The sequence below is a fragment of the Trachurus trachurus genome (genome assembly GCF_905171665.1).
Source record: "Trachurus trachurus genome assembly, chromosome: 13".
Taxonomy (NCBI): Eukaryota; Metazoa; Chordata; class Actinopteri; order Carangiformes; family Carangidae; genus Trachurus; species Trachurus trachurus.
Window position 1 is genome coordinate 7,068,313 of NC_139892.1, and position 72,089 is coordinate 7,140,401.

A 72,089-nucleotide genomic window follows, 5' to 3' on the forward strand; every position below is an offset into this window, starting at 1 on the left:
CTCAGGACCAGGACTGTCCCGGTCTCAGAGACACAGAAGAACCACTCAGACCGATGTTTTGTGTCTCTGTGTTGGTTTTTTTGTCTTTTTTAGTCATTTTGTTTCTTTATGTGTCTTTGTCGTTGTCTTTTTGTATTTTTGCAGTCAATCCATGTGCCTGCATTATTTGTCTTGGTGTGACTTTTTTATGTCTTTGTGGTGATTCTTTTGTATTTTCCTAGTCATGACAAGAGTCTGTGTAATCATTTTGTGTCTCTTTGTTGTTTTTCTGTGTCCTTGCAGTCATTTTGTGGAGTTGATTTTGTCTTTTTTTGTCTTTTGTGTCGTCATTTTGACTCTTTGCCTCTTTATGTTGTGTCTTTACAGTCATTTCTAGTCTCTCTCTGGCTGTTTCTGTCTCTTTGTGGTCATTTTGTCTCTCTTTATAGTCACTTTTAGTCTCTTTGTTCAGGGTTCTACATTAACTTTTTTGATCACCAGCCAATCAAAATTTCCACTAGCCAAATGCCAGTGAAAATAAGAGATTCTTTACAGTCGTAAAACAAAACTGTGTTTCCCACTCTTCATGAAAATAGTAGGATGTTTTTAGCTTATATCATACTGACAACTGAAATAATTACTTTCAGGTATGGGATCCTCCTCATTTAAATATGAAAGGAGGCTGAAAATCACAGGACATGTCTGTTCTGATGATACAAATCATTGGTTCTGAAATGTGTTTTTCTCTTTGTCTCTTTACAGTCTTAATTAAAGTCTATTTTCTTCATTTTAAGTCTCTTTGTGGTTGTTGTGTGTCTCTATGTGGTCATTTTTGTCTATTTGTTTTGTGTCTTTGTGGTCATTTTTAGTCTCTTTGTAGTCATTTTGTGTCTCTTTATTGTCTCTTTGTGTTGTGTCTTTGCAGTAATTTCTCATCTCTCTGGCTGTTTTTGTTTCTTTTATTATCATTTTTGTCATTTATTGTCTTTTTCTGTTCATTTTAAGTCTCTTTGTGGTTGTTGTGTGTCTCTATGTGGTCATTTAATGTCTCTTTGTGGTTGTTGTGTGTCTCTATGTGGTCATTTAATATCTCTTTGTGGTTGTTTTGAGTCTTTGCGTTAATTTTTAGTCTTTTTATAGTCATTTCTTGCATGTTTTATGTCTCTTTGTGGTTGTTGTGTGTCTCTATGTGGTTATTTTATGTCTCTTTGTGGTTGTTTTGAGTCTTTGCATACATTTCTAGTCTTTCTATGGTCATTTCTTGCATGTTTTATGTCTCTTTGTGGTTGTTATGTGTCTCTTTGTGGTCCTGTCTCAGCTGTTGTCCCTCTGTGCTCCAGCTCACCGACCCATCCATGTTAGCGAAGTGCAGTCAGACACAGTGAGAGTCCTCAGTCTGTCAGTCTGAGCTCAGTCTGTTCGTTCATAAGCACTCCTGGTTGAGACACTCTGCGTACACCGGCTCTGGGATTTTGTTGGGGTCGCACTTCTCCGGCTCCGCGATCTTCCCAGTGTATTCTATGCAGAGGACGCTGCGGCGCCGCTCGCCCTGGCCACAAGTTCGTGAGCAGGCGGACCACGGCCCCAGCTGCCACATGGGACAGGGCGCGTCGCCGCAAGCCCGGATGTCGACGGGCTTCAGGTCTTTGTCGCACTGGTTGGACGGGATCCCCGTTCCGTCTCGGCACTCCACGTTCCTCCTTGACCATCCGGACCCGCAGCTCTTGGAGCACTCGGACCACTCGCCCAGCACCCAGTCCGGCCCGTCGAAGGCGTGGATGACGTGCGGAGACAGCGAGGAGCCCTTCTTGTCCTTGGACTTATTGGTGAAGGCGGCGTCTCTCGGGATGAAGAAGGTGTACTTGACCTTGGGCGGGTTGGCGTCCCCGGCGGTGGCCAGCAGCTGGACGGTTATGGCCTCCTTCAGCTGCCGGAAGCTCTGGATCCTCTCCAGCGTGGTGGAGGAGCCGCTGTACTTCAGCACGGCGCCGAGAACGGGGATGTCCTGCTCCACCGTGGACACCGAGAAGTTCCCGTTGAGGATGTAGCCGCCGCTCTCTCTCCTTATAGCCAGGTAGTTCCCGTCGTGCTTGATCCCTCTGTGGCTGCGCTGCTTGATGTCGATGTTGGTGGCGCCGACAGGGATCGTCACGATGTCACTGTATCCGTATCTGATGGAGAGGAGACAGAGATCAGTTTGTATTAAAGCTCCATACGGTATAAAGGTAGATGTTTGTGTTAAAGCTCCATACAGTATAAAGGTAGATGTTTGTGTTAAAGCTCCTTCAAAATAAAGGTAGATGTTTGTATTAAAGCTCCATACAGTATAAAGGTAGATGTTTGTGTTAAAGCTCCTTCAAAATAAAGGTAGATGTTTGTATTAAAGCTCCATACAGTATAAAGGTAGATGTTTGTGTTAAAGCTCCTTCAAAATAAAGGTAGATGTTTGTGTTAAAGCTCCATACAGTATAAAGGTAGATGTTTGTGTTAAAGCTCCATACAGTATAAAGGTAGATGTTTGTGTTAAAGCTCCATACAGTATAAAGGTAGATGTTTGTATTAAAGCTCCATACAGTATAAAGGTAGATGTTTGTGTTAAAGCTCCATACAGTATAAAGGTAGATGTTTGTATTAAAGCTCCATACAGTATAAAGGTAGATGTTTGTGTTAAAGCTCCATACAGTATAAAGGTAGATGTTTGTGTTAAAGCTCCATACAGTATAAAGGTAGATGTTTGTGTTAAAGCTCCATACAGTATAAAGGTAGATGTCCATGTGTAGTGTGATTTTAAAGCAGCTCTAGGTTCTATATTAATACTGTGAAAGTATCAAAGCCTCAGTCCACAGAGAAATGCACACAGCCTGTATTCAGAAACTGAGCCTTAAAACCAGCCGTCAGGACTTCCTGTCACTTTGTGATGTCACAACTAAGCCCCACCCCCTCACCACCTGGACCCACCATCCATCCAACAACAACTTGCAGGATTTGGTTTCTCTGAGTGTTTTATTCTGAAATCTGCTCTATATATTTAGTGCCTTTACAAATAGTCAGCCAATCAGAAGAGAGGCTCAGAGCCTCCTCCTCTCTTCTGATTGGCTGACACCGACCTGTTGTTACTAGAGCTCCAGAGAGAAGCTGAGAGAGGAGATGGAAAACGACACTGAGATGGATTTATTATCACTTCAAAATTAAATAAAAACATAAAACAGTTTGGTTCTGTTCAAACACACAGCTCCCAACAGTTCAGCTCTTGTTGTTCAGACTTCTCTGTGTTAAACTCTTAGATCTCAGAGCATCAAGATAAAATCTAGAGGAAGTGATTCTGGTTTTCTGCTCTTCAGCCTCTGGACCAATCAGAGACTTAGCTGTAGATGTGAACGTGTCTTTCAGCGAGTGTGAAGCGTGTGACCACATTTTTCTTTTTCTTTTCTTTTTTTTCTGTTTGCATTATGATGCAGCCAACACTCACGTTGCTTTGTTGTAGGAGCCTGTGATCTTCCTGCAGGTGAGTCCGCTGCCTCCACACACTCCACACTTGTCCACCCTCTTGTTGGAGCCGATCACCTGGTCGCAGCCGGCCTTCACACACTGACCCTGCACACACACCGACGTGGTGTCGGGGCCGCAGGTCGTCCCGTCGGTCACCTGCATCAACACAAGGAAAGAGGATGAAAACACTTTTTTAACTCAGGGTCACAGTCGTCATCAGTGTAAAAAGTGACACACACAAAAAACTCAAAATTCTGGGTTGCTTGTGTTAGGTTAAACGTATGGGTTATTTTTCAAAGAGTTACCCATTGTCAGGGTTACACACTAAAAACTCATGGGTTATTTCCTTAACCCAAATTTTGGGTTGTTTGTATTGGGTTAAATTTATTAGTTATTTTTCAAAGAGTGACCAATTTTCTGGGTTACACCCTAAAAACTCATGGGTTATTTCTTTAACCAAAATTCTGGGATGCTTGTGTTGGGTTACAATTATGGGTTATTTTTCAGAGAGTAACCCATTTTCTAGGTAATAGAGCTAATATTTTAACCCAATTATTGTTGGGTTGTATACCATTTCTGGGTTACACACTAAAAACTCCTGGGTTATTGCTTGAGTTACGTAGGTTAAAATTATGATTTATTTTTCAAAGAGTAACCCATTTTCTGGGTTACACCCTAAAAACTCATGGGTTATTTCTTTAACCAAAATTCTGGGATGCTGGTGTTGGGTTACAATTATGGGTTATTTTTCAGAGAGTAACCCATTTTCTAGGTAATAGAGCTAATATTTTAACCCAATTATTGTTGGGTTGTATACCATTTCTGGGTTACACACTAAAAACTCCTGGGTTATTGCTTGAGTTACGTAGGTTAAAATTATGATTTATTTTTCAAAGAGTAACCCATTTTCTGGGTTGTGAACACATTTATAATAAGAACGATCACACGTTGAGTGTTTGCCTGCCTAGTTTTTTACTTTGCCTGTATATGGTCATTGGTTTTTTGGTGTTTTTCCCCTGACTGGATTTGGCTGCCTTCCCTGCCTACCATAACGTGGACTGGACAAGTAAAGGAGTTATCTTCCCTAACTGTTGTAGTGTTTCCTTGGTTCTTTCTTCTGCTCCTGAATCTGAGGTTCATTCAAGAGTGTTACAGGACGACTTTTGCCTCTAGAGTCTCCAGTGATCAGACCAGACCATGGAGACCCAGAGCAGCACCAGTTCAAGCCGTTAGTGCAGGCCCAACCCAACTATTCGGTTAAAATTAACCCAAGACTTTAGTCAATATAACCCTAACCTTTGGGTCAAGTACTTAAAATAACCCAGAAAGTAGGTGGTCCCTTTTTAACCCAGGAGTTTTTAGTTTGCGTGTGTGTGTGTGTTGGACTCTCTACCTTGGACTCGAAAACCTTGAACTCGCTGCTGCCTCTCGCCCTGCAGAACAGTTTGCAGCGGTCTCTGGGGGAGACGCCGGCGTACTTGGGGATCCACTGCTTCATGTTGCCGCTGAAGTCCAGGTAGCGGAGGCTGTTGTACTCCTCACACTGCTGCTCCCTGAAGCTCCGCCCTATCGGAGGCAAACACACACAGCAGACGGACGTCGTCCAATCAGATCACAGGAACGTCTTCAAAAACATAATGACTGATAAACTGGATAAAATGAAGCAACTCCACCAGGATGCTGAGTCTGTGGAATAGATCCACAATTACATAAGATGTAAGATGCTACAGACAGACAGACAGACAGACAGACAGACAGACAGACAGACAGACAGACAGACAGACAGACAGACAGATAGATAGATAGATAGATAGATAGATAGATAGATAGATAGATAGATAGATAGATAGATAGATAGATACCATAACGTTAATTAATTTGTCCATTCAGCTCATTAATGTAATAATAAATACATAAACAATAATAATTAATTGAGTCTAATTCAAGATCCACTGATCAAAACAATCAATGTATTGATAAAATATAGGTAGCCTATAGATAAAACATAAAATATCAGTCTGTGATCAAATAAAAATGTGTTTGTCAGGAGAACCTGTTGTAGTGATTCAACCTGCATGATGATGATGATGACGACTAATAAATGATTGGATAATTTTTGTCATTGTCTCTACTGAACCAAAACAATAAAGGTTTATTCAAAAGACTAAATATTTGCACTTGACTTTAGATTTTGACGGCTTGCAACTCGTGTTTTATAATATTTGTATCAGTCACTCTAACTCTAGAATGCAGGTTTGATTCCCTGCAGATCATCTCTAATCAAACACATTGATCAGACCCAGTCAGCGCTCTGAGGTCTGGTTTCTCACCGTCGCTGTTGTCGCACGGCTGCGTGTTGCACGACTGGTACTGGACCCTCTGGCCCTCGCAGTAGCGGCCGCCGTTCTGAGGCACCGGGTCGCTGCACTCCCTGTAGGAGAACTCCACGCCGCCACCGCACGTCCGGGAGCACTGCTGCCACGGCCCCCAGGAGCTCCAGCCGCCGTCCACCGCCACCTGCACCCACACAGAGACAGGGAGGGAGGGAGAGCCTTAGTCAACCAGAAACAGAATTACACTTCCTCACCAAATGTGAAAAATATATAAGTATTAGATAAACATATTTCCCAAAATTTGAATCAATAACAAAAGGTTTTTTTTTAAACTATCAGATGAGGAAAAACTGCCCATCCTGCTGGGGGAAGAATCAAAGAATAATAAATTAGCAGCAGTCTATGTCTCTGCTGCCATAGACTGAGGGACAGGGAGTGACACTATACTGTAGATGTTGTTTTCCTTAATTGTTATGATTATTATTTTTAATTCCAAACGCTTGCTTTGGCAATATGTACAATGTATGTCATTAGGGGCGTCACGATTACTTGTTTTCACAATTAATCGCGGTATTAAACGCCACAATTAATTGATCGTAAAGATTTCCAAATACCGTCACTTTCCAAAAAAGATTATGTTGGAAAAACAGAGGCAGAGCTCTATACAAAGCAAGGTTTGTTACGTGTGCACTATTGTTTCACCACATTGTTTAATTTATATGAATAATATATACGATTGGTAGGAATTTAAATGTTAGCGAGTCATTTGCGCTAAAAAACAAACAATGATAAACTTAAACATTTGGTATAGATGACAAATAATGACTTGAATATTTAAAACACTTCCCCTGCAGGATTAATAATTGGTTAATGGTTAATTGGTTAATTGTAGAGACTTAAAGGGATAGTTCAACATTTTGGCAGATTGGCCCGTTGCCATAATCCCTATAGTAGCAGTAGGTTCGTTACCTTTAATTATCGGTGCAAGCTGTTTTTAGAACGGCGGAGCAGAGCCGTGAACTGCTCAGAGCTACGCTACGGAGGCTCATGGGATTTCTTGGTTTCACCTCATCAAACTCATCAAATACACAATCCAACAACTCCAAAACGCTCTGGTGGACAAGTTGTGACCTGCACATTCACCACACTATGAGATAATAACACAACGTTACGAGACAGAGTTGTTTTAGAGGGAAATACAGAGACTGCTTGATGAAAAACTGTGATGTAAATTAATTAATGCATAATAATCGTAATACATATACCGTGATAATTTCTCTGACAATAATCGTACAAAGAAAATCTATAATCGTGACGTCCCTATATGCCAATAAAGCCATTTGAATTGAATTGAACTGAATTGAGAGAGAGAGGGAGGGAGGGAGAAAAGAGCAGTGAGTGTTTGGTTAGCGCTCGGTGCCAAAGCCAATCTCAGCCTCTCGCTCCAAACCACAGTCTGGGCTTCTGGGTTCGAGGCCTCACAGCGTGTTGGCGGCCGCGGCCCCGAGCGCTGCTGAGGCCTCGAACCGGCACGCGCCCGCTGTCGGCCCCGACCCGAGTTCCTGCCACATGTGTCACTCAGCGCCGGGCGGGGGAAAACCTGCCATGCTGCAGCTTCCTGTGTGTGTGTGTGTGTGTGTGTGTGTGTGTGTGTGTGTGTGTGTGTGCAGTTGTGGGCGTCCCTTCCAGATGTTTTATGAGTTTGGAGCAGCTAACATCACAATTCATAAACAGATGTGTCATTATGACACAAGGAGAAAATATCAAGGAGGAATCAAACTGTGAGGCGTTCAAGTGTCGCTCCAATCTTTAAGTCTTTAAACTTTAATTCAGAGTAAACTCCACAACACGTTTCTGATCTCTGTTGTTGTGTTGTTGTTGTTGTTGTTGTTTCAGCATGGATTAAAACTCTCAGTTCGCGTCACACACACACACACACAGACACACACACAGACACAACTTTTTTTCTTCACAGGGATTTCGCCCAATTGTTATGCAATTGTGAACGTTGAAGTTCCCATTTTTCTTGGCGCTCTCTCTCTCTCTCTCTCTCTCTCTCTGGCTTTAAAGTGAAGCGTGGAGGTTTTCAGTCTCTTTACCTCAGATGACAGAACGGGTTTAGCTCAAGGTGCCTTAGTTTCAACCCTCGTTACACAACGTCCTCTGGAACAAACTGTGATTTAAAAACCTACATCTGGGCAAGACGAGGAACTCACAGTCAATTCATTAATTTGAGGTAATTATGTTGAAAACTGAATCGGGCCAAAAGAGAAATCACAGACGATTGTTTCAGAAAGTCGCTGACTCATGAGTGTGTTTTTGCTCTGAGGTGTGCGGCTCACAGGAAGTGACTCAGCAAAACACACCGTGAGCTGCAGCATCCAGACCCAGAGAGGTGTGGATGGAGAGATGAGAGAGGCGGAGGAGTGGGTGGAGCAGTGGCGTGCACAGACTTTTTGAAGGGCAAAAGGAAGGACACATATAACGCATCCTCGCCACTGAAGAGGGCACTTTAGCATGCGTTTTGGCTCCTCAGGGACACTTTAGCACGCATTTTGACTCCTAGCGGGCACTTTAGCACGCGTTTTGGCTCCCAAGAGGGCACTAGGGCACTTTAGCACATGTTTTGGCTCCTCGAGGGCACTTTAGCACACGTTTTGGCTCCTAGAGGGCACTTTAGCACGTGTTTTGGCCCCCATGAGGGCACTTTAGCATGCGTTTTGGCCCCCATGAGGGCACTTTAGCACGCGTTTTGGCTCCTCGAGGGCACTTTAGCACGCGTTCTGACTTCCAAGAGGGCACTTTAGCATGCGTTTTGGCCCCCATGAGGGCACTTTAGCATGCGTTTTGGCTCCTAGAGGGCACTTTAGCACGCGTTTTGGCTTCCAAGAGGGCACTTTAGCATGCGTTTTGGCCCCCATGAGGGCACTTTAGCACACAGTTTGGCTCCTCGAGGGCACTTTAGCACAAGTTTTGGCTCCTAGAGGGCACTTTAGCACGCGTTTTGGCTGCCATGACGGCACTTTAGCACGTGTTTTGGCTGCCATGAGGGCACTTTAGCATGCGTTTTGGCTCCCAGGGGGCACTTTAGGGGGGCGACTGTCCCCCCTGCCTCCGCCCTGTGCACGCCACTGGGGTGGAGGTTTGGTCTGGGTCTTGTTGCTGGATTGTGAAGGATCTTCCTTCTCTTTAAAACATCAGTTCTTAATCTTCTCCATCAGTAAATCACTGGAAACGTCCACACAGTCTCTGTTCTGTCACACAAAGTCTCAACAGCGTCGTTGTGTAACTGTCATCTCAGTGCCATCGCTCAGCGAGGAGAAGGAGGAGGAGGAGGAGGAGGAGGAAACACAGAGAGGGAACTTCATCCTTCGTCTGGTTCCCGGTGGAACACGTGGAAACGATATTATTCTCTAGTGTCGGGCCTCGCCGTCTTCCCGTTGAAAAGATAAAACGGTGACAAGTTTCCAGTTATTATGAAACACAGAGAGTGAGTTCAAACAGCTCCTCTGTTGCTGCAGCAACCGAGCAGCTCCAGCTTCTACAAACCAAACGTTTCTCATGAACGCAGCCTCAGAAACTTCAGGATAAGGCCTTGTTGTCCACACGGAGACAGAGCTTCACCTAAAGCTGTCTTTTTCTTGTTCGTTTTGAAAAAAATCACAGTAAACGCAGCATCATTTCAACAAATATCGGTGTACACGACTCTAAACGCTGCAGTACATCCACCAGGCCTGTGTGTGGCGCTGTAACGCTGCCACACATAAAAACACCAACAACAGAGAAGAAGACAGAAAGCTTCCTCACTGTGTTCAAACTCCAAACATTAGAAGTGGATTAAATGTTGACTGGGAGTCGAGTCAGAGCAAATATGACGATGATGATGATACATCCATAGACTATAACGTGTAGCGGTTTATCTCAGGTTACATTTGCATTTCTAGGTAAATACAGAGACTGCTTGCCGAAAAACTGTCCCTGAAGGCAACGAGCATCAGCGGTTTTGCATGAATTTACCTCTAAAACTACTCTGTCTGGTAACGTTGTGTTATTATCTCATAGCGTGGTGAATGTGCAGGTCACAACTTGTCCACCAGAGTGTTGTGGAGTTGTTGGATTGTGTATTTGATGAGTTTGATGAGGGAAAAACCAAGAAATCCCATGAGCCTCCGTAGCATAGCTCTGAGCAGCTCACGGCTCTGCTCCGCCGTTCTAAAAATAGCTTGCACCGACAATTAAAGGTAACGAACCTACTGCTATGACTATAGGGATTATGGCAATGGGCCAATTTACCAAAATGTTGAACTATCCCTTTAAATCCAGGCCTGTCCAACCTGTTCCACAAAGAACAACCTCATCTTGTTGTAAAACCATAAAATGAGCTTGTTGTATCACTGACTGATGTCATGTACTAAATATAAATGTGTTCAGACCAGTGGAGGAGAAAACGCCGTGTTCTTACCAGCGGCTTCATCACCTCTTGCGTGGCGGTGCAGACGCCGTGCAGACAGGCGGCGTCATGGCGACAGGCGGTGCCGTCGGCCCACGGCAAGCTACCGTTCTTGGTGGTGCACTGCGGCGTGCCGTCCTCCTGGCACCACAGCTGGCTGCAGATGTCGCTGTCCGACGTGTTGGGGCAGTGGACGAACTCCTCGCCGAACGTCTGCTGGCACTGCTGGTCCAGGCTGTACTTGGTGCCCGGCAGTTCCCGCGGCAACGGCATGGCGCTCTCTGGGACGTCCAGCAGACAGTCGCCTGCACAACAACACACACAGACACACACACACACACACAGAGACAGGAGTTAGTTTACATGTGTGTTCTGTCTACAGTCTGATTATAATCATTCTGATCGGAAATTCAACTTCACTGATCGGATTAAAACGTGCGTGTGCAACAAGACGTTAATCAGGATAAATTCACTGGGAAGTTTTGCCGGTCAGATTAGTAGAAAACAGTAGAAGAAAAGAATCTTTGGTAACCCTTTAATTTACAGGCCACTAATTACGTGATACACTGCAAAAACTCAAAAAAGAATATTTGTCTTATTTCTTGTCAAAATGTCTCATTTCTAGTCAAAACTAATCTCTTTCCACTTAAAATAAGATTCATCACCTAAAAATTTACTTGTTTTTAGATAATTTTCACTTGTTTCAAACAAATTTTCACTTGAAATAAGTAGAAAAATCTGCCAGTGAAGCAAGTTTTTTTGTGCTTGTAATAAGAAAGAAAAACTTGCCCCATTATCAGATTATTTTAAGTGAAAATATGCTTGAAAGATGTAAAAAGTGTCTAAAAACAATCTACTTTTAATGTGATGAGTCCTATTTTACTATAATAAGATTGTTTTGACTGGAAATAAGACAAATATTCTTGGTAAGATTTTTGAGTTTTTGCAGTGTAATGTCAAGAAATAACAATTAATTGCATAATAATGTCTAGAAGTAGCCTAGAATAGAAATAACGGCCAATTACATAGTATTGTGGAGAAATATAGTTGATTGATTGCGTAGAAATAGTCCAGAAATAACGATCATTTGGTCTTGGTGGAGAGAAATTCTGGCCTTTCCCCAACATTTCAAAGCATGAACAGCTTGTGTAATCTTTTGCCTTTATGAAAAACATCACATTACTAAGCTAATAAAATGCGGTGAAACTTTTTAATTTAACGAATATAATTTACAAGAAAGTCCCAGAGCCATTAAAGGGATAGTTCACCCTAGAATGATATTTCGCTCATTATCTACTCACCCTCATGTTGACTAAGGGCTGGAAGAATTATCAGAGTCCACCGTCCCTTCTCTTAGTTACAGGGGGTCTTGGCGTAGCAGTGCATTTCAATGCAACGGTTGCAAAGGGACACCAGAGCTCTTCGTAAAAAAACACACACAAAAAAACATCCAAATACCTCCATGATGCTCGTATGTAATGTCCGTCTTGTGCTGAAGCCCCAAATTGCGTAATTGTCCCGAAAAAATTAAATAAGTCTATATTTTAAGCTTGTTTGTAGCGGAAGCTTCTCGTCTTCTTCTTCTTCTCCTCTTCCTGGTCCGTCCAAATATTGCGTGATTTGCGCCGGCGTCAGTGCGGTTACTGCGAATCACGCGATATTTGGACGGACCAGGAAGAGGAGAAGAAGAAGAAGACGAGAAGCTTCCGCTACAAACAAGCTTAAAATATAGACTTATTTAATTTTTTTCGGGACAATTACGCAATTTGGGGCTTCAGCACAAGACGGACATTACATACAGTACGAGCATCATGGAGGTATTTGGATGTTTTTTTGTGTGTGTTTTCTTACGAAGAGCTCTGGTGTCCCTTTGCAACCGTTGCATTGAAATGCACTGCTACGCCAAGACCCCCTGTAACTCAGAGAAGGGACGGTGGACTCTGATAATTCTTCCAGCCCTTAGTCAACATGAGGGTGAGTAGATAATGAGCGAAATATCATTCTAGGGTGAACTATCCCTTTAAGTTAACCTTTTGCTTTTATTAGAAGTTATTGTCTATTTTACAAGTTTTATGTCGGTGAACACTTTTACTTTTCCGGATCCACTAGAAGACGGGAACCAGAAAATTCGGAGTAAATGGAAACCAGTCTCTTCTCCTCTCTGAAGAACCTGGTGACACGAGGGTACGACGCATTTACGTCGACATGGAGCAGAAAGAACGTAACCACACAACTTTCAGTTTCACCGTTTACATGACACGATTTTCATTTCTTTATTCTATTATTCTATTTCGTTTATTCTGATTGATTGTTTATAGGGAGCATTTCTATTTGGTTTGAACATCTAAAGCGATTCTAATCAGAGTATTTGGCTCCGTGTGAACTCAGCTAGTGAGTCACTCTGAAGGTGACGATGTGACACCAGTCAGTGTGTTGGAAAAACCTCCAAGCTGCGTCCCCACGATAAAAACAAGTCCTTCAGATTTCACTAACGCAGCGAACTCTTGACAGACGGCCCAGCGCTCTGAACCTGAACCTGGACCAGCTATTCTACATCTGAATTTATTCATTGTTCCACTAATGATTCTTTATAACGTTCGATAAGCTCTGGTCTGGAGCCGTGGATGACGTCCGCAGCTCGGCATGAACATTCCCAGCCACATGAGTTTTTGTTCGGAGACATTTTCCAACTGATAAAGAGCACATTCTGCTGACACCAGCTGCTGCTCTTGGCTGCGGAGGCGGAGAACAGGAAGAAGTCCATAGTATGACTCAGTGGGAAAGAAGGTTCACCGGTAGGTCTAGCAAGGATACAAACAATACGAGATGCACGACATGCATGAGGGAGGAGGAGGAGGAGAAGGAATCTGGGGCGAAGAAGTGAAATGGAGACCTGCACATTCAGACCCGTTGGTTTTTTGCTACAGCACCTGTTTTGTACCTATGCTAATAGATACAGATAATGTATACGAAATATGTACAATATGGATGGCAGTAGGAACGTGAGTATCGAACGTGAATCACATTGTTCGTTAAATGTCATAAAAGTTTTTGTCGAAAATGTATCTGACAGTGTAACGACCGTTTGACCATAATACGTTTACTACGTCAAATACAGTAATATATAGGATACTGATCTTTTTGGAAGATCGTTTGGCCGGCACATTTTGTTAATGAAACCGAGATACTTTTAATACTGTGTGCTTAAATTAAACAGAAATAAAATTATAGGCTATGTGTGTTAACGTGTTCAGAAAATATGAAATGTCAGATACATTTTCGACAAAAACTTTTATGACATTAAACGAACAATGTGATTCACGTTCGATACTCACGTTCCCACTGACATCCATATTGTCCATATTTCGTACCTGTCATATCTGTATCCATTAGCATACAAAACCAATAGTAACTCCATGCAATAGAACATTTAAAAGCATTAAATAGGTTATTAAAAAAGTTTTAAAGTATTCACAAACAATTAGATCTTGGCGTTTTATTTGGATTTTGCCCTGTCAAAGAACCATAGTGCGGTTCCAGACTGTGCAGTTGCAATTTTACAGTCAACCACTAGGTGGCATTAAGGGTCTGCAGCCGTATACTATCTATTGGAAATGTTTCCCACCGTGCCCGTTGTCGAAGAACTCGGTGATGTAGAGGGCGCTGCAGGGCGACCACGGCGCCGTGCGGTTGAGGCTGACGAACAGCGGCGCCATCAGGTGGTGGCCGCCCAGATCCCCGAACAACCGCTCACACGTCTTGGAGTCGTCGTGAGGCATGCTCAACACGTGACCTGCAGAGGACGGAGGAGGACGGAGGGACAGAGGTGATAAGAAGGAGATTGTTCCCACACACAAACACACACACTGCAAAAACTCAAACTCTGTCCAAGAATATTTGTCTTATTTCTAGTCGCAACAAACCTCATTCTGCTTTAAATGAGACTCATCACAATAAAAGTAGCTTGTTTTTAGACACTTTTTACTTCTTTTAAAGGGACAACGAGGAGTTTTGGAAAAGCGAAGCGTTTTCACACTACATTTATGAGCCTCCGCGCGCACCGTAAAATTCTTTTGACCGGCGCAAGACGGACTCATGTTTTCATTCATCAAGAATTAAAGTCAGAGGTTCAAAGAGGTTCACATACCGTCGTAGTTCCGACCATAAACGGCGATTCAGCTGCGTTATTCTCATGACTCGTTGCGAAACCGAAAGTAAAATACGCTGGTCGGCTCGACCAGCATCTCCGCCACCACTAATAATAACAAAATAACGATAGAGACAGAACGATATATTTATCGAAAATGGGCCCATTAACAAGTGTGGGTAGCGGAGATTCATCCACATTAACGTGAGACTTTTTTATAACCGAATAGAAACTCCTCGTTGTCCCTTTAAGCATATTTTCACTTGAAATAAGTAGAAGAATCTGATAGTGGAGCAAGTTTTTCTTTCTTACTGTGCATTCACACCAAAAGCTTCCAAAGTGTCAAAAACGCTCGAGGGTGGGCCTCAGACAAGACAGCTTCCAAAACGGCAAATATTTTCAGCTGCTTTGGTCGCTTGTCACGTGACTGACGTCAAAGTTTGATTGTGCTGGTCACTGGCCGAAATACAAAAAAAAGAAACAAAAGGGAGCCGAAGGACGTCTCTATTCTGACAGGTTGCCGCCGGTTGCCGCTGAACCGCGTCATAGCTAATTACCCTAAAGTTAACCGTGGCTCAACTTCTCGTCTGGTGACGCTTTGGAGGCTTTGGAAGCGCGGTGACGCCAGTTGACACTTTGGTCGCTCAGTGTCGCCGGGATCTCATTGAAAATGAATTGACTTTCCGGCGTTTTGACGCTTTGGAAGCTTTTGGTGTGAACGCACAGTTATTACGAGCACAAAAACTTACTTTCACTGGCAGATTTTTCTACTTATTTCAAGTGAAAATGTGTTTGAAACAAGTGAAAATGATCTAAAAACAAGATCGATTTTAGGTGATGAGTCTTATTTTAAGTGGAAAGAGGTTAGTATTGAGTAGAAATGAGACATTTTGACAAGAAATAAGACAAATATTCTTGGTAAGATTTTGAGTTTTTGCAGAGAGAGGACAGTGGAACGTGATCTGACCGAGCTCGTGTGCAGCTGTGAAGGCGGCCTGGAGCCCGTTGTCTTCGATTACCGAGCAGCTTCTCTTGGGGTCGCACATCGTCCCGACGTCGGCCACGCCCAGCGTGTCGCAGCTCTTCTGTCCACAGATGTCCTGCAACACAAACACACACACATTAACATGAATACAACACACACACAACAACGGAGGCCACAGTGAACATGAGGTCCAGAGAACGTGACAGGAATATGATGTTCAATATAATTACAGTTAAAAAGTATAGTAGTGTAGTAGTATAGTATAGTTTAGCCTGTATTGTCACTGCAAAACAACACAATATAATGAAAAAAGGAAGTCGGCAAAGAACAGAAACATCAACAACATTCTATTTTGATATGGATTTAGGGTTGTGTCTTATTTATTGATCTAGTGGTGCTGTATACTGTCTCATGCTTCAGGATGCCATGTCATAGTGATATGGTTTTGTCTTGTACTGTGTTTTTTGTATGGCGATTCAGTTTAGGGGACAAAAAAGTACATCTTATCTTATCTAATCTTATCTTATCTTACTTACTGTGTCTACAATGGAGTCGGAAAGTCTGGGACTTTACCATTCATGTATAAACAGGACTTACACCATTAAAAACCATTGTTTGGTGTTAATATCGAGGGTGATCAGTGTCAAGATCACAGGAGCTGCAATTTTAGTTTTTATCAAAGGTAAAATGTGTCACAATACAGTTGTTGTGCATCATCCCTGGACAATAAATCATATTCTTGTTGATTTGTTGAGTTGATTGTTTGGTTCAGGAACCAACAAAAATCACATCATCAAGTAGCCTAGAAATCTAGACGCACCCTAGCGGCAGCAAATATATTTGCTCCGTAGGTGGGTCTAGAAACGAGCCATAGGAACTTTTTGAGTCTCGAACACCGATTGTGTTCACCAATCACAGTGCTCTATCTGTTTAGAGAGTCGTTGGGCGGGCTTAACGCCATGACGACGTACATTTTAATTGGCTTGTCAGGCTAACGTCGTCCTGCTCTTTGCTCTGATTGGTCGTAGCGCTACCCTATTGCGTACAGAGGCAGTTTGAAAGACAGCCTTCATCCCGCCCCTGGACTGAGCCGCGGTCTACCGGTCGTTGCCAGACTATACATTTTAATGATATAGTCTGGCTTGTCAGGCTAATCATCAAGAGAAAACGACACGAATCATAATATCTTTTGTTTTAGAGGTAAATACAGAGACTGCTTGCTGAAAAACTGTCCCTGAAGGCAACGTGCATCAGCGGTTTTGCATGAATTTCCCTCTAAAACAAACTCTGTCTGGTAACGTTCTGTTATTATCTCATAGCGTGGTGAATGTGCAGGTCACAACTTATCCACCAGAGCGTTTTGGAGTTGTTGGATTGTGTAGCCTATTTCATGAGTTTGATGAGGGAAACCAAGAAATCCCATGAGCCTCCGTAGCGAAGGATGTTGGTGATTCTTTCCATAATCTCCTGACAGTGTTGTGCCGCTCTAGTTTCAGAGTCTTATGTCGATTCTCAGTAGTAATTTGTTGTTGAACTGGAATATTAAACCACATTAAATCAGCGTGTCACTGGAAATGTCACCTGCCTGCGTTACTCCGACACCACTCACGGAGCGTCGCCATCGGCTTCCAGCTCCGGTGACGGTTGTTAAGCCCACGTTGAAATAAATCCCAGTTCTAATGTAAAACAGCTTATTTTTTTTGTGTGTTTAAAGCCGTTTAATGAAGGTTGCTAATGTTTTCCAGCCTCTCTTGTGTTTCGCTCTGTGACAGCTGACAGAGGAGCAGACTTATTGCTTTGGATGGAAACTTTATCATGTTGTTACGGCCGTAATTTTCCAGAGTTTTAAAAAAGACTCTGCTGCAGTTCTCTGTTTGTGATCCTGCGTGGCAGATCGATGATGCTGATTAAATCCTGTGTGTCTGTGGTGGAGCTGCCTGTTAAACACAGCTCTGACATTAATATCGCTCCTCTGGCAGATGGACACTCACTCGGTATTTCTGGATTCCTGTACGAGCCAATAGCACAAATATACTTTTAATGCTAAACTTTACTGACTTCTGAAGGACCGCTGTTGTTTTTATTTAATTTTTTGTCCACAAACAGGTCTTTTAAAAGTAACTAAACATTTGCCACTACAAATAATATACTCATTATTATCAGAGAGCTTAATTTGTTTAGCATTATCTCTGGTATTAGCCTCACATTAGCATGCTAGCTATATGAAATATGGTTAAAAGTAAAAGATAAAAAAAAAAAAGTGTGTTATGCCACAATGTTTAAATAAACTACTATGATAAATGAGTGTAAATGTGTTTTCTACATCAAATTGTAGGCTACACTAATCTTCACAGTCTTTACGTTAGCTATGTTTAAGTAGGCCTAGCTCCATGCTGCGTTCAAGACGATTTGAAAATCTGAATCTCCCAATTCAAAAACTTAGATTTACAACTTCAACTTTGCATTCAAATTGCTTCACGTAACTAAGACATTAAAATATTACTAAGTGTACAAAAAGAAACATTTTAAAAATAATGAGGTAGGTTAAAGGGATAACGAGGTTCTCATACTACATTTACCATGAGCCTCCACGCGCACAGTGAAATTCTTGGATCGGCGCAAGACAGACGTCTTGCCAAGAACGTTTTCATTTATCAAGAATAAAAGTCAGAAGTTCGAAGACGATCAGATACCGTCGTAGTTCCGACCATAAACGGCGTTATTATCATGAGCCGCCGGGCAGCGTCCGCGAAACCGAAAGTAAGGAAAGGCTGGTCGGCTCGCCCAGCATTTCCACCATTAATTAAAATAACACATTAACGATAGAGACAAAACGATATATTTATCGAAAATGGAGCCATTAACAAGTGTGGGGAGCATAGATTCATCCACATTAATGTGAGACTTTTTTATAACCAAATAGAAACTTCTCATTGTCCCTTTAATCTGTAACCGTAAAAAGTAAATATTGTATATTTCATAACATTTTAATGTATTTTGGCATTTAAAATGCATTTTAATTTATGTTTCCATCCATCCATCCATCCATCCATCCATCTATCTATCTATGCATCCATCCATCCATCCATCCATCCATCCATCCATCCATCTATCTATCTATCAGACGGATAATAATAAACACTAATAGAATTAAATGGACAGTGGCCAGAAACATCTGTCAGATTGAACAGTTCACCAGTTCACCCTGTTATAAACATATATATATATATATATATATACTGTATATATATATAAATATACTAAGTGTTTGTGCAGAGCTGGGTCACTGTTACATTCATCATGTAGGATGTTGAACCCTGTCTTTACTATATGTCCAGTGTGTGTGTGTGTGTGTGTGTGTGTGTGTGTGTGTGTGTGTGGTTTTTGTGCCATTTTTAAAGAAGAAACAAATCAAAAACACGTTGCTCAGTGTTTCCGTCGTAAAACACGGCAAATAAATATCTGCAGCATGCAGCTGTCCGGAGCTGTGGGTGGGAAAATGAATAGTGTGGTCTATCAGAAACCAACTCCCCCCACCCCTTGTCCAAGAGGACGTCTGTCTGTCTGTCTGTCTGTCTGTCTGTCTGTCTGTCTGTCTGTCTGTCTGTCTGTGGAGGACGACGGAGACGGACGGGGACAGTCTGTGGATTAAAAAAAAAGAAAAAAGGGAAAGAAAGAAAAAGCCACAAGGCAGCGGAGGAGAGGAGCCCTCTGTGATTCAAAACACATCTGGACTTGGAGAAGCAGTTGAACGCAGCCCAGCGTGTGTTTGTACACCACGTTCCACAACAGCATCTGTCACTCATGTACACACACACACAGTCGTACTCAAACACACACACACAACACACACACTCATGCTGCATAAGGCCACAAAAATCCATGAGAAAAATGTTTCCACTACATTCACCAGAGGGCAGATTTAGACTTTCACTAACAGCTGGCACTAGTGGCAGCTCCCTCTCTCTTCAGCTACACACTCGACATTCAACCCCCCCCCCCCACGATGAACCGTGTAAAGCTACACTGCAAAAACTCAAAATCTTTCCAAGAATATTTGTTTTATTTCTTGTCAAAATGTCTCAATTTTAGTAAAAACGAATCTCTTTCCACTTAAAATAAGACTCATCACCTAAAAATTTACCTTTTTTCACTTGTTTCAAACAAATTTTCACTTGAAATAAGTAGAAAAATCTGCCAGTGAAAGCAAGTTTTTTGTGTTTGTAATAATAAGAAAGAAAAACTTGCTCCACTATCAGATTTTTCTACTTATTTAAAGTGGAAAATCTGCTTGAAAAAAGTAAAAAATGTCTAAAAACAAGCTACTTTTTAAATGTGATGAGTCTTATTTTAAGTATAAGTACAAATATTCTTGGTAAGATTTTGAGTTTTTGCAGTGTGTCGTCATTGTCCAGGAGGAACCTCCCCATCCTCCGTGGAAAAAAAGGGAAAACATGGATGACTGATCTGTAATAATAATAATAATGTCTCCTTATCATTATCATCATCATCCGCCACCCTTTCCTAGTAGTTTTACATGCTGACATCATCCAGTCAACCAATAAAACGTCGACCTATAAAGCATTAATAACAGAGGAGCGTCCGTCTGCTCACACCTCGTCCTCCAGCCAATCACAGCTCAGCTCCAACCCTCAGGACCTGTGAACTTATTTCCTGTCGAAAAAAAAAAAAAAAAAACTTCCATAAAGCTAAAGTTTTTAGTTTGGACCGCTGTTGACATTCCCTCCTCGCTCGGAAAAGATTACAACTCCTCCAAAAACCCAACAACGACAACGACTACGATCCTGTTTCTATTTACCTCGTCTTGTTTCATCTGATCTAATCTCACACATGTGGCTCAGTCCGTCGCCTCAGAACAGAACAGACTGCCTCTAACTTTCACCTGTGTGTTGTGCTGTAAAAGCCTCTGGTTGTGGAGCAGTGTGTGGTTGTGTGGTTGTGTGGTTGTGTGGTTGTGTGTGTGTGTGTGTGGTGGAGATGAAACCGCAGCATGTGCCACAGCTGGCCCGAGCCCGACGCTGAATTCCACCAGGGCTTAAAACATGACTCATCCTGGTTGTTGCTGTGAATGAGGAGCGAAACACACACCAGACGATCACGGCTGAGTGGACTCTGTGTTCTTAGAATAATAATAAATAATATATTGTAAAAAAAAGAAAGAAAAAAAAGAGCTCACGGCATGGTGCGTATTGATTCATGCACAAAAATCGATGATAACCGCTGTTGTTTGTTGAAGATGTGATTAAACGTTGACTTTCTACAGCCAGTGTTGTGTTAGCTGAACTCAACTCACTCTAGTAGGGACGTCACGATTATAGATTCTCTTTGTACGATTATTGTCAGAGAAGTAATCACGGTATTACGATTATCACTATTATTATGCATGAATTAATTTACATCATATCAATGTGTAAAATCAAATACAGTCAATTTACATTACTAATTATTTACACTAAATATTTTAAGTCTCTACTATTAATATATAACCATTAACCAATTATTAATCCTCCAGGGGAAGTCATTAATTCTCATCTATACCAAATGTTTAAGTTTATCATTGTTTGTTTTTTAGCACAAATGACTCGCTAACATTTAAATTCCTACCAATCGTATGTTACGTTAAACGGTAAATGGACCAGTATTTATAACATTTACCTTCACTTTGGCGCCACATCTGCCTCTGTGTTTCCAAGTGACATTGGTATTTGGAAATCTTTACGATTAATTAATTGTGGCGTTTAATACCGCGATTAATTGTTGAAAACAAGTAGTTTTAGCTCCGTTTTGTTCTCCACCAGCTCCACAGAAACATATCTAGCCCTCATCTATTGTTTACAGCCGGTTGCTGTAACACTTTGTCTGTTTCCTATTTGGTGCTGCTGGCATGTTCCAGTTCAGTTTATGAGTTTTTGTTGTTTTTTTGCTAAAAACTGGTTCCTGCAGCTGCTGAGAGTGCAGAGAACAGTGTCTTCTTTCTTCTTGACCTCTTAGATTCATTAGTGCAGCTTTAAATTATAAGTTTCATGCCCAAGCATTATAAGAATTCAGCTTTTTTTTTTTTTTCCTGGAGCCACAATAGCTCCACAATAAAACCCCCTCTTATAAATGTGGCGTTCCCCAAGGATCTGTTCTCGAGCCGCTGCTGTTTTGAATCTGCATGAATTGTTCTGTCTAGTTTAACCCAACGTCCGTTTATGAGCTGTTTTTCCTCCGCAGATGGAAGTTCGCTCCATAGACGAGTCGGTCAGTATGTCCATATGTCCAGTCTATACCAGAAGTTGCGCTTTTTTTTCGTGCATCTGGTTCATTATATTATATAGGCCATTATTATTTACAAAATATAATATATTGATTGCAAATTGATGAAAAGTTAACATTGTAACTCTGTATGTATTAAGTTCTCAGTTTGACATACTGTAAAAGGGAAGACAAACGTCCTCCTGTCTACTTTTATACTTAATTCTGTTTTAATCTCCGTAATCCACTTGGTTTAATTAATATATATACAATTTTTTTTTTTTTATTATCGCTTTATGGTGGATCGAAAACTCCAGGTATAGATCAGATAACCGGTTCTATCTGCAGCCGTCCACTGAACCCGGGTCAATGACTTTGTTTTGGGTTCGTCTGGTATTCACAGTCAGCTGATGTTGTCAGAGTCCAGTGTTGATTCAGTCTCTATTGTTTCAGGCACGAATCTCTGCAGCTACCGAGCAAACTCCATCCAAGAAGACACCTACAGTATGAAAGCTCCAGGATAAAAGCTAATAAGTGGACCTTGAGTTTAAGTATGGGTGACCCTTTAATTCACAGCAGCTAATGATGTGATAATGTCAAGAAATAGCCTAGAAATATCAATTTATTGCATCTTAATGTCTAGAAATAGCCTAGAAATAACGGTCAGTTTCATAGTAATATCATGTTTCTCAAAAAGGCAAAAGATTACACATGCTTTTCAGGCTTTGCATCTTTTGCCTTTTTGAAAAACATGACATTACTAGGAAATTGACGGTTATTTCTAGGCCGTTTCTAGACATTATGACGCAATAAATTGTTATTTCTTGGCTTTTTCTTGACATTATCACATAATTAGCTGCCTGTAAATGAAAGGGTTACCAAAGTCTGTTTTTTTTTTTGTTAAACTGAATATTAGACATCTTACAAGACATAATCACACACTGCAAAAACTCAAACTCTTACCAAGAATATTTGTCTTATTTCTAGTCAAAACAAATCTAATTATACTTAAAATAAGACTCATCACATTAAAAAGTAGCTTGTTTTTAGACACTTTTTACTTCTTTCAAGCCTATTTTCACTTGAAATAAGTAGAAAAATCTGATAGTGGAGCAAGTTTTTCTTTCTTATTACAAGCGCAAAAAACCTGCTTTCACTGGCAGATTTTTCTACTTATTTCAAGTGAAAATTTGTTTGAAACAAGTGAAAATGATCTGAAAACAAGTACATTTTTAGGTAATGAATCTTATTTTAAGTGGAAAGAGATTAGTTTTGACTAGAAATTAGACATTTTGACAAGAAATACGACAAATATTCTTGGAAAGATTTTGAGTTTTTGCAGTGCAACATTATATGCAGATGATGTTGGCCTTCTGCAGCTGTGTGAAGTGGACCACATCTGGGCTCTCACTCACCTCTCTGGTGAACAGCATGGCCGTGTCGTAGTGCTCCGGGTGCCTCTGGCTCGGAGGGTTGAAGAGCTGCTGCCAGGAGCAGAAGTTCCTCAGGGCGACGCCGCCGTTGCTGGAGACCTCGGGGCCGACGTCCTCGTCCTCCACCACCAGCATCTTCACCACCACCATGTTCACCGAGTTCTTGATGCTGGGATGTTTGTACAGCTGTGCTGCCATGGACATCAGGGTCAGGATGTAATGCTGTAGGAGGGAAAGGAGGGAAAACTTTAAACCTGACACCTACAGTACAGGAACGTTTTAAAGGGATAGTTCAACATTTTTGGCAAATTGGCCTATTGCCATAATCCCTATAGTCATAGCAGTAGGTTCGTTACCTTTAATTGTCGGTGCAAGCTGTTTTTAGAACGGCGGAGCAGAGCCGTGAGCTGCTCAGAGCTACGCTGCAGAGGCTCATGGGATTTCTTGGTTTCCCTCATCAAACTCATCAAATACACAATCCAACAAGTCCACAACGCTCTGGTGGACAAGTTGTGACCTGCACATTCACCACGCTATGAGATAATAACACAACGTTACCAGACAGAGTTGTTTTAGAGGCAAATACATGCAAAACCGCTGATGTGCGTTGCCTTCAGGGACAGTTTTTCATCAAGCAGTCTCTGCATTTCCCTCTAAAACAACTCTGTCTAGTAACGTTGTGTTATTATCTCATAGCGTGGTGAATGTGCAGGTCACAACTTGTCCACCAGAGCGTTGTGGAGTTGTTGGATTGTGTATTTGATGAGTTTCATGAGGGAAACCAAGAAATCCCATGAGCCTCTGTAGCGTAGCTCTGAGCAGCTCACGGCTCTGCTCCGCCGTTCTAAAAATAACTTGCACCAACAAATAAAGGTAACAAACCTACTGCTATGACTATAGGGATTATGGCAATAGGCCAATTTGCCAAAAATGTTGAACTATCCCTTTAATCACAGGAGATGTAAAGAGCTTGAACAGGACAGTTAAAGTTGGGGCCAAATATGTGATCAACGATGACTCATTTTGCTCGACAACTGAACCTCTCCGTGACCAAACAGGACGTTTCTGCTGGTGACAGTGTTTCTAAATACTTCAAAACATATCTGCAATTTCCTTGTGTGATGCAACCTCTCAGACCACACACACACACACACACACACACACACACATAAACACACAAACACACTCCTCTTCTTATCACACTAACAGAGCGAAAAGAGCAACGCTGGCTGGTTTGGACCGTGTGGCAGCAGCAGCCAACGTGTAAACCCACAGAAATACCAGCGAACCCAGTTAAGTAATAAAAAAAATGCATTACACTGACTGTACTACAGCAGCAGCAGCAGCAGCAGCAGTTAACTAATGCATTAGTCATTGGCCTTCAGAAATAACTGTGTGCATCATTACTCATGTAGAGGAATTTCTGTGCCTCCTAAAATGGAAACTTGACTCAAAAAGAGACGTCACTGGCACTGGCACCACATGTTTCTGTCCTGGACTCTGAGGTTTTGTCCCCATCATGTGTATAAAGTAAGATCTCCTTTGTCTTAGGGAAGAGATCTCCCTCCTGATAGTTTTAGTGGAGGAGGAGGAGGAGGAGGAGGTGGAGGAGGAGGAGGAGGAGGAAGAGGAGGAGGAGGAGGTGGGGATGTTTCCACGGCTCTGTCATGGTTTGGTGTCTCAGCGTTCGGCTCGTAATTCATAATAAACGTGTGTGAATATCTGGAGAACATCTACAGACTAGGCTGATACTCTCTCTCTCTCTGTAGAAAGACTTTTCCACATGTGCTGCTTTTGTGTGTGTTTTCTTTTTCTTCCTCTGAATCACTCAAAACCAAGGCAACATGAATGAAAGTTAAAATAAACCTGTCTGTCAGTGTCTCAGCGTAGCTCTTGTCCACTTGTCTCTTGTCTGTGTCTGTGACTGTCTGTGGTTTTGGAGGCTGAGTGTTTGGCAGCTGAGGAGCTTCTTCTAAGCACAAACAGACCAGAATATCTGGCTGCTGCTGCTGCTGCTGATCCTGAGTCGTCCTACTTTCTTTTTTTTTATAAAGTAAATGAATGTTTTTGGTGAGGAGCAGCAGATTGATATTAGTTCTGGAGGATTATCTCAGGAGGTCTGTCACTCACAATCCATTACATCCTCGCTGCACTGACATCATGGGGATGTTTTTGTGCAGCAGCAGGATTTTTAATGGATTCATGGGGACTGAGCGCAGCAGATATTATGTACGTAAGCCTGGTGAATCTTCCCCTGGATGGATGGATGGATGGATGATGGTGCCAAGTCATGACCAAGTCCTGAGGAATGTGCTCTAGCATTGCTTGCATATCTGTTCCCTGACCTCTTTCTTTCTTTCTTTCTTTCTGCAGCCTGTGGAAAACACGGAGCCCACCGACCGGTTTCCTCCCAGGCTCCCAACAGTTTTATGAAGCAGCAAGGAAAAACAAATCCCTGCCTTTATATTTCCTAAGACTCTGAATCCTGACTGAGGTGGAAATAAAGAGAAGAGAGATGGAGAGAAAGAAAAACAGATGACGTCTTCTGGAGTTTGTTTATGAGACAGTTGCGAAGTTACACTAAGGTGTGTTTGGGTTCCTATCATCTGTGTGTGTGTGCAGGAAAGAGTGATTTCATCGTGTCTGACCTTTATTTCATCTCCATAGAAGTGGGTCATGGTTGAGTCCGCCACCACCAGCGTCTCTATGAACCGTGGCGCGGAGACAAAGCGTCTCCGGCGGCGAGGTTCCCTCCGTCGTGCGTCACCGTGCGTAAAACTTTCCCCGCTGCTGTGCTGCTTCTGATCAAAGAGCAGGGAGACACCGGGGCTCCGCGTCAATGTCCTCCTCCGGATGACGTGCGGCTGCCCGGCGGGGTCTTCTCCCCCAGAACCGCTCGCTTTTTTGGGCTGAATCAGATACTCTTTGCCCTCCGTGATGAAGGAGCCGAAGATGCCGGAGCACAAACTGACCGCCACGACCGAGCTCTGGTCGTGATCCACGTTCCCGGAGTAGAAGCAGCTCCTCAGCTCTTCTCCACCGTCCTCCGGCTGGCTCACCACCACCACCGCGGCGGGTTTGGCACCTGAGGCTCCGCTGCGTAAAGCTCTGACGCGCTGGACGGTGAAGGACGGAGCGATGAAGCCGGTGTCCGGGATCAGGTTCAGGGTCAAGTCCTTGCCAAACGCGCGCAGGAAGAACCGCGGCTGCTCCTCGCTCCTCTTCCAGAAGCGGCCGCTGCCTCTAATCCGCACAGGTACAACAACATCCTCCGACTCGAAGGGAGCGGGAAGCGCCGCCGCGTTCATTATTATTACGCACATGGACAAAACGGTCAAACGCACAGTGGATCTGGAGCACATCGTCCTGCAGAGTGGGAGGAAGGGATGGGGTGTAAAGTCCTGTATGTGTGTGTAAAAGACAATAAAAGAACAGAAATCCTCTTTAAAAGCCAGATCTCTTCAGATTAAAGGTGTTTCCGGTGCGTCAGTCTCGGTCTGGTGTGTCTGGTGTTTTTATTTCAGTCTGTCTTGGAGCTTGTCGTGTCTTATTCCCAAAGCCAGGCTCGCTCCTGTTGTACCACTCACCAGCACCGCTGCAGTCTGGACACATCGGTGGTATTTATACTTTCTGCTCTTCCCTTTGGACCATGAGGGGGTTTATTTTTGATATCCTGGAAATTCTCCTCCCACTCGCACTTCAGGGGAAACTCGCGGATAAAACGGATCCAATGAGAATAGGTCGACACTCCCCCCTTCCGAAATAGCCCGACAACCGCCTTCCTATTATTAACCCAGCGAGGCAGCGGCAGGACATCAATACTATGCATAGCTGGAAGTCCGCTACGAGCAGTTATTTCGGAGTCACACACAGAGAGAGAGACACACACACACACACACACACACACACACACACACACACACACACACACACACACACACACACACACACACACACACACACTGGGCGATCTGTTTTATCCCCGTACAAAGGACCTGCAGGGTTTGACTGTGTGTGAAGCTTTAATCACATTAGAGACTTTAAGAAGATCATCATCATTTATAAATGTTTTTTTGGAAACTCATTCACCTGTTTTCCTGCACGTGCTGTTTAACCCCTAATAATAGATAGATAGATAGATAGATAGATAGATAGATAGATAGATAGATAGATAGATAGATAGATAGATAGATAGATAGATAGATAGACAGACAGACAGACAGACAGACAGACAGACAGACAGACAGACAGATAGATAGATAGATAGATAAAGAAAAAATACGTAATGCAGACAGATGTAGCAGCAATATATACAAATATAAAAACCCATAATAATAATAAGTGGATTTATCTACACTTCAAATAAAAGTTTTTTTTTTTTTTTTAAATTCAAATTGAATATTTTCAATACAGAATCCATAAAAGTCACGTTTCCTGCTGCAGATTGTGTCTGTGAATATTTCTCTTCACAATAAAAAGCTGAAAATAGCCGCGTTTGTGTTCATGGAAAGTTCCCGTGAAAGTCCAGAGTCTGAACAACTTGTTCTGTCTGGCGGCGGAAACTAAACTAAACCCTAAATTACTTTATTACAGTAAGTCCTGAGTGCACGAGGACCGCCGCGAGAGCTTTTTATCAATCAAAAAAAGAAAAAAAAAGAAAAAGAAAAACCTGCTGATCTCCGGGAGGGAGCTGCGGTGCGACGCAGCGACCGGCAGGTGGCGCCACAGCACAACCGACCTGTCGGTGCCGAAGCTCCGGAGGATCCGAGGCGCAAACAGGTGTCGCTCTTCACCCGCGCTCTGAGCTGGAGTTGGAGTGAAGCAGGAGAATGAATAGATTTTTTTGCTTTTATGTTTAAAGCAGCAGCAGATTGGAACAACCTTCCTGCTAATATCAGATCCAGTTCCTCTCTTGGTATCTTCAAACATGCTCTGTCTTCTCATCTCATGGTGACCTGCTCCTGTTCTCACTGAAGATGCATTTCTGATTTGTTGAATTGATATTAAATCATTATATACTGTCATTTCAGTCTCAGTGTTGGCCATTGTGGCCTTCATACGGTTGTATTGTTCCAATGTAGCTACATTAACTGTGGTTTGTCTTATTGTTGTTGACTTCTTTGTTTTGTTGTTGTTTGTCTGTCTGTTTTTCTTTATTGTTGATAACATGTTTGTCTGATGGATTTATATTTGTCTATATGTTTGGACCCTCTCGAAAACGAGACGGGGTTTTTTTTCCAAATAAAGTCATTTCGGTAACACTTTATAATAAGGGTCCCTTAATTAATATTAGTTAGTACATTATTAAGCATTAATATAAAAAATAATGTGTTAATTAATGCTGAGTAAAACATACATGATGATAACTAATTATATTATTCAACTTTTATTATTACGTAATATATTAACTAACTTTGAGTAGTAAACATTAATTAACTGCTTACTAATAGGCGACATTAATTAATGTGTTTCCTAATCCTAAGTAATACATAATAATGATTGTTAATATATCTATAAACAGTTAATTAATGCTTAATAATGTACTAAGTAATGTTAATTAAGGGACCCTTATTGTAAAGTGTTACCGAAATTTCATATATAATGACAACAGATCTGAAACAGGAGTTGGAGGGAGGATGATGATGATGATGATGATGCTGCAGCTCTGTCACACATGCTTCTACAGCAACAATAATATTTGCAGAGTTACAAGTGGCTGCAGCTCTCTCTCTCTCTCTCTCTGCTCGTTCACCACCGTCAGTGTTGTTGCGCCACTTTAAAGCGCAGCTGCAGCAGCTGGAGGAGAAGAAGTTGGTGCGCAGAGCGGAGACAGAGAGAGATGGAGCAGCAGCAGCAGCAGCAGCTGGAACAACGGACCTGAAGCTGCTTTAGTTCTGTGAGGACGCGCACACACACATACACACACACGCGCCGCTCCCTGTCATTGCACACAACTTCTCTCAGTGCAACGCAGACGCACCGAGCAGCAGCAGCAGCAGCAGCAGAAGAAGAGATGGCTGCTCTCATTCATTGTGTCATTGTTTTGATGAAACTGACTCTGTGTGTGAACCTGACGCTCTGCATGGAGGTGGATTTCTTCACACCTGTTCGCGTGCAGCAGGAGGATGAGACGCGTGTGCACCGGCGCGCGGAGCAGCAGGTTGTTGTTTTTCTAATCACCGCCTTCAAACAGGAGTTTCACCTGCGCCTCTCGCCGGACTCCAGCTTCCTGGCTCCGGGTGACTCGGACTCGGACCTGAGGGACTGCTTCTACTCCGGGGATGTCAACGCGGACTCGGACTCCTTCGCCGCGCTCAGCCTGTGTAAAGGTCTCCACGGGGGCTTCTTCTACAGCGGCATGGAGTACTTTATCAGCCTGGACCGGAGCGAGGAGGACGGGGGATCTCACCTGGACAGGACGCACGTCATCCGCCGCAGGAGACGCGCCGCCACCGCCGCCGCTGCTGCTGCTGCTGCGCACTCGGGCGGCAACTTGACCAGCAGCAGCAGCAGCAGCAGCAGCAGCAGCAGCGGGCAGAGATGGACGGAGTACTCGACCCCAGTACTTGAGTAAGAGTACAAATACTACTGGTCAAAATTTACTCCGTTACAAGTAAAAGTAGCTCAGTCGACATGTTACTCCAGTAAGAGTAAAAAAGTAGGCTACTTGCTTTTAAAGGTACTTAAGTATCCAAAAGTACATGCTTTTAAATGTACTTTAAGTAAAAATAAGAGTAAGAGTAAAATTCTCAATTTTCACATCAATGAATTACTATAATTTTTTCTAAATGAATGTAAGGAGCTTTTAACTCTTGTTTCTGAGAATTAACTCTTTGAATCCACCTGCACTGATGTGCTGCTTTTAGGGGTTAGGGTATCCTTCTTTGACAAACACATTGTTGTCCAATAGTATTTTAGAAAAAAAAAAAAAAAAGAGCATACCTGACAGTAACGAGTAATTTTCATCCTTCCTAGAAATTAAAGCAGAAGTAAGCGGAATGTTTGTGTTAATATAAGTCTTAAATAGTTCTATCTTCCGACAGCAATCACTTATATAGAGTGTTTGGTCTGAAACACGGGTCTGTCAGTCACTCTGCTCTATGTAAGCCGAGGAGAAAACTTTCCTTGTATCCTACAACCTTTATCCAATGAGGAGAGAGAACGGCATAAAGGGGCGGTCCTCTCTGTGTGTGCAGCCAAGGGATGCGCGTGAATGTGGTGACGTAGGGACGAGGGCGGGGACTGCTAACTCCATCGGCTGACAGGAAGTTAGCCAAAACCACCGGATCGCTTACTTCTGCTTTAACTCGAGTAAAAGTAAAAATATTTGTCTTGGAAATGTATTCAAGTAAGAGTAATAAGTACCAAAGAAATCTAATGCTCAAGTAAAGTACAAATCCTCTGGATATGTACTTAAGTACAGTACTCAAGTAAATTTACTCCGTTACTGTCCACCACTGGCAGCAGGTGTGGAGTTGCAGCTGCACCTGACTCCGGCTCCTCCACCACCGCCGCCTCCCTGGAGAAGTACAAGTACCTGAGCGAGCTGGACGGCGCGGACAGCCTGAGCGACACGGCGCTGCGGAGCCTGGGCCGCTCCAAGAGGTTCGCCTCGGTGCCGCGGTTCGTGGAGGTGCTGGTGGTGGCGGATGAATCCATGGCCAAGTTCCACGGCGACGACCTGAAGCACTACCTGCTGACGCTGATGTCGGTGGCGGCCAGGCTGTACAAGCACCCCAGCATCTTCAACTCCATCAGCGTGGTGGTGGTGGGCTTCATGGTGCTGAGCGAGGCCGACAAGGGGCCCAAGGTCTCCAGCAACGCGGCTCTCACGCTGCGCAACTTCTGCTCCTGGCAGAAGAAGCTGAACAAACACAACGACAAACAGCCGGAGTACTGGGACACCGCCATCCTCTTCACCAAGCAGGTAAATATTGAAACACAACCAGACTGAAAGAGTCACACAATGAAGTTTATAGTGTTTGCAGGTAAAGCAGAGTCTCAGATGTGCAAAATAACTGATGATGTCATTTGGCATCTCTTTGGTGTGCATCTCTTTGGGTTGATTGTGTCTCTTTCTCCACTGTCAGAGACACAACTAGCTTTATCGTCATTGGCCACTGTCATTTCCTTAGGTTTTTTTTTGCACAAATGTTGCTTAAACAAGGGTTTTATTATGGTTTTTCTTTTATAATGTTCTTTATTTCTCATTTTAGGCCTCTTTCTATTTATTACATTAAGCTCTGCTTGTCTTTTATGACGTCTTGGTGTGTAATTTTATCGCACAAGCACTGACCAGACTGATTTTATGTGTCCTGTATGTGGATGATGTAACTGATGTCTCCCTGTCTGTGAAATGTTTGCTATGCAACCAAAGAGGCGCAAATGGGCCCAAAACGAATTTAAAGTTACCTTAACCTATGCGGCCTGCACCCATGCATGGGTCCATCCAGTTAATCCAGCTGTGGACCAGTCAGTGTTATCTGCACAGCTGTCCAATGCCCTTCACTTAGTTCTGTTTTAGCTGCTTTTTTCAGTGAGTCACTGGAAAGGATCAACTGAGCCAGTTCTTTCCATGAAAGACCTCACCTCTGCCTCCAAGGAGTAAAGAACTGGGTCATTGTCTGCCTTGAATTCACAAGGACCAGAGCATTTTTTATTAAAAAATACCAGAAATCTGAATTCCTTCACCTTCGTTCAAAGTTAACGTGGTGGAGCTGACACAATCTCAAGTGTTCGGCGTGGTCGGAGCTGCGAGCTGTGACATAATCCCATGTGGCCTCCAGAGCCGCAGCCACTGACGAGTAAATCTTCCTCCGCAGTCACTAACTCCTCTGACGTCTCGTCGTTGCTGCTTCCAATTAGGTCCAGTTTCTGGCCGTCTGATAGGCTACACCACCGCTCCCCTTCACTGCACAGTAACACATCAAAAAAAAAAAAAAAAAACACTTCAAGGTCAAAGCAAGTGAATAATAATAATCATCCCAGTGCCAGGAAAGCTCCCCTCATTTACACTGAGGCCACTTATATATAGGAAAAGTCCATGTCCAGTGTTGTTGTCCTTGTAGGGCACAATGAGCGCAGCTGCTGCCTTGGAAAAACTCTTGTAATAGGTTATGAAGAGCAAGTGGTGTGGAATACACATGGCTGGCAGAAAACGCTTCTGGCATCCTCAGGCCTCACTGAAACACTGGGGGTTAACAAGTTCACCATCCACAGTGTATCCAGATTTCACTTAAAACACCACAAAACCACAAAAGTTACTTTGATAAAAGACGACTCCAACCAGAACAAAGCCAAACCAGGAATAAAATCAGTGTTAAGACTGAGGATGGAATAAAGCATCAGTTAAAACTAATGAGTCATGGCCAATATTCCATTAAAAATGACTGGTGAGTGGGAAAAGGCTTGTAACTTTTCCTATGATGTTGAGTGACAGCAGGCTAGCTGCTCATGAAGCTGTGTCGATTCAGTCACACTGGAACTAAATGCTAACATTAGCATGCTAACATGCTCATTTTGCAGGTGTCATGTCCATCCATTTGAGCTGAATGCTAATGTCAACACTTAACATATTCACAAAAACAATCCCAACAAGCTAAGGTTTAAGTAGCCTATATGTTCATAATAACAAATAAAGTGTGTGGAAATGCTAATATGCTATAATTTTTACAGCAATGCTACATGCTTATTAACACTGCTGCCTTGTGCTAACTGCTAACATTTGCCTACTAACATGCACACAATAACAACTTTAAACCTGTGTAATAATGTTGTCCATAGCCTATTAGTTTAATGTGAAATGCTAAAAGCCAAAAGTTGCACATGTAGCCTATGGCCTGTTGAGATGTGCCAACATCAGCATACTACGCTCACAAAAACATTTTAATGTAGGCTAACTGTAAATTAGTTAAAGTGCTAAAAACTGAGAGTCTAAATGCGTCTGATTAATGCTCAGGGAAGTAGGCTATTGCTAACGGCTACTGACAGAACCAGATGTTCACAATACTTTAATGTTTAAAAATGTTGACGAACTAAGAACTTACAGCTATGCTAGCTTCTTGTGAAGCAGTAGTGCTTTGAGCTGTATGCTAACATGCTCACAAAATCAATCCAAACATGCAAACTCTTACCATAAGCACATAACAAAGTACTGCTAAGGCTGATGGGAGCGTCACACAGGTTTAACGTAAATGCCTAACCTAATAAGCTAAAGGACCAAAGTTATTAGGCTACAATTCTTCCTGATGCCAAAACAAATTTCATCCATCTAACAGCTGTCAAGAGCTTTCACTTAAAACCATTAACACCAACTTCACAGTGGCCCAAAAGGAAAAGTAAAGAGAGTCATCAGGATTCGTCGAGTGTAGATGACCAACATCTCATGGGATTCAACATTTGTGGCAATATTTCAGTCTGGACTATAGTGTTACCACTTCAATCACAGCAGCCATGTTCCCTGGGAGGGTTAAAAGATAACCACAGAGTCTTTAAATGACAAGTGGATGTTTTTTTTATTTTATTTAAGAGAAAACCTGGTTTAGAAGTTCCTGTCTGACAAGGCCAGACACAGACAATTAGCAAAAGTGGAAGTTCCTCAAGGGGAGAAGAGGAAATAGCAAGAATTAGCCATTAACTCGTGAGGACAAGGCTGCGGTGGAGTTGACATGGTTTTACTTTACTCTGCGCCGCAGGTGGGACTCATCTAGACCTCCCAAACTATCTCCTTACGTCTTGCCTCTTACCCAAACATTGGGAGGGGGGATCTGTAATGGGCTATCTCCTCTGACCTTCTGCCTCAATATATTTTGAAAGCAGCCCAGCAATAAGCAAACCCATGCGCCATGTGCTTTGTATTAGTGTCTTCTATGGTCTATTAATGCTGTAACCACACAAAACATGTTTGGAGCATGAGGCCTATCGTGATTTTTTTTTTCATGCTTCCTAAGAGAATAAAGAAAAATTAACCCTTAAGTCTCTGCGTCACCAGGATCTTTGCGGGGCGACGACCTGCGACACGCTGGGGATGGCCGACGTCGGGACCATGTGCGATCCGAAGAGGAGCTGCTCGGTCATCGAGGACGACGGCTTGCCCTCCGCCTTCACCACGGCCCACGAGCTCGGTTAGTTGATTGGCAGGGACTGAACTTTCATAGCCTACAGTACGATGCTTTCTGGATTTATCTTAAAGGGATAGTTCACCCAAAATTCAAATTTCACTCATTATCTACTCACCCTCATGTCGACTAAGGGTTGGGAGAAGTTTCAGAGTCCTCCTTGCCTTCTCTGAGTTACAGCGGGGCTCCGTGCAGCACTGCATGTCCATATGACGGTAGCGAACGGAGCTCACTTTTCTTCATCCAAAAAGACACACCAAAAAACATCCAAATACCTCCATAGTGCTCGTCTCTAATGTCCCTCTTGTATTGAAGCCCCGACATGAGAAATTGTTCCGAAAAAAATTAAATAAGTCTATATTTTAAGCTTGTTTGTAGCGGAAGCTCCCAGTGTCTCGGTTCACTGCTCTTCCTGTGTCATTTGCACTGACCGGCGGAACAATTTCTCATGTCGGGGCTTCAATACAAAAGGGACATTACAGACGAGCACTATGGAGGTATTTGGATGGTTTTTGGTGTGTCTTTTTGGACAAAGAAAAGTGGTGTCCGTTTGCAACCGTCATATGGACATGCAGTGCTGCACAGAGCCCCGCTGTAACTCAGAGAAGGCATGGAGGATTTGTGAAATTTGAATTTTGGGTGAACTATCCCTTTAAGCTAATCACACATCTGAGCTGCAGCAAGGCCTCGGAGTGAGATGTGCTCAAGGCAAGAACTGCGTAGGCTATACAACCTTAACTTAAAGTGCCAGAGGAATCCTGCAGTCCACTTTGACAGACACATAATCAGTCTGCCTGCAGGGCTGTGCAACTTTCTCTGAGATCTATACGGCTGCATATCCCTGAGCGCTGCAGTGTTCCAGCCCCAGCAGCTATTTAATTACATTTGCCTGATGTTTGTTTGTAAATCAGTCTCTAATTAGACAGGCTGAAGTAAAACCAGCAGATCTCTGGTTCTTACAAAGCAAGGTTTAGATTTCCAGGAGTGTGGTGGTAAGCACCTTTAAAGCTCACTGTGGTGGTATATTTTTCTTTACCTGTGCAGAAAGACAAATGTGGAATGGCTGTTTATTGATTCAGGTGAAGCTACATGCCCCAAATATTTCCTGAGCATCAACAGCTTTGTCTGGAAAACTGTGCAGGTTTATCAAGCCCTGATGTCCGGTGAGGTTTTCCAGATCTAGCTGCTCCTTAGTGTCAGAGACCAGAAACAAAAAGACGCCATAACAGGATATAAACAGATAAACACACAAATTAACCGTTGTTTGTCAAGAAATAACTGCAGTACAGCCGCAGTCAGTTTCCTCCGACTTGAGGTACACTGCAAAAACTCAAAATCTTTCCAAGAATATTTGTCTCATTTCTAGTCAAAACTAATCTCTTTCCACTTAAAATAAGACTCATCATCTTAAAATTAACTTGTTTTCAGATCATTTTCACTTGTTTCAAACAAATTTTCACTTGAAATAAGTAGAAAAATCTGCCAGTGAAAGCAAGTTTTTTGTGCTTGTAATAAGGAAGAAAAACTTGCTCCACCATCACATTTTTCTACTTATCTCAAGTGAAAATATGCTTGAAAGAAGTAAAAAGTGTCTAAAAACAAGCTACTTTTTAATGTGATGAGTCTTATTTTAAGTAGAATTAGATTAGTCTTGACTAGAAATGACATTTTGACTAGAAATAAGACAAATATTCTTGGTAAGATTTAGAGATTTTGCAGTGCATGTCCCGAGTCTTTTCATGGACCTGTCTGAGATTACACTGATTTGACCTCTGACCTCCTGTGGGTGGAAACACGTCTCAGTTTAAACAAATGAATTAACAACAACTGAACTGATAATACATGAGTGTGTATCTTCTTTTCGTGAGGTATTTGTGATTCAGGCCAATATTTACCTGTCAGATGTCAAAATGCGGGAAGCTGCTAATCAGTTTCTGCTGCTGTTTTATAGTCAGCATTAAAATACCTGTAGTTTTACTCACTCCTAATGCTGAAGCAAAGCCTGTTAATAATACAAGAGACTGGTTCTTTCCCATTTTCAATAATCAGTTGGTTGTAAAAGGAGCAGGACTCGTGCCTGAGACCAGCTGCAGGAGTGAGGCTGCTCCAGGCCCCAGAGGAGGCATTGGTTTACACTAACCTCATGTATGTTAAGTAATTACACCATTTCCCCTCAATATGATCCTGTCCCATGATTGAACGGTTTAGTTTTTCCTTTTTTTTTCTCTCTCTCTCTCTCTTTTGGAAAGTACTGCATGTTCATATTTAGAGGAGGAAACAAATTCCTCTGGAGCTAAGTTCCCCCTGTCAGGCCAGCTTTAGAACATGGACGTATGCCACGCTGTATATTCCCATGCATACATGCATTCCTGTCTGCTGCGATATCAGCTTCAGACCAAGTCCAAGTCTGGTCCTCTTTGTCCAATACAGACGCATATTTCAGTGTCATCACCGCAGAAAACTTCACTGTGTCTTCCCGGCAACCGTTACTAACTACTTATCGTGTTTAACCCTCCTGTTGTCCTCCTGGGTCAAGGAAGGAAGGACAAAGGGAAAGAAGTGAAAAAGGAAGGAAAGATAAGGATGGAGGGAACAGATTGGGTCAATTGGGTCAAAAAGGAAGGAGGAAGTAAGGACGAAGGGAAGGAAGGAAGGAAGGAAGGAAGGAAGGAAGGAAGGAAGGAAGGAAGGAAGGAAGGAAGGAAGGAAGGCAGAGAGGGAAAAAGGATTGTGGAAAGAAGGAAGTGAAAAGGGAAGTAAAGAGGAGGGAGGGAATAGATTTGTTCAAGGAAGGAAGAAGGGAAAGAAGGGAGGAAAGAAGTAAGGGAAAATGGAAGAAAAGAAGGAAGGCAGAGAGGGAAAAAGGATTGTGGAAAGAAGGAAGGGAAAAAGAAAGTAAAGATAGAAGGAGGGAGGGAACCAGGGCCGGCCCTAGCATTTTGGTGGCCCTAAACAAGATTTTTGTTTGTGGCCCACTCTAAGCGCAAACACCAAATCACATACACTGCTTAAAACTGAATACAGACATATTTGATAGACAGATGTAACAATACTCAAGTGTTTTATGTCTAATCTTCCGCTCTAAGTACACTGAGGCCAATTTGTCCTAGAACACTGTATAAAGAAATAAAAAAAATTCAAATCCCTTGTGAAAACACTCCTTCAGTCATGAGAACAAACTGTTTGGTGCTTGAAATAGGATATGAATACAGTAATAGATACGTGTAGAAAACAAGTCTAAAATTACATTTTGTAAAATCACTTTTTGAGCATAAATGTTGTCATTCTGGCATTCTATGTTCACCAAATGTCTCAAATGTGAGATGAAAGAGGCTGAATATTGACTTCAAAGCTTCATCAGATTTTTTAAAATGAGAAATTAGCTTTTTTTCCCCCTTCAAACAAAAATATTTACTAAATAAACAGAAAACACACAATTTACATTGTTCATATAATGTGTGTTGTCACTGTGTCTGTGCTGTGTGAAAGGTAAAAAAAAAAAAAGTGTAAGAGCTCCACAGGTCTGTATACAGTCTGAACTTTCTCATATATAGATTTTTTTTTTAAATAATCATGCTCATCAGATGAGTCAAAACTTTCAGCATCTGAAGCACCGTCATCACCGCTTCTCTCTCTCTCCTAATAAAACGATTCTGCGGGTTTGAAGCTTTGAAGTTTGAACCGTTGTTTTAATTGACGGGTTCGGTCCCCTCTGCTGTCTCTCTCCATGCCAGCCGCTGTAGGTAAACCATGGAGCTAAAACTGTGATAGGAAGGACCTTAGTGATCCCAGAGTGCCAATTGGTTGGCCGAAGTTGACTGACAGGCGATTCAACCAATCACGTATGCTCAAGTTGACGGACAACGGATTCAACCAATTACGCACAGTGAGAGGGGGCGATGCGTGCACCATGCTCTGTTATTGGCTCTCAAACCCTGCCTGTGAATAACATCGGTTGTCGAGGGCGGGTGTTATTTGAAAGAGGAGAGCCGTCCCTCGGTCACGGGAGCAGTTAAACGGCGTAAAATGACCGAAATATAAACAAACCGCGCCGGTAAGCGCGCCGACCTCAGTGTTAAAATGACTTGAATTGAACCCCAGTACCTTCTGATCATGTGGCCCCACCTGACGGCTGAGGCCCTAAACAACCGCATAGAGTGTTTATGCCAGGGGCCGGCCCTGGAGGGAACAGATTGGGTCAAAAAGGAAGGAAGAAGTAAGGACGAAGGGACAGAAGGAAGGAAGGGAGGCAGAGAGGGGAAAAGGATTGTGGAAAGAGGGAAGGGAAAAAGGAAGGAAAGAGGAGGGAGGGAATAGATTTGTTCAAGGAAGGAAGAAGGGAAAGAAGAAGGAAAGAAAGATGGAGGGACAGGGAACAGATCCGGTCAGTTGGATCAAAACAGGAAGGAAGAAGAAGGAAGGACAAAGGGAAGGAAGGAAGGAAAAAAGGACTGTGGAAAGAAGGAAGGAAAGAAGGAAGGAAGGGAACAGGAGGGTTAAAATCACGGTGCGACAGTAAAATAGAAACGTACTTGACTCTCTAACAACAACAGCCGTGACCTTGTGTCTCCGCTCCCACCCCCCAGGTCACGTCTTCAACATGCCCCACGACAACGTGAAGGCCTGTGAGGAGGTATTTGGGAAGCTAAAGGACAACCACATGATGTCTCCCACGCTGATTCAGATCGACAGGAGCCGACCCTGGTCCGTGTGCAGCGCCGCCATCATTACCGAGTTCCTGGACAGAGGTCACGGTTAGTAAACACTTCCTGTATGTGTGTGTGTGTCTCTGTCTCTGGACTCGGATGGACTCTCTAATTCTGTGCAGGCTTCGCGCTGTCAGCTGGGAGTAATCTAAGCCACGAGAAACAGACCTTGGCTCTAATTTATCACAGTTATACTGATTATTTCAGTAGTATGACCCAAGGACAAAAATATTTCTGTACTGCTTTTTTTCATTAAAGGGATAGTTCACTCAAAATTGAAATTTCAGATTGAAGTTTCAGAGTCCTCCGTGCCTTCTCTGAGTTACAGCGGGGCTCCGTGCAGCACTGCATGTCCATATGACGGTAGCGAACGGGGCTCACTTTTCTTCGTCCAAAAAGACACACCAAAAAACATCCAAATACCTCCATAGTGCTCGTCTGTAATGTCCCTCTTGTATTGAAGCCCCGACATGAGAAATAGTTACGAAGAAAATTAAATAAATCTATATTTTAAGCTTGTTTGTAGCGGAAGCTCCCAGTGTTGCTCTGCCGGAATCTCGCGTGATTTGCGGAGCCGTGATAAGGCTAAATTATACATTTTGCTGTTTACATACAGTAATTCCGAACTGCTGATTTACAGTCAGATAAACAGATTAGGTTTAAACTCAAGTGGGACAAAAAAAGGTCACATTTCTGAAAAAGAAGATCCAAGACCATCTCACTGTGGAAGAGTTTTAAAGGAGCTATTTGTAAGTTTTGCCTCTACAAAATTTTGTTTCGACAAAGCCAACATTATCATTAGCAGCAGAAGTTGTTTTGAAGTTTGCATCACTGTGCAACTCCTCTGTCTAAACACACTTCAATACTACTTCACTACTACTTCACAAGAGGGACATTACAGACGAGCACTATGGAGGTATTTGGAGGTTTTTTGGTGTGTCTTTTTGGACGAAGAAAAGTGAGCCCCCTTCGCTACCGTCATATGGACATGCAGTGCTGCACGGAGCCCCGCTGTAACTCAGAGAAGGCACGGAGGACTCTGAAACTTCTCCCAACCCTTAGTTGACATGAGGGTGAAATTTCAATTTTGAGTGACTATCCCTTTAATATGTCTCTGTGGATAAAACTTTCTTCGCCAAAGTCACACTTGAATAGTCTGACTGCAGTTTGTGGATCTACAGTAACAACAGCCAATCACATTGGTTCAGGTGAACGTGACGGACGTTATAACCTGACACTTCCTCGCTGCTGCTCTGACCTGATGCTGTCGGTGCTTCTCATTTAGAGAACTTGATTAAGGAGTAAGTGATCGCGGCGTGTCGTGCATCTGTGGTCCAGCTCCTCGGTGGTCCCATCAGTCAGGGTTTGAACCGGTTGGAAACCGGAGAATATTTTACTCACGCTTGGTTGTAGCAGGGCCGTTGCTGGGAATTCTGGGGCCCCTGAAAGAACATCAAAGTGGGCCCCTTCCCCCCTGGCTTTTCCTCGTCCACTTTTTTCTTAGACTATGTATTATTTTATCATTTATTATCATCAGTGGTGGACAGTAACTTTACTTGAGTACTGTACTTAAGTACATATCCAGAGGATTTGTATTTTACTTGAGTATTAGATTTCTTTGGTACTTATTACTCTTACTTGAATACATTTCCAAGACAAATATTTTTACTTTTACTCGAGTTAATTTCTAAGAAGGCTTTTCTAAAATCCTATTGGACACAAGCTGTGTTTGTCAAAGAAGGAAACCCTAACCCCTAAAAGCAGCACATCAGTGCAGGTGGTTTCAAAGAGTTCATTCTCAGAAACAAGAGTTAAAAGCTCCTTAAATTCATTTAGAAAAAATTATAGTAATTAATTGATGTGAAAAATAAGAAATTTACTCTTACACCGTGTCCTAACTGGATGCGATGCGAGCGAGCGACAGCTGCTAAATTAATGGTTTCCTATTGTAATGTCCTAACTGGCCGCGAGCGAGGCAGCGTGATGCGGCGCGACGCGATGCGCCGTTTAGAGCCTGACGTCCCGTTTCTATTTCTGTCGCTCGCGTCCAGCGTCGGAAATTAGTGGCGGCCACGGGCCATTTGGCCCTCAATTTGACCAAGAATGCCCCCCAAAATCATGATCGTTTTTTCAGAAACAAATATATTTATATCTGTACGTTATCATACTTTAACTTTCATTAATTTACCATCGCGTCTCATTATTCTCCTGATGTCGGCTTAATGTAATGTAAACGAGATTGCGCTGATGCGCGAGAGTAGGCTATGTGTGAATGTGACAGCAGGGCTGCAGCTGCTGTGCTGTGATGGACCTGATCAGACTGGTGGTGGTCCACAGTGAATCAGTCCCAGATCCTCCACCGTCACCAGATCCCCCGAAAGCCCCCGCAAATAATAGCCTATCACAAGAAGTTAAGTGGCAAATTGCATCTTTTCGTCGGCTTATTTGCGGGGTTTTTTTTTTAAATCTTAACGTCACTGCAACATGTGGCTCTCAGTGCTTGTCGTGTTGTGTAGTTAGAGCTGTGTCTCCCTCCTGTTTCCCAGGTAGGAGGGGGACAGTAGCCCACCAGGGCTGGGCGATAAAACGGTCTATAAATTGTGAAATAACTTTTCTTCGATAGAAATATGAGACGTGGTTGATAGGTTTCATTCATCCATGTTTTGGCAGACAATACAAATAACCAATGATATTGAGATTTCCACCGCGCCGAACCAATCATGTGGCTGGAATAGGGCCAGTCAACAGTAACATGTGCATTTGTTTGGGTTGCTGCAGACGTGCACATCAGCTGACACCGCCGGTAAGAAAGAGAGAGAGAGATAGATAGAGAGAGAGAGAGAGAGAGAGTGTTGTCTCGAAAAAAAAAAGTGAAGGAGAACTTGGAAAAGTGACTACTGTAAAAAGACGCGTGGTGCGCAATGGGGACACCAGACAGTTGGAGCAGACCGTGGTCAAGGTGCGGCCGCTCTGCTGCTCACCTCAGTGTGTGCGACACATAAAGGCCGCTTCAAGGAGACTAGCGGACTTTTTTTTCTTTTTTTTTTTAATAGCCTCTTCATTCATCTTGGGCTGGGCGCCGTCTTATAATGTTACAGAAAACCCTACATGTTTTTTGCTACTCGTGTTCCTACACTATAGAGACAACTTGCTGTTGGCTCTATATTTCAAGAAACTTGTTTTCTGTTTAAAAGGCACAATTCACCCATCTTTTAACCGGGTAGTTACGTCTCCAGTCTGTCGAGCGGATGGACGCACAGCTGATGTGCTTCCATTCCAACAGACGCACGGATTCAGTGTGGACAGAGAGCGTCAGATGTGACGCGATTGTCGGACGCTCGCTCGCGTCGCATCGGTGTTACTCTTACTTTTACTTAAAGTAAATTTAAAAGGATGTACTTTTTTACTCTTGTTGACTGAGCTACTTTTACTTGTAACAGAGTATTTGTACTCTTACTCAAGTACTGTGGTCGAGTACTCTGTCCATCTCTGATTATCATGCACTTTTCTGTTACTCTTTGTTCTTGACAGTGCCTGATGCAATATACGCAATTATTATTATTCGTTTGCGGGGAGCTACTCTTGCTCTAGCATAGACTAAATCATTTTTATAGGAAAGTAGGCGGTTATTGCTTGGAAAATAAACCATATTTCATGAATATTACATGTTTCGTGGCTTTGTTTTGATGCTGATGCAGCATTTGTTTGAATTTTAGTCAGAATAATTTAGTCAAAAAAGATTAGGATACTGGGGGTTGTTGGGGGCCCTACAATTGTCATCGCCCTTCTCCCCTATGCAACGGCCCTGGGTTGTAGCTGCTCATTGTAGACTATGTTTATCTGAGTGTAATAAATAGAGCTGATGTGAATCTCAGATAAGAAAGGCTTTTCTGATATTCAAAGGGAACTATGACGATCGTATTGGTTCTCAGGTTGGGCACCGTTTGCATCTTGCTAAATGTTGAATCTTGTTATAAATGGATGACAAAGAGTCAAAGGGAGATCAAACAAGCTTGTTGCTTTGTCCTCAGTGTACTGTACACACAACGTCTGAACATATTCCCATGAAGGACGTTTTGGCTGGTGGGCACCTGACAGCTGTTGCCATGTCATGGTTGAAAGAAAGTATATTTTCCCAAAGAGACAAGTAACTTATTGGTTAAAAATAGAACAATCTATCTAAAAGAACATTAAAACGTATGCTAGTGTTGCCAAAATACCTTATATGGGATCAGAACTGAGGATAGAAATTCTGTTTCCAATCCAATAAACTCAAAGTGATGCAGCTCTCAGCTTCTCTGACTCCTCTGAGCTTAGAGCAAAGCTCTGTGAACTGTTGGAGAATGACAAACTAATAAAGTGGCTTATGTTGTCAGACTGTTGAAGATCTGGGTATATTTTACTGTCCACAGAAAACTAGTAGAGAAATATTTGTTAACTAAAAGCCAAAAGATTGATGCTAAATTAAATCAACCGCAATGACTCGACAAGACACACTCTGAGACAGAGTTACACTTCAAACCGAACAAATACATCCAAGTATTTTTCCTGGAGATGTAATTTCAGATGCTGATGATCGAGTGTAACCACTTCCACTATCAACATTAATAAGTGTATTAATATATCATTCAGCTTTTCTCCTCTGTAGCCGCTCCATACAAAGGTTTTTTTTCCTATAAACTCCAGTAAGTGACTGCAAGTGGATTCTGTGTAATAAACAGAATTAAACACATCGGTTTATCACGCCGGCTCGACCAGACCTCTCAGTGTGGAAAACAACACCACTCTCTGTTCTACGTGAGTAATTGGCTTAATCTAAACATTATCAGCTGCCTGCACTCTCTCACATGGAGCCGCCTCTGCTTTTCTACAGACTGAGGCCACAGTTATTGATTATACCCAACCAACTGCTTAAAACTCATTCACACATTTATTTATATGATCAAATGATGCACAGTCATTTTTGAATATTGAGATAAAGCTACGAATCTAACATATTTGTAAAAGCTGCAGTCGTCACCTCACATGAACTTATCCAACATCCTTGTGATGATGCAAAATTGATTTTGAGATGTGATGTGAGGACAATACAGTTTCATGTTCCTCCAGCAAGTCAATAACAAAAGTTCATGTTACACTTTTAGCTGATTCATATTGATGGATCTTTTCAAGGAACGCTAATGTCTCCAAACCATTTAAAGGGATAGTTCAACATTTGGGCAAATTGGCCCATTGCCATAATCCCTATAGTCATAGCAGTAGGTTCGTTACCTTTAATTGTCGGTGCAAGCTATTTTTAGAACGGCGGAGCAGAGCCGCGAGCTGCTCAGAGCTACGCTACGGAGGCTCATGGGATTTCTTGGTTTCCCTCTTTAAACTCATGAGATAATAACACAACGTTACCAGACAGAGTTGTTTTAGAGGTAAATACAGAGACTGCTTGATGAAAAACTGTCCCTGAAGGCAACGCGCATCAGCTGTTTTGCATGTATTTACCTCTAAAACAACTCTGTCTGGTAACGTTCTGTTATTATCTCATAGCGTGGTGAATGTGCAGGTCACAACTTGTCCACCAGAGCGTTTTGGAGTTGTTGGATTGTGTATTTGATGAGTTTGATGAGGGAAACCAAGAAATCCCATTAGCCTCCGTAGCGTAGCTCTGAGCAGCTCACGGCTCTGCTCCACCGTTCTAAAAACAGCTTGCACCGACAATTAAAGGTAACGAACCTACTGCTATGACTATAGGGATTATGGCAATAGGCCAATTTGCCAAAATGTTGAACTATCCCTTTAAGGACTAAGGATGATCCAAAGAAAAATCAGTCACCAAAGAGCAGGAGATGGAGATTCAGACTTGGTGTCAGTGAGAATGTGTAAAGTGGAAAATAAGCAAACAGAAAACTAAATGTGCATTCACAATTGAAACCAGCTGCTGCTGGAAACGAGGATGATGCTGAAAATCAAAACAGTGATGAAAAAGGCCGATGAGCAGCAGCCAGAGGCCACAGAGAACTCTGGTCACGGTGGCTTCAGATAGAAGGAGATCTGAACAAGCTTCCAGACCTTCAGTCATTAAGTCACCTCGATTTTAATATCCATATGAGGGAATGCAGCTGCAGTCTGATTTACGACCGTGCTGTTGGTTTGTTTCGCAGGAGACTGCCTGCTGGACCAGCCTCAGAGGCAGCTGTCCCTCCCAGATAATCTGCCTGGATCCAGCTACAGCCTGCACCGTCAGTGTGAGCTGGCCTTCGGTCATGCCTCCAAGCCCTGCCCGTACATGCAGCCCTGCTCCAAGCTGTGGTGCACCGGGAAGGCCCGCGGACAGCTGGTCTGTCAGACCCGACACTTCCCCTGGGCCGACGGCACCAGCTGCGGCAACGCCAAGGTGTGCTACCGGGGAGTCTGCTCCGAGAAGAACGCCACCATGCACATCAAGGTTAGCGCTCGCCTCGCAGGTCAGTGCTTCTCGGTCAGTCTTTTTAAGTTCCACAACTGATGGACCGCTGTCCCTCGCAGGTGGATGGCAAGTGGGGGAAGTGGGGCGCGTTTGGAGAGTGTTCCCGGAGCTGTGGCGGGGGAGTTCAGCTCGCTAAGAGACACTGCGACAACCCGGTCCCTGAGAACGGAGGCAAATACTGTTACGGCCTTCGCATCAAATATCGATCCTGTAACCTCAACCCCTGTCCTGACACAGGTACGTTCACACATTCATATCTGGGGTGCATAGTTTCACAATCATGAAACTTTCATATTCATCTAAAAGCGATAGTTAAACATAACACGCTATGAGATAATAACACGCTATGAGATAATAACACAACGTTACCAGACAGAGTTGTTTTAGAGGGAAATACAGAGACTGCTTGCCGAAACACTGCCATCAGCTTTTGCATGAATTTCCCTCTAAAACAACTCTGTCTGGTAACGTTGTGTTATTATCTCATAGCGTGGTGAATGTGCAGGTCACAACTTGTCCACCAGAGCGTTTTGGAGTTGTTGGATTGTGTATTTGATGAGTTTGATGAGGGAAACCAGGAAATCCCATGAGCCTCCGTAACGTAGCTCTGAGCAGCTCGCGGCTCTGCTCCACCGTTCTAAAAATAGCTTGCACCGACAATTGAAGGTAACGAACCTACTGCTATGACTATAGCGATTATGGGAATGGGCCAATTGGCCAAAATGTTGAACTATCCCTTTAAAATATAATTTGCAACATGGATTAGAAGTTGGAATGGCTGGTTTACACTCCCGCCAAGTGCAGCCAAGGTTATCCAAGAAACATTAACATTTTCCAAACACATTGTGGTTGGTCCTCATAAAATGCACACATGCTACACAGTAAGAGCCGAGAGCCTAATTAGCCTAGCTATGCTAACTTTGGGTAATAGGGTTGGAAAAGCTCAACCACAATCCCTTGAGGAGTTGTCAGTCAACTTTACGGTTATTTTTTATGTCTCCAGGTAAGAGTTTCCGTGAGGAGCAATGCGAGGCGTTCAACGGCCTGAATCTGAACACCAACAGACTGGGCTCCACCGTGGTCTGGGTTCCCAAGTATTCAGGAATCTCTCCCAAGGACAAATGCAAGCTCATCTGTCGTGCTAACGGGACCGGGTACTTTTACGTACTCGCTCCTAAGGTGAGTTTTGAGCTACCTGTTTACATCTCATCATCCCTGATATCAAATATACAACTGTATCCATTGATGCCATGTCCACACCACTAAAAAAAAGACATTACTTTTCTACATTTTTGTTGTTTTTTAAAAAAGTGTGGGTCTTATCAGTGTTGAAAGCACCATGATCATGTGTTGTTTGTGTTTTAACCCTCCTGGGTCAAGGAAGAAAGGAAGTAAGGAAGGATGAAGGGAAAGAAGGAAGGAAGGAAGGACAAAGAGAAAGATGGGAGGAAAGTAGGAAGGGAAAAAGGAAAGAAAGATAGAAGGAGGGAGGGAACAGATTGGGTCAGTTGAGTCAAAAAGGAAGGAAGAAGTTAGGACGAAGTGAAGGAAGGAAGGACGGAAGGAAGGGAGGGAAAAAGGATTGTGGAAAGAAGGAAAGGAAAAAGGAAGGAAAGAAAGATGGAGGGATGGAACAGATTCGTTCAAGGAAGAAGGAAGGAAGGGAGGGGAAAAGGATTATGGAAAGAAGGGAGGGAAAAGGGAAGTAAAGAAGGTTGGAGGGAGGGAAAGGATTCGTCCAAGGAAGGAAGAAGGGAGGGAAAAGGGAAGGAAAGAAAGATGGAGGTACTTTAGGGAACAGACCAGGTCAATTGGATCAAAAGAGGAAGAAGAAGAAGAAGTAAGGACGAAGGGAAGGAAGGAAGGAAGGAAGGAAGGAAAGAAAGAAGAAAGGGGAAAAGGATTGTGGAAAGATTGAAGAGAGAAAGGAAGGAAAGAAAGATAGATGGAGGGAGGGAACAGATTGGGTCAAGAAGGAAGGAAGGAAGGGAAAAAAAGGATTGTGGAAAGAAGGAAGGGAAAAAGGAAGGATGGAGGAAGGAAACAGATCGGGTCAACTTGACCCAGAAGGACAACAGGAGGGTTAAAATAAAAATGTATTAGTGTGGACGAAGCCTCAGTTGCTGTTCATATTTTTCACACATTTTAAGTAATAGACGTCACCAGGACATGTTGATGAGGTAAAGAAAGGCAAACATTCATACATTCACTGCTTTCCCATTACCAGCAAATCATAATTACCCGAGGCAGATTTGAGCCTGGTAATTGCCGGCTGTGTTGTGAATGTGGCGGCATGTGGCCGGTGGACAGCAGCTCCGTCAGCTTCCATTACGCTGCTATGAATAAAAACGTCCTGTCACACTTAGATCTCACTAAAAACATGAGACGTGACTTTGGGGAAATTCTCTTTAACATTCAGAGCATCTTTTGTGCTCGCTAATGAAATGTGAACTCCTTGTCATTGAACACCTCAAAGCCTCACAGGAGGTGAAGTTGAAGCATTTTATTGAGCCGCTCTGTGTTTACAGTTAACTATTTGCCCTGGTGTGATTTGGCTCTCATCCACAATGTAAGAAGTAACGGTTAGCTCCATCAGCGACACAGCAGTGAGTGCTGCTGCTGCTGCTGCTGCTGCTGCTGCTGCTGCTGCTGCAGGATGGATGGAGTGGTGAGGAAGGGAAACATACAGGGATAGTATCACTTTGCAGCTGTGGCCAGTCAGCTACTATTTATGCAACCAGCATGAAAACAAGTATGTTGCAGCAATACAAGGCCACGTCTCGGTTACACTGAAGGACACTGCACTGTCTCTCTGCTGCCAGCTGCTTTATTGGAAGTCCACAGAGTATCAACGTCTGTGTTTCTAATCTTTCTTACTGTTGCTCCAACTGACTCACATACTATAACCCAATGACATCAGCCCAGCATGATGTAATCTCTGACTGAAACCTCACGCCCTGCAGGTTGTGGACGGGACGCCCTGCTCTCCGGACACGTCGGCCGTATGTGTCCAGGGGAAATGCATCAAGGCGGGCTGCGATGGCAAGCTGGACTCCAACAAGAAGTTTGACAAGTGCGGTGTGTGTGGCGGAGACAACCAGGGCTGTAAGAAGATCTCAGGGATGTTCACCAAACCTGTGTAAGTACCCCAGGAAAGCTTTACAGGTTGATGTTAAAGGGGAATTTCAGGTTTCTTTTAAAATATGATCATTTACTCACCCAGATAACTTTGGTGTCATTACAAGTCGTTCTGACGAAATGAGCTCCAGCCGAGAGCCGCGTATATCCGTATAATGCGAGTCTACAGGGCAGCAGAATGCAGCCTCTAAATAACACATTATCTGCTGTGAAACTTGTTTATTTCACCAATATTATGATAGGCTAGTGCTGTTCCCCTCTGAGTCCGGGGTTAGCTGTTATCAACATCCGGAGTCTGTAGGTTGACCTACTGACCTCTGACCTGGGTGATGTCATCTCTGGCGACGCGGCTTGTTGCTACTGCTAATGCTACGGTCCGTTTCTGCGTGTTTCTGACTTGTCAGAACAAAATTAGCCGCTGGACGAAGTTCGGCTTCCACAGGCTTCCTCTCCTCAACCTGGACTCACTAAGGCCCAATCCCATTTCTCTTTTTTACCCCTACCCCTTCCCCTACCCCTTGCCCCTCGCCCCTTGAAACGGAGCTACAAGGGGTAGGGGTAGAAAGTCAACCCCTCCGAATTGGGACACCCCTTCAACAATCACATACGTCATCACGTAGTCTCACTGGCTTTTACGTAAGCTGATGCGGCGAGCTTTTGCCAGAAATCAAATAGCCGTGTACCATATAACTTAATAAAATAAGATAAAACTTAATGCAGACTGATCGGTTCATTGTAAAACATTTATTTACTGATGTAAATGTGGTGATTTCTGTACACAGAGCCCAGAGGCAGCGCTGCCTGCTCCTCTGTCTGGTAACATGAAGCAATTCACTTTTCATCCAAATAAACTAATGTTACTGCCACAATTGTCAGATTTCATCAATTAGACCAACATTTAAATGCTAAAAAGAATTTAACATGCCGGTGGTAAACCGCTAAAAACCCGCGGATAAGTTAATTAACGACCGCCTTCTCTCCCGGCGGGACCGGGACGAGGACGTAATTTGGCCGGCGGAGCAGCGCTGCAGACCGGCTGCTGTCTCTGTGAGGAGCCGCTCCTCCTGGAGCTTCACTTCTCCGAAAAATCGTCGGAGCAAACTTCTAACCCGCCGTCATTTGGGTAAACTAACCTCACATTTGGGACCTAAACAGTTACTTTCTCGCAAGAAAAAATATTAAAACTTGATAAAGTGACATAATAACAGCGCTACAGTGAGAAATAAAACAGCTTTTCGTTTTACAGCCACCGCTGCCGGCTGCCGCAAGATGCATTCTGGGAAACTTTTCATACCCCTCCGTTTGGAGTGTGCCTCTGAAAAATCTCCGTTTGGAGGGGTATGTAGCCCTACCACTTCCCCCTACAACTCTGTCCTTACGGGAATTGGGACACCCCTACCCCTACACGTGAACGCGCAAAACGGAGGGGTAGGGGTAAGTGGTAGGGCCAAGGGGTGAAATGGGATTGGGCCTAAAGCTCCGGCTAGTTGAGCTAAAAATGGACCCGAATGCCGAAGCGGAATCATTATTATCAGAATGAGCCGTGACATCATCCAGGTCAGAGGTCAGTAGGTCAACCTACAGACCCTGGATGTTGATGACAGCTAACCCCGGACTTAGAGGGGAATAGCACTAGCGTATCATAACTAAATATTGGTGAGGAAGATGAGGAACTAAAGGCCAATGTCTGTCCTATTTGGGAATAAAGCAAAGTCCGTTTATTGGCAATTATGGAGGCCTCACCCCCTCAGATATACAGTGTGTAACTGGTTCTCCACTGGGTTGTGAACGTCATTAAGTTTGCAGAGGATACAGCGATCGTCGGCCTCTTACAAGAGCAGAACCAGGGTCATGGTGCCAACACTCATTCCTTCAGCTTAATGTTACCATAACAAAGGACACGATTGTTGATTTCAGGAAATCCCCCACTGTCCTACATCAGCTTGGCTCTGAAACCGCCCTAGTAGATAATTACAAACATTTTGGGACAGAAGACAGGATCTGTCCAGACTCAAGAGACCTGTCCAAGTCAAAGATTTCTGTCATCTATTATCGGCACGTTCTCAGGAAGGCCGAGGCTATTCTGGCTCTTCCAGATTATTGTCTATAAATGGAGACAATTTAGATCTGTGGCTACTCTTCCTTGAAGTGGGCGCCCAGCTCAAGATGACACAAAGACACAACTCAGAATGATCAGTGAGGTACAAATGAGGGCCAGAAGGCTCAAAGGCTTGGTTGGAGCTGGTTAAGATCTCTGGTCATGAGGTGACCACCTTGACAACCTGAAGTGCTTCTGGAAAAATATTTGTAGGCTGATGAAACCAAGTTGAACTGTCTGGGAGGAACATGAAGTGCTATGTTGGGTGTAAAAAGGGAAATACCGTATATGCTAATGTGAAACATCTTCAGTACAAAGTAGAGTTGCACGATACCAACAGTACCCCGCGGTGCCAAATCGTCACAGTTCCTACTATACCAGAAACTCTACACGGCGGTACTACCGTGGATTACTATACTATTGGTGCCAGTTACTGATACATAGCGGCCGCCTCTCACTGCTACACGCTGCTCTCAAACCCACAGGGGAACGATGCCGCGACTGAACTACACAGTTAGAATTAGAATTAGAAAAACTTTATTGTCCCGCCAAGGCAAGAAAATCATCAGTTACTGAATGATTGGCTGTTTGCCTGTGGTGCGTCCATAATGTTGCGGGATCTCTGTTTAAAACAGGCTGTTAGTGAAAAGAGGCGACAACACAACTGTTACCTGTATTCTGTCCTCAGCCGTGTACAATCTCTAAAATGCCGATAACCAATATATAAAATATTGTGTTGGTTATAATATACATAGAAGCTGTTGATTTAAAAAAGTTGAAATATTTCCATGTATGATCCATTAATACTAGAGATGCACCGATTGCAAAATTCTTGGCCGATACCGATTTCCGGTTTTTAAGGAGGTCTGACCTGCCAAAACCGTTTTTTCCGATACCGATTTTCTATCTGAGAAATAATTATAATCATACAATAGACACCATATTTGTTTGGCTTGAGTACCCTTTCCCAAATTTAATACAACCCCTCTCCCAGACAACATTTTGCTTATATAACTGCAATTAAAACCACAACTAGTGGTAGGCTATGATGCTATCATAACCCCCCTTTTCAAGAATAAAACATCACAAATAAGAAATAGATCGGCCGAAAACCGTAAATTACGACAGTGACCGGCCGGTCACCGATTGGATTTGCATTTTTAATCGGCGACTGATTGATCGGTGCATCTCTAATTAATACATAATTATATCTTGTGTAAATGCATTGCAGTTCATATAAATAATAATTTAAAAAAAGTTTATATCCGGAACCGTGATACTTCGTCTGGTATAGTATCGTGGGAACTCATTTTGGTATCGTGACAACTCTAGTACAAAATGACACTTAGTATTCCCTTTATTTTGTCCTTTATTTTGTTTTTAAATATATATTCTCCTCACTTCCTCTACAGTCATGGCTACAACTTCGTAGTGACGCTGCCAACTGGAGCCTCCAACATCGACATCCGTCAGCGCGGCTACCGAGGAATGGTCAGTGACGAAAACTACCTGGCAGTGAAGAACCGCTACGGCAAGTACCTCCTGAACGGCAACTACGTGGTGTCGGCGGTGGAGCGCGACCTGCTGGTGAAGGGAAGCCTGCTGCGCTACAGCGGCACCTCGACGTCCGTGGAGATCCTGCAGGCCACCAGACCTCTGCAGGAGCCTCTGACCGTGGAGGTGCTCTCCGTGGGGAAGATGACTCCTCCCAGAGTGCGCTACTCCTTCTACATCTCCAAGGAGAACAAGGACGACAAAGCTCTGCAGAAGGGGGAGAGGAACATCAAAGCGCAGAACAGCGTCTTGGTGGACAGCAACAAAGTAGAGTTGAAGAAGCAGGTGATGGGCAAGAGGCCGGTCAGTCACTGGGTGACAGGAAGTTGGGATGTTTGCACGGTGACTTGTGGCAGCGGTCTCCAGAAGAGGCTGGTGCAGTGCCAGAGCATGGAGGGGCGTCCCGCGATGGACTGCGACGGTGCCGACCGGCCTGTAGCAGTCAGAGCGTGTGGAGATCCCTGCCCTGTGTGGGATGTCGGCACCTGGTCTCACTGCTCCAAGTCTTGTGGAAGGGGCTTTAAGAGGCGACCGGTGCGCTGTATGACCGAGACTGGTGGAAGCCTACCCAGAGACCACTGCTCTGGGAGGAGGAAGCCTCAAGAACTGGACCTCTGCAACCTGAAGCCATGCTAGAACCAAACAGGTGCAGCCCATGGACTTATCTTTGGAAGTCAAACTGATGGTTTGACGAGAACTTGAGCCCAAGTCGGCCAGACAATGATCCTCTCGCTGTCTTGGGTGGAAATCCTCTGGTTGCAGGAGGCATCTGTTCTGCAGAAAAAAAGTGCCAGCTGAGACAGAGCGTCCTCCTCCTACCTTGTTTGAAAAGACAGAGCTGTTTACATGACAATAAAGAAGAAAAGCTGCCTGCTTTGTAAACTTGTCAAACCATTTGTGGCAGGTTTGGCTTTAGGTTAGTCTACCTCTACCAGGAATGATGACACGATGCCTGAGGAGATGCAGAGACAGTGATCACACACAAACATCATTTCTACCAGAGGATGTAGATAAAGATGGACGTTTGTGAGACTCATACTGTGCTGATATGTGAACTGACACTTTTTCTCATTTTACTGAGGAACTATTCGATATGTGAAACACAGTACTGTATCTGCCCCGTTCGAGACCTGATCGCAGTTCTTACATCTTTGTTACATTCTTTCTTTTTTGGGTGCTGCTGGCTGAGGCCGGCCATTCACAGTCAGTTCATGTCAACAAATGGCTCTACACGCTTCCAAAATGACAGTCCTACACACTTGAAACTGCCTTTATCAATTGGACCAATCATCTAAGAATCGCTGACTTTCACTAGAGACCAAAAATCTTTGAGTATTTTTTTTACGGAAGTCAGAGTTATGATGTTTCCATCGATACAGTTAATGTAGGCTGTTCACGTGGTGCAATCGTAACGCGTCTTTGCCTGTTCCGTTCAGCTGTGTTCTGTGTTGCCAAAGAATTATAACCTTCGACAAAGCCTTAGTACTGTGAGAGACATGTCTCTGCATGAGCTGGACAGAAGTATGGCTTCCTAAAAAAGAAGCTTCGCTGTACATCTCAATCATCACCTCCAAACAAACTCTCAACCTCCTGGAGCTAGAAGCTTTAAAGATGGCTGTGTGAGAGAGTTGAAACAATCAGTCCAATTAACCTGTCAACAGGAAATGAACCTGCAACAACACTGATAATCAATGGGTGGCTCTATGTTCAAGCCAAAGTTTTACTGGTTCTAGCTGCTCGGGTGTTAAGGTTTTGCTGCTTTTGTCTCTTTTATGAGATGGTTGATTTTAACTTTTGGACTTGGCTGACAATGGACCAACCAAACTGGTTTTAAACCATCAAGGACCAAAAAAAAAAAGAAATGAAATTTCCATTCGAAGGAGTAAATCTAATCAGTGTCAGTGAGCCAATCAGCATGCAGCTTGGTGATTGGTTTGTTTACATTCCAGTGTTTTCATAAAAATAGGTTTGATGTGATTGCTTATTGGAAAAAAGTATTGTTAGCATCTCAATGTACCAGAACCATTCCTAAAATTAAATATTCAGGAACAAACAACTAAGTAGGCTATCAAAATATCTAAGTGGATTTCTTAAACTATTCCTAAAGCGTGAACCACATCACTGAGAGTCAAAAAGTTTAACAGTTATACAGTCTACTGGCAAAAGCCTACTCAATGGTGGAATTAGAGGAAAAGTCCACTGTAAAACACAATCAATCACCAGACTGATATTGTCGTTGTGTGTTGTTCAGATGGGATTGTTAGTGTATTTCCATCATAGGTGTAGATATTATGGAGCTCAAATGGATAAAAAGTTTTACAAATATCTGGTATAAGTCCATCAGACACCACTAAACTGTTATCAATAACTCCTTCTACCTAAAGATGACAAGTCCCATGATTCAACAGAAAATTCTTCAGTTTTAATTCCTGGTTTGTTTTGGTTCAGAGGGACCAGTTATACTGTCTAAAAGATGGTTTTGTACAGTTAGTTTTTTTTTCACACCATGTACAGATAATGTTATTTTTATCAGTTGTCTTTTGTATTGTATACTATGTATACATTCATCTAGCAGCATAAAATAAAGTATATGTATGAGATTATACCCATATGCTGAATCGTGACTGATGATCTGTCTGAAGTCTCAGGTGTTTTATTATTCATTTCTTTTACATTGAGACGATAAGGACGTACAATTTTACGGATATCTGTTGTCTCCTGCAGTATCTGTTACATCAGATTTGTGCAGAGCCTGCAGTCTCTCTTTACATAAGATGAGCCAGTCCTGACATCTCAGCTCTTCTCCAGCTGAAGCATGACCGATGAAAACACACTCATTCATCCACTTTGGTATTCTGCTGATTCAAGCTCTGTTGTCGCAGCTGTACTGTAATAACACACCCGGCTTGGCCAGCGCCTGCCCAGTGAGCCTGACGCATTGTTGGACAGATGTCTTTCAGACTTGGACGCCCTCACCGCGAGGATTTGACCTACGTGACGGTTTAAAGGTACTAAAATCAATATTTGTGGAGAGAGAAGACGTGGATGAGTCATTTTTATCAAACACAACAGACGCCATGTAACCGTTTCCACTTGCCAAAGATAACTAACAATTACTTACCATTAAACTGATCTTCCCATATAAAACTGGAGCTTCTTTAACTTTATTAACTCGGGGTGAGATCAGGGTGATAGGTGATTTAAAGGGACAGTTCACACAAAATTCAAATTTCACTCATTATCTACTCACCCTCATGTCGACTAAGGGCTGGGTCCTTCGTGCCTTCTCTGAGTTACAGCGGGGCTCCGTGCAGCACTGCATGTCCATATGACGGTCGCGAACGGAGCTCACTTTTCTTCGTCAAAAAAGACACACCAAAAAACATCCAAATACCTCCATACTGCTCGTCTGTAATGTCCCTCTTGTATTGAAGTCCCAACATGATAAATTGTTCCGAAAAAAATTAAATAAGTCTGTATTTTAAGTTTGTTTGTAGCGGAAGCTCCCAGCACTGCTCTTCCTGGTCCGTCCAAATCTTGCGCGATTTGCGCCAGTGTCAGTGCAAATCGCGCAAGATTTGGCTTCAATACAAGAAGAATAAAAAATATTTGGATGTTTTTTGGTGTGTCTTTTTGGACGAAGAAAAGTCGTATCTATTCACAACCATCATATGGACATGCAGTGCTGCACGGAGCCCCGCTGTAACTCAGAGAAGCCACGGAGGACTCTGAAACTTCTCCCAGCCCTTAGAAATTTGAATTTTGGGTGAACTTTAAAGGCCAAATTATGCATTTTGCTGTTTACATACAGTAATTCCAAACTGCTGATTTACAGTCAGATAAACAGATTAGGTTTAAACTCAAGTGGGACAAAAAAGGTCACATTTCTGAAAAAGAAGATCCAAGACCATCTCACTGTGGAAGAGTTTTAAAGGAGCTATTTGTAAGTTTTGCCTCTACAAAATTTTGTTTCTACAAAGCCAACATCATCATTAGCATCTGTTTACCAATGAGTCAAGAAGAAACACTTCCCGATATCGATTCACTGCCCCCTTCAAAAGTGGCTGTGCCGAGGACGCACGATAACTTTGGCTTCGCATGATGAGGACGGCCGAAGTTGTTTTGAAGTTTGCATCACTGTGCAACTCCTCTGTCTAAACCGTTAATATAATACATCCATGGTCTAAACACACTTCAATACTACTTCACTTGACACGTGTGTACTGTATTGACACGTGTGTCAAGTGAAGTAGTATTGAAGTGTGTTTCAGACCGTATTTACGGTTAATCTGTGTGTACACAGATTAACCGTAAATAGAGAGGAAGTACTCAAGGTACACCTGCCAGAAATCAAATTAATTTGCTGTACATCTGAGGAGAGTCAAGAAAACGGGATAGTTCACCCAAAATTCAAATTTCACTCATTATCTACTCACCCTCATGTCGACTAAGGGCTGGGAGAAGTTTCAGAGTCCTCCGTGGCTTCTCTGAGTTACAGCGGGGCTCGGCATAGCAGTGCATGTCCATATAACGGTTGCAAATGGATACCAACTGTCTTCGTAACAAAAAGACACACCAAAAACATCCAAATACCTCCATGCTGCTCCTATGTAATGTCCGTCTTGTATTGAAGCCCCGAAATGCGAAATTGTCCCGAAAAAAGTCGATTTTTCAAGCTTGTTTTGTAGCGGAAGGTTCTCGAAGCTCCTCTTCCCGAAGAAGAGCTTTCGCTACTCTGAAACTTCTCCCAGCCCTTAGTCGACATGAAGGTGAGTAGATAATGAGTGAAATTTCAATTTTGGGTGAACTATCCCTTTAATGTCTCCATGTCTGAGAATCTGATTGATTCTCAGTAGATGTTTGAGATCTGGACCTTAAAGGGATAGTTCAACATTTTGGCAAATTGGCCCATTGCCATAATCCCTATAGTCATAGCAGTAGGTTCGTTTCCTTTAATTGTCAGTGCAAGCTATTTTTAGAACGGTGGAGCAGAGCCGCGAGCTGCTCAGAGCTACGCTACAGAGGCTCATGGGATTTCTTGGTTTCCCTCATCAAACTCATCAAATACACAATCCAACAACTCCACAACGCTCTGGTGGACAAGTTGTGACCTGCACATTCACCACGCTATGAGATAATAACAGAACGTTACCAGACAGAGCTGTTTTAGAGGGAAATTCATGCAAAAGCTGATGGCAGTGTTTCACCAAGCAGTCTCTGAATTTCCCTCTAAAACTCTTTCTGGTAACGTTGTGTTATTATCTCATAGCGTGGTGAATGTGCAGGTCACAACTTGTCCACCAGAGCGTTGTGGAGTTGTTGGATTGTGTATTTGATGAGTTTGATGAGGGAAACCAAGAAATCCCATGAGCCTCTGTAGCGTAGCTCTGAGCAGCTCACGGCTCTGCTCCGCCGTTCTAAAAACAGCTTGCACCGACAAATAATGGTAACGAACCTACTGCTATGACTATAGGGATTATGGCAATGGGCCAATTTGCCAAAATGTTGAACTATCCCTTTAACTGAAAACTGAATCTGCCCAATACTCAGTTTGCCCTTTGTGGTTTTATTATTACTTTTGCAGACAGTTCAAAGGATGAGCTTGTTAATATTCTAGATGAAAAGACAAAACCCACAATAAATTGATCCTGCAACAACTTTAATGTGTGTAGTCAAAGCTTGGCTGAGAGACAGACCCACATACTGTTGGTTTACTGACAATTACAGAAACAGAATTTCCAGTCTTGTCCTTTCATTAGGATGCTCTGTCTCAAGTTCACTTGCTCTTTGTAAATATTTATCAGCATGTGAGTTTGTACAAGTTTACAAGGTCCTGCTCTGTAAATGTTCGACTAAACCAGATGCTCTGAATTCCATGAGATCTCACCTAAAAAGCCAAAACCACAGAGCCTGTAAACCAGATGTGCTTTGTGTCCTTCTTTTTAATAGATATCCAATATAGTCAGTCAGTCAGTGCATCCTGTGAATGCAGTCTGCTGAAAAACACAAACAACAATTCCCTCGTCATCATGATAATTATCCAAAACAAATCACGGTTGTCTGCCTGAAACACAAAGAGAAGAGAATCCAATCTCTGCTAAATGAGATGCTGATGATTTGCATAAATGAGATTGTGCACAAACAGCAGCAGTGACTCATCAGTGTTAGATCTTTCTTCTAGTCTCCCTCTGATGTCCTCGGGGACGAGGCAGCACAGACAGGCTGGCTTAATAAATATGAGGTTCAGTGATGATCCTGGTTGCTGAGTGAAAGATAAAAGAGCAGACGGCATGCGGTGGGTTCAGTGACTTGTTGGCGAATCTTTCTGGGGGAGGTTGAAGAGATGAAGTTACATCTTGGGTTTGACTGGTTCAACAAGCAGCGATGGAGGTGGAGATTAATGAAGCTGGTCTGGAAAAAGACTTGGATGGATGTTTGGGCTCTCTTTATAAAATGTACAGAACTTTTCTGTGTCTTCAAAGAACAACTCGTGGGAGGGTTTTCTAATCAGGTTTAAATTCAGACATGTAAATCTAACCTGTTACGGTTAGTTTAAAGGGATAGTTCAACATTTTGGCAAATTGGCCCATTGCCATAATCCCTATAGTAATAGCAGTAGGTTCATTGCCTTTAATTGTCGGTGCAAGCTATTTTGAGAACGGCGGAGCAGAGCAGTGAGCTGCTCAGAGCTATGCAGAGGCTCATGGGATTTCTTGGTTTCCCTCATCAAACTCATCAAATACACAATCCAACAACTCCAAAACGCTCTGGTGGACAAGTTGTGACCTGCACATTCACCACGCTATGAGATAATAACACAACGTTACCAGACAGACAGAGTTGTCACAGACATGTCTTTAAAGGAGAATTCCGGTCATTTTTTACCCCTAAATCGTTGTCCTGATGGTCACCCAGTGTTGGGGGGAGCAAAAAATGTGACTAAAATTGATGCAGGCAAACCGGAGTTACACCAGACGGCGCTAGGGATAGCGACAACGCTAAACTATGGGGGCAATTTTTTCAAATATCTATGGTACATGACTGGAATCCTTACGAGACACCATTGAACCCATATAGTGTGTATAAACAGTATAAACTTTGTGTTTTTGCATGTAGTCACTCACCTCAGATAGCCGAACTCTGAAACGTCCTGGAAACAACAAGGAAAAAGTGTTTGTTTCTGTGGCGGGGAGAGCAGGCGCTCTGCGATCGGATAGTAATGTCTTTCCAGGACGTTTCAGAGTTCGGCTATCTGAGGTGAGTGGCTACATGCAAAAACACAAAGTTTATACTGTTTATACTGTACACTATATGGGTTCAATGGTGTCTCTAAGGATTCTAGTCATGTACTATAGATATTTGATTGTTTTTTGAGTGTTTGTTGTGGTTGAACTTGTCGCTATCGCTAGCATCGTCTAGCAGAGGTGCGCTTGGGACTTGATGCCAAAGACTTGAGACTCTACTTGGACTTGAGAGCAAAGACTTGAGACTCTACTTGGACTTGAGAGCAAAGACTTGAGACTCTACTTGGACTTGAGAGCAAAGACTTGAGACTCTACTTGGACTTAACCCTCTTGACTTGAATTCAAGTCAAGTCACATGCAGCAAGCACAAATATTAAAATAATCACATCAATGTTATACTGTAGCAGCCAGTCAGAGACGTTCTATATGGAACCCACTCCTGTTATCAGTCTTGGCTGTATGATTACTGCCAACATACCAAAGCCTACCACACACATAAAGATAATCTGGCTGATTTTGCCCCGATTTTCCCCCTTCCGACCAAAGACAAAAATCGCCCAATTATCTTAGGCTTTTAAGATTATTTTATGAGATTCTGGTTCTGGATTGTGGTGTTTTAAGATTTAAATTCTCCCGACAATCGGCTCGTAAAACGGTTGGCGCCGACAATCGTAAATATTAAACATGTTCAATATTTACGATTGTCGGCTCCGATAATCGTGACCGTTTAGATCAAAAGTCGGCTTGTGTGTGGGGGAACTCGACAATGAGTCACCGGCTCCGCGGAACGTGATGTGAAATTGAATGTAACCAATAAATAAGCGATCTGACTGCAGCACATGTAGCATAACAAACCAGTGTGGCTAACGGCTCCATGGCTACCAAAGACGGTTTAATAGAGTATCTTTGATGGCTAGCATCAACAGAGAAGCTACGTCAGATCACATTCGATCACGCAAGATTTCTGGCGTGTTAATGTAGGCCTACGTCAATTTTAAATAGCATAATAACAACTTAACAATTGAAGCGTGGTCATGATCTTTATGTATCATTAATTATAATCGATTTGTTTGGGACTCGAAACAAAAATCTTTGGACTTGGTTGGGACTCGAAAAAAAATCTTAGGACTTGGACTTGACTTGGGACTTGAGAGCAAAGACTTGAGACTCTACTTGGACTTGCAACATAGGGACTTTCTCCCACCTCTGCCGTCTAGCCACGGTGTAACTCCGGTTTGCCTGCATCAATTTTAGTCGCGTTTTTTGCTCTTCCGGTGGAATTTTATGTTTACGTTTCCATGGTTTTGGTAGTCGCGGTAAATGCATGGATTTTTTTTTTTTCAATGAAAATTTGTAAAACGCATTGGGTCATCACACCAGCTTTTAACAGCGGATATCACACAAATTGACATCCGTGTTAAAAGCCAGCGTTAATAGATCCATGCGTTTACCGCAACTATGACAACTACTGAAAACCATGGAAACGTAACATACAATTCCACCAAAACCGGCAAAACCGGCTTCCGTTTTTGACCATAGATCACGTTCGGAAACTTGTGGATAGTAACATTTTTGTTGCCGGGCGACAATTAGTGTTGTCGCGAAAGAGTTAAAGGGATAGTCCAACATTTTGGCAAATTGGCCCATTGCCATAATCCCTATAGTCATAGCAGTAGGTTTGTTACCTTTAATTGTGGGTGCAAGCTATTTTTAGAATGGCGGAGCAGAGCGGCGAGAAGCTCAGAGCTACAATAGTGGTCGTAATCTAGTGTTCGTAGTAATTATGGCAGGGGTAAAAGAAAAAAGTCTGGGTACGTATAGTTTGGAGGTTACAGAAGAAAAGTAGCAGCTACTATTGTTTCTATTACCCATAACTGTTAACAAGGTCAACCACGTTGTTATTATTGTAACAACGGCAACAATTATATTGTCTAATGATGAGGGATTACTTCATTTGACCCAAATTACAATCGTCTCCTAAAACTAACCAGGTCGTTTTAGTAGCTAAACATAACCGAGACATGACCATCATTACAGTAATCACCACCATGCAACAAAGGTATACTGGCGGCGGTACCCTGCTGTCCAAACAGTCCTTTTGTTTTTTGTTATTGTAACCATGACAACCAAGGTCTGGTGGGGGGCGCTGTTTCAGGAGACACTTCTATTGGTTCAAAGGTTGTATAAAATTACCAGTATGGTGGTTCAGGTTAGACTGGTTGTATATAAACTGACTGTTAATGCTGCAGCTCTGCAGAAACAGCAAAAAACTGTCTACTAAAACTAGTTGGCTATAGTCGCTATGTGGCATTGTTACATGACTTCAAGCTACAACTATGTGCATGATACTATAAGTACTGAAGTGTTTCAAAAAGTGAACACCACAGCATGCAGGTCTTTAAAAACTGTTGCTGTCAGTCTGGCACCAATCAGCCCCCTGGAACAATCAACACACTCAATCACACAATCATTCGCTCGGCCAAATAGAGGCTCACATGCTGCTCATTACACACACACACACACACACACAGCAGATTTACCATAGAGAGAGAGAGGGAGGTGGGGAGTTTAAAGGGTTTAAAGCACATAACACACAATCCTATATACTATAATGAGCTCTGCTTTAAAGAAAAAGATAAACATATTTCATTTTAACTGTTTCAACAAAGCTACGGTCTCCTGTGTATCCCATTGGTTGCTAAATTAGGTGGATGGAAAACTGGAGGCGTTGGGTGGAGAAACACACAGGCTGGAGAGATTGAGTGTATTTATATAGTTTTGAATGGGAGTGTCCAGGTTACACTGACTTATGATCTGAACTGTTGACAGGAAAATTATCATTTGCTCAAGTCTGAGGTTCGACACAGTGTTTTAGTAATTAAGGAACTAACTTGCAAAAGTCTCTCAACGCCTAATTTGCTCCGTCGGTAAACACCAGAGATGGAAAACAGCCAGAGGCAAAGTTGGTACGAAGACGCTCTGGATGTTTATGCCATAATATTATGACACTGAAAAACAAACTTCACGAATGTTAAGATATGAACAAACTCACATTCAGAGTTACATTGTGCATTTTAAATGTTGTATTTAAATGATTGAGGGATGCGGTGGAAATTAAAGTCAACCACTTTTCCTCAACTTGAATGGAAAACATAGAGAGGTCAAAGAAGGAGAATTCATGAGGACTTTCTTAAAATAACCCTCTTTTAAATTAACTTAAAGACATAAAATAAGAAGCACTGAAGCTCAATCAGTTTATTATAATCTATCCTGGCTGTGGCTGACACTTCCAGGTCCAAGCTTCCTGAGCAAAAAAAAGAGAGTTTTCCACCACAGCCCAGATGTGATGCCAACCCATTATCATAATGTATCAGACCAAAACAAACGCTTTTTATTAGCCACAAACTGTGGCCTCATTCCCTCCATGTTCTCAGTCAACAATGTGCTATAAAGCCCAGAGAAAGCGGAAACTAAACACACATTAACCTGTGTAGCTACATGCCAGCCAACATCAACACAAACATAAACATTAGCACGCGCGCCAGCAGCATTGTCATAAAGAACGTTACAACTCTCGTTTTCTCTCTTGTTACTGGTAAAAACAAAACTTACGCAATTATTAGAAGATGATGTCGACAACACAATAAAAACACAATAAAATACCGCCAACCTACCTGAGAAACGACGATTAGCAATCACCAGGGCAACAGGTTGACAGCTGTTTATTCAAATGAGGGAAAACACCGCGGTGTCTCCTCGGCTAACTCGAGGGAGGAGACAAGAGCAATCGATCTCAGACTCAGATTCAGATTAAGACCTCTCTGTAGATCGCCGATAATATGCCTTCATATCGATATTTAAATAATAAACTTATAATTAATTACATACTTTTTAACATTTAACCCTTTTTGAGTCTCGACTGCTATATATAGCTGCTGTTATGGTTGTTTTCACATCACCACATTACAATTTTAACCATGACTTTTACCACAGATCATGAATTCACTATATTTTTAAACTTTAGACCTTTAGATCTTTTAACATGTCACACAATCTATCTTGTCTTGTTTTTTTTGTTTTGTTTTGTTTTTTTGTTTTTTGGATTTAAAAAGTGGTGAGGAAATTCTGCAAGGTTGTTGTCACATGAACAAATGCATACTGTAGCCTACTGTATATTGTGCATTGGCTGTACAGATGTGGCCTCTGTGACTTCACCCACGGGTTTCTGAGGAGCAGTTTTTAAGCTCAGAGTGGGTTTTCTGCTTGTGCCATCTTGTCTAAAATCTCAACTTCAATCTATATGGAGATTGAATTGTTTTTGACCCAACCTTGAGTGGCCATTTAAGGAACTGAAGCCATGTTGGCTTCATTTTTCATGCTTCTTGTACTCTGTGTGTTTATAATGTTGGGGGATGGCTAATGGTTCACTAGTGAAGACTCAACATGCACTACCATGCACATGTACAGCCGGCGAACACACCACCAGAGCTGCTACCAAAACAAAAGACAGAGATATTCACATTACAACACAGATACAACAGATAGATCAACTGCTCAGGACCACATTATTCCACATATTTCTGCTGCCATATTATTGATTTAAAAAAAAAACTTATTTACTGAAAGTTTATTCTTTTCACAATGTCTATAACAAAGAATAATATTCTCTACTGACACACACTGAAAATCTTAATATTAAAGATCAAGCCAGATGATTTTTCTTTATTGTTGAATCACTACATTGATGGGAAAAATAATGCATGTCTGCAGCTTGTTCGAGTTTGGACAACATTTATTCAAGCAACATGTTCGTAATGACGGGTGTGGAGGGGTGCAGAAGGTTTATAGGGAAATGATTCACACACAAGTGGTTTGAAGTAACCCTAATAAAAAAAAAAAAATTAGTGTGCGGTCTGGACGAGTTCATGGAGAGGCGTGGCACAATGTATGCGACACCGTCTTAATAAAATGATTGATGCGAGTGTGTCTGGAAACTATATCAACCCAGTTAAGTCAGCCATTACTATTCTGTTCCACCACGCAGCCTCCACAGCTCCTCCACACGTTTCACTGCATTAGAGAGTAAAGGATCAAGGACCTGCAGTGTCTTCCTGTGTCATCACTGTGAGAGTTTTTAATGGACTTGGACGCGTCCTGAACGGATCAGGTCTCTATTGAATGGGAGATCCGGTCCAGCGTATTTAGAAAACCACTCTCTTGGAGTCCATCTTAAGGAGTTTTACCTCACAGTGGGGCTGCCGCTGTGTGAGCAGAGCACAACACAGCAGTCGACACCAACCTGTGCCAAGAGCTGAGTGGATTTCGACCTCCCTGCGCCCCCTTCCTTCCCCCCCTTATTGCTCTCCCTTCTCCACCTATTCATACCCCACTCACGAGGCTAATGTGCATGAAGGGTTAATGTTTCCCAGTCCATGGGAATCTCTGAGGCTTTAAGTTGGCCTTTCTTTACATTGACTGAGGCGCAAAGTCAGAATGACCAGCGTTGCAGAATTAAATGCATGTGGAGGGCTGAAAACAAGTGGGTGTGAAGTTTATCTGTGGAGCCAAGGCGTCAGGAAATGCATCAAGATCTCCACCTGTTCAACAGAGAGGCTCATTGTCGGGGAAATGCACTGAATTCAAGCAAGAATGGAAATTAACTGCCATTCACTGAAGTATGCAGTGAATAGCAATTGAATCTATTTATGGGCGTATTCACACCAAGAAAGTCTGATAGTTCACTTGGTTTGGTGCAGACTTGGTGCGGTTCGTATTCATATTGCATTTATTTTACAAGCGAACCAACTTTGTAAACAAAAGCACGTGTGTCCCACAGTCGTTCATTTATTGGATAGAAAATATTGCATAAAAAGTACACAATGGAGGTAATGCATGGGTTTCTCGCTGCCCTTTTACTTTGGTGCAAGACGGCTACAATACATACATCAATGCCTATGATACGATTACAACAGCAGGCTTCATCAGCAGAGAATGGACAGAGATGGACAGAGATGATGAATACTCTGGCACTCATATATTCATATATTCAGTCTATGTGTTATGGCCTCTAAGCACCCGGAGACTGCATTGCGTTGTGTTGTGTGTAGTGGTGTAACGGTACACACAAGTCACGGTTCGGTACGTACCTCGGTTCGGGGGTCGCGGTTCGGTACGGTTTCAGTACAACAGACACTAATTGAATCAAGGCTAGATGCCAGTTGCAGTTGCAGTATGGTGATGTTTCTGGTCCTGTGTTCATGTCAAGAGGCTTAAAAGCAGCGGGATAAGTTGTTGCTCACAACTTGTCTTTTTCCTTGCACAAGTGATATACATATCGGGGTGAACATGCGCTAACGTGTTTGATGCGTTTCTAGCGACGCAGCGCGCGTCCGTGAAATAGCGCCAACGGACTTTGTCCGGTGGACCGGTCGCAAGGTTGCGAGCTGCTGTTGTGTTTCTGAGAAACCACGGTGACATGAATGAAGCAGAACTTCACACTCTCATCACTTCTCTTCTTCGTCTGTTTTTTTTTTTTAAATCTTCACTCAGACGTATTCGTCGTGTGACTGTGTGCACCGAACCGTGACCCCTGTACCGTGACGGCACGGGACAAATACATGTACCGTTACACCACTAGTTGTGTGTGATGTGCGGGTGTCATATCGTGTCTCTTCTCTGCTCCATGTTGACCCATAGCTCATTTTAGCTGGCAGGTTGCTAACAAGTGTTGCTAATGAGCGTTTTCTGACAACAACGGAAGCCTGTTGAATCCAAAAGAGGCGTTTGGATTTTGCATTTGGTTCGGAAAAGGTATCGGATTGCATTGACACAACAAACGAATCGTACCATGCAGGGTTTGTTTCGGACTCTGGTTTGGACCAAACAAGTGAACCGAGTCCCAGCTGCAGAGGTGGTCTCGGTTCACTTGTTTGATCCGCACCAGAGTCCAGTAGTTTGTATTCACACCTCCCCAAAAGGTCCGCACCAGAGAGAAAAAGTCAGTTTCAAGTGAACTAAATGAGCCTGGTGTGAATACGCCCTACATTATGTTTCTAATGCAGCGACAGCTCATCTTTGAAACTTACAGTATGGGTTCATGGTAATCTTGACCACAGCCTTTCCACCAACACCATTTTAGGCGAAGCAGCTCCAGCTCAGCGGCCTTTGAGCGGATCCCCCGGGGTGACTAATGATTCTGGGCTTTTTCAGAGAACCTATAGCTCCTGTTAGCAACTCCCCTTCCCTTGAAGTTCTTCCATTACGAGCAGCGGGAGACAGATTTTTCCAAGCTGGGAATGGGAATTTGTTTGACGCCTGGTGCTTTTAGGGGCCGGGCATTTCATGTGTTAATGTGTTATTCTGACAAATGGAAGCATGTTGGGCGGTGTACATGTTGAAGTTACAGAAAAGTGTCCAATACTGTACCTGCTAAGTCTCCGTTTCAGGCTTAGCAACATATGTCCTGTTTATGTCTTCAGTAAAGTAAATAATGTCAGCGTGAAGGAACTGATGGTTAAGTGGTGGAATGGCTGTCACATTGACGTTATAGGGACAGAAAGACAGCAAAGAAGTAAAACAGACCATTATGCCCAATATATATTATGTACTGTATATATATAGTATCAGGGAGAAATCATTCTCTACCACCTTTTTTGGTAAAGAAGTATAGGGGAGACCAGGGATGGTTGTAACAGCATCATTTTCACCAATAAGGGATAACATTAGAGTTATGTGATCAATATCATGTGTACCCACTCACTCCCTGACATCGCATGTGAATTTGCATGGCTGTGTCAGTAAGTGTGTTGGTTTTACAGCCCAAAAAAATGTTTTCAGGTCAGAAACTAATATTTTGGACCAAGCCTAAATTCTGACTAGTATCGATACCGTTGAAGTTTGAATTAGGTAACTTGTAAAAAATGAAAGACCAAGTTCTTAGGTGAAATATGAGTCATTTCATAAATGTTTATTTCAAACCACCATGCTGGTAGGCTACACACTGCAAAAACTCAAAATCTTACCAAGGATATTTGTCTTATTTCTTGTCAAAATGTCTCATCTTAGTCAAAACTAATCTCATTCTACTTAAAATAAGACTCATGACATTAAAAAGTAGCTTGTTTTTAGACACTTTTTTTGCTTCTTTCAAGCATATTTTCACTTGAAATAATCTGATAGTGGAGCAGGTTTTTCTTTCTTATTACAAACACGAAAAAATATTGCTTTCACTGGCAGATTTTTCTACTGTACTTATTTCAAATGAAAATTAGTTTGAAACAAGTGAAAATGATCTTAAAACATTATTTTAAGCAGAAAGAGGTTAGTTTTGACTAGAAATTAGACATTTTGACAAGAAATAAGACTCTTGGAAAGATTCTGAGTTTTTGCAGCGCAGCTAGTCGAACAATGGCTGACAGGGGTGGGGATGGTGGTAACACCTTTTATCTCTGTTGTTTTATTGTCACCATCTTTCCTGGGATTATGAGCTGCTTCTGACGTCCTGCTGAAGGTTTCCATTCATACACTATTCATCGGTATTATCAGAATATGTTATTTAAGACGCTTTCTAATGTTAGGATCCACACCACTGTCACTGTTCTTCATTTAACCATCAGTGATGAGTTCTTCGAACCATAGAAAGATGCTTTAGTGTCAGAATATGCACTATGAACTTAGATAGATGCATGTTTTTTTTGGTTTGGCCTCAATTTTTAGTTTTTTATTCTCACTGTTAGAATTTACCCATCCTACTCTAGTAGTGGGGCAGGTTGTAACAGTGGCACTACTTGCATTTGACATCGAATAGTGAATTCTGTGATACAGTTTGAGAGGTTTAAGGCACTGCTATGTGTAGAGGACGAATAAGGGTACTCTCTGTCAAAGTTTGAGAGCCCTACCATGAACACTCTGCAAGTTATAGGAGCTGAGACAAAAACACAACAACAACAACAACAACACATACAGTAAGTCTCTGTTGAGCAGGCTACATGCTAATGATGGCTGTCTGATCCATGAAGTGGCTCGAGGCTAAAACATGTTTCTCTGGGCTGCACATATTCAAACCTGCCTGCAGACAGGAGCTACGTCAACAACTTAGCTTTTGCTTTACAGTATGTACTCATCTGCGTGACATGTTGTTGTGCGTCGGCTGCTCCGTGACCTATGGGCACCTGTCCCGACTCTAACCCTCACAGACGTTTAAGAGGCGTAATTCCAGTTCAAGTATAAATGGGGTCAAAAGGTCTCTGAGCTAATGGTGGCTGGTATCTGCTCCCAAGTCAGTTTGCGGTAGAGGAGCCATATGTTTCGCAAGATTAATTCAGAAATTTCACAAGGATATTTTGCTTGTGATTTATCTCTTTGCTAATTACAACCTTACATGGTACAGCAGCGCGGCCTGCAGCTGGGGGCTTCAAAGTCAACACAAACAGCTTTAGTTCATCTCCGTGGCGCCTGGTGTCGTCGTATCTAAACCTCGGCCCAGGTCAGACGGCAGACGGGAGTCCTCCTTCCTCCAGAGGTGGTTTTAAATCAATAAATCTAAAAGGATCGGGGTTGTCAATGTGAGGTTTCACTGTGAAGACTCCATCCGCAAAAATGTACCAATCTGCTTCCAGCGTGAAGGATTGAGAGACTTCGACTGGAGATTAGTTTCTGTAACATCCACTCAGACCGCAGCCTGTGTGATTCCAGCGGCGTGTGGTTTTAATTATGTCTTATCGCAGGATGTAGCGAAGCAGCCGCTGCCAGTCACACACACACACACACAAATACACACGCTTCAAACACATATGTAATCATGAGGCTTTTACATAAGGCCGCACAAACTGTACAATAGAGTTGTCAGTGTGTCTCTGTTTAACTTATCCTCTCCAATCTGATCTGTCCTCAGGTTCATCTAAAGAGACATTAGTCCTCCTCTCTCTCTCTGTCTTCCTCCTTCTCTTTGCTCCCCACAAAGAAAAAAAAACGAAAAAAACATAATGAGGACTAAATTGGGGTTTTTCCAGCGCCGGCGTAGATTTAAGTTGCCATGGAAACTTTGCAAAATAAGGGCTGGGCTTAGTTAGCTGCTCACCTAATGTTTCAGCAATCGTCTTGGCTGTAATGAAAAGCAGCATGTTTAAAAAAACTGACAGCGGCTGCAGCCGTTCTTTACAGTCCGCTGCTCTCCCTTTTATAGTTTTCATGTCCGTAGTAACAGTTTTACAGTCTCTATTAAAATGTTGTGAGAACCACAAGGATAAAACCCTCCATCCAAAGTAGAGTCTTTTATTCACGTGGCTGCTACAAACACACACAGATACACGGATATATACACTACTCACAAAACGTTAGGGATATTTGACAAGAATATCCCTATAAAAAGTTCCTGCTACAGTGATATTCTATCATGAACGCCTTTTAAGTAGAAGGATGCAATGGTCCTTTCTTTATCTCAAACACACTGCAAAAACTCAAAATCTTTCCAAGAATATTTGTCTTATTCCTTGTCAAACTGTTTGTTTCAAACAAATTTTCATATGAAATAAAGTAGAAAAATCTGCCAGTGAAAGCAAGTTTTTTTGTGTTTGTTATAAGAAAGAAAAACTTGCTCCACTATCAGATTCTTCTACTTATTTCAAGTGAAAATATGCTTGAAAGAAGTAAAAAAAAAAAAAAAAAAAAAGTGTCTAAAAACAAGCTACTTTTTATGTGATGAGTCTTATTTTGAGTATAATGAGATTAGTTTTGACTAGAAATTAGACATTTTGACTAAAAATAAGACAAATATTCATAGTAAGATTTAGATTTTTGCAGTGTAACAACAGTGGTGGCTATAGCACAACAAAAATCTCAATGTCGCAATAACTTGATCAATTTGATCAAAGTGTTGGTCTCATGATGTCAGAATTTGAACATTGTGATGAAGAGGACTGTATACGAATTGTCACTGTACCAGAACATTTAGTGGTTCAATGACAACTGAACTACTAAATCAACAGCATGTTATTCAATAAGGACTGAAACATTGAACAATTGGACATGTGCATTCAAAAGTTTAGAGAAGGTTAAATGAAGTTCACCTGTAAAGGTTATAGTGCATTTCAGGTGCATTCTGAAATGTAATCCAAAAGCCAAACATCCCTAACTTTTTGTGAGTCGTGTATAATATATATTCACATTTGTTACACTGAGTCCTGGCTGGTTAGAAAAGGTCAAGTTGATTAAACAGTGAAAGCAGCATCTTTAGGGATCCGGCCCCGCTGTCCTGCCGAAGACACCGACAATGAGCGATTCACTCGCCCCGCCGAGACTTTGCACATTTTAAATGCTTGCTCGCTCTTGCACAACAGAAACGCCTTTTGTTATCTGAAGGAGATGGAATCAATGGATGGCAGGAATCCGCTGAAGATGCCAATAGGCTTTGATCCCAGAGAGCGGCCTCCGCTCTGGCCCTGGCCGGCAGCCACGGCCTCGTCAAACTGAGAGCCGCGCTCCCTGGAGGGAGAAGAGAGTGAAGAGGAAATTGGGAGAAATTATCAAAAGTTAAAGGAGAGAGGGGTGGGAATTTAAAAAAAAGAAGAAGCAGAGTGAGAGCTGTTCCTCAGCTGTAATAACGCTGACTGTTGTTGGGCTCTGAAGGCGTGGAGAGAGACCGCATGGTTTTAATCACAACGCACTGTGTTTGCTTAACACGTTTACACTAGAGTGGTTCACCTCGGTTCTTGCTGATGAGCCTCTCTGAGGGGAGGACGGTCTCACACACACACACACACACACACACACACACACACACACACACACACACACACACACACACACACACACACACACACACACACACACACACACACACACACTCTGACAGAAATAAAGGCATTACATTTCTTCTTTCTTTCCATTCTTACGTCTAAAGTTTAAAGGGATACTGTAGTTCAACATTTTGGCAAATTGGCCCATTGCCATAATCCCTATAGTCATAGCAGTAGGTTTGTTACCTTTAATTGTCGGTGCAAGCTATTTTTAGAACGGCGGAGCAGAGCTGCGAGCTGCTCAGAGCTACGCTACGGAGGCTCATGGGATTTCTTGGTTTCCCTCATCAAACTCATCAAATACACAATCCACCAACTCCAAAACGCTCTGGTGGACAAGTTGTGACCTGCACATTCACCACGCTATGAGATAATAACACAACGTTACCAGACAGAGTTGTTTTAGAGGTAAATACAGAGACTGCTTGATGAAAAACTGTCCCTGAAGGCAACGCACATCAGCGGTTTTGCATGAATTTCCCTATAAAACAACTCTGTCTGGTAACGTTCTGTTATTATCTCATAGCGTGGTGAATGTGCAGGTCACAACTTGTCCACCAGAGTGTTTTGGAGTTGTTGGATTGTGTATTTGATGAGTTTGATGAGGGAAACCAAGAAATCCCATGATGACACGCTGAAGGACAACGAAGCAAATAAACATTTCATCACTTTTTGCTCACAGGCTTGTTTGATTCCACTTTAAACATTACAGTAGCAAAAGCTTTTAAGATGAGGAGTAATGTGTTGCAAGCACAAGGCAGAAGTCTTAACACTGGCCAAATCCTATAAAGAGTGAAGTCACTAACAATGGTTTAAAATGTGGGGAAATACCAGCGCTAAATTTTTGCCCAACCTCCTCACCAATCATGGGATGAGCCAGGAGTTGTGGGCGGAGTCAGTCGC

At 42.8% G+C, this 72,089-nt stretch overlaps 2 protein-coding genes across 2 annotated transcripts; one reads left to right on the plus strand and one right to left on the minus strand.

The window, feature by feature from the left end:
- Positions 1 to 1,075: 1,075 nt before the first annotated feature.
- LOC310995837 (A disintegrin and metalloproteinase with thrombospondin motifs 8-like) lies at positions 1,076 to 26,564 on the minus strand. The gene is made up of 9 exons (XM_083984997.1): positions 25,723 to 26,564; positions 23,057 to 23,296; positions 15,366 to 15,498; positions 13,877 to 14,044; positions 10,264 to 10,556; positions 5,799 to 5,985; positions 4,862 to 5,034; positions 3,449 to 3,624; positions 1,076 to 2,150 (listed from the first exon to the last, which is right to left on the minus strand). The coding sequence occupies exons 1-9, from the start codon at positions 26,434 to 26,436 to the stop codon at positions 1,403 to 1,405; spliced, it is 2,832 nt and encodes a 943-aa protein (XP_083841123.1). The 5' UTR covers positions 26,437 to 26,564; the 3' UTR covers positions 1,076 to 1,402.
- A 2,592-nt stretch (positions 26,565 to 29,156) lies between these two features.
- Positions 29,157 to 53,782, plus strand: LOC310995762 (A disintegrin and metalloproteinase with thrombospondin motifs 15-like; the record flags this gene model as incomplete). The annotated part of the gene is made up of 9 exons (XM_083984886.1): positions 29,157 to 29,644; positions 30,542 to 31,001; positions 34,065 to 34,197; positions 38,778 to 38,945; positions 45,053 to 45,336; positions 45,417 to 45,594; positions 46,361 to 46,536; positions 48,321 to 48,496; positions 52,006 to 53,782. 9 exons carry the CDS (start codon positions 29,157 to 29,159, stop codon positions 52,781 to 52,783), a joined length of 2,841 nt encoding a protein of 946 aa, XP_083841012.1. The 3' UTR covers positions 52,784 to 53,782.
- Between the last annotated feature and the right edge of the window lie 18,307 nt (positions 53,783 to 72,089).

What these genes read in the sequence shown, in the direction of transcription:
- LOC310995837 (XM_083984997.1), bottom strand. Translation starts at nt 26,436, where the DNA reads ATGTGCTCCAGATCCACTGTGCGTTTGACCGTTTTGTCCATGTGCGTA. An exon ending in TCTATGGAGATGAAATAAAG is followed by an intron (nt 23,297 to 25,722) that starts GTCAGACACGAT and finishes TCCCTCCTACAG; the next exon opens with CATTACATCCTGACCCTGAT. An exon ending in CCATGCTGTTCACCAGAGAG is followed by an intron (nt 15,499 to 23,056) that starts GTGAGTGAGAGC and finishes TTTGTGTTGCAG; the next exon opens with GACATCTGTGGACAGAAGAG.